General features: G+C 33.6%; 1 protein-coding gene across 1 annotated transcript; it reads right to left on the bottom strand.

The window, feature by feature from the left end:
• Window positions 1–30,897: 30,897 nt before the first annotated feature.
• LOC149543820 (putative polygalacturonase) lies at window positions 30,898–45,046 on the bottom strand. The gene is made up of 6 exons (XM_089798507.1): window positions 45,010–45,046; window positions 44,564–44,887; window positions 42,198–42,318; window positions 41,911–42,085; window positions 41,733–41,803; window positions 30,898–32,034 (listed from the first exon to the last, which is right to left on the bottom strand). The coding sequence occupies exons 1-6, from the start codon at window positions 45,028–45,030 to the stop codon at window positions 31,328–31,330; spliced, it is 1,419 nt and encodes a 472-aa protein (XP_089654633.1). The 5' UTR covers window positions 45,031–45,046; the 3' UTR covers window positions 30,898–31,327.
• Window positions 45,047–72,089: the final 27,043 nt, after the last annotated feature.

Raw genomic sequence — 72,089 nt, 5'->3', positions numbered from 1 at the left:
CAAATGGAAAGTGAAAGTGACAAATATAAAATGTAGTAAGTTGAAAGTGATTATACAATTATATTTCTATACGAACCTTCTTTGTCCATATATACATTATATGATTATATAATATGTCTATTTATAACATACGTGCTCAATGATAAACAAGAAGAATATAAGAAAATTATGTCTACTTATTGACTTATACCTGTTGATCCATGTCATTGTGCACAATCCACGCCAAATGGGTCAAATTTCCTGTAGTCAATTGACTGTTTGCAAAAAGGGTGACAATCAGACACAATATAAACATTGGTAATTATAAATTACATATGTTGTAATCATTAGAAATGAACACAATAAATATGTAATCAAATTTTCTGAATATGTTAATCATTTACTTTAAGTTAGCTAAAAATTACATGATACACGTTTGTTACAAATAACTTAGAAGACAACATGAACAATAGGCAATATCGCAAACATGAACAAATTTCCCTTATAAATGGAATGCAAGATCATCAACAGAAGGGGTGACAATGTACCTGTAGTCAATTGACTGTTTGCAAAAAGGGTCATAATCAGACACAACATAAACATTGGTAACTATAAATAACATATGTTGTAATCATTAGAAATGAACACAATAAATATGTAATCAAATTTCCTGCATATGTTAATCATTTATCTTAAGTTAGCTAAAAATTACATGATACATGTATGCTACAAATAACTTAGAAGACAACATGAACAATATGCAACATCGTAAACATGAAAAAATTTACCTTATATATGGAATGCAAGATCATCAATAGAAGGGGTGATGATTTTTGTAGTCATTGATTATCTTCTTCTTCATCATCATCATCATCATCATCATCATCACCGTCATCATCGCCATCATCATCGCCATCATCATCGCCATCGTCATCATCATCATCATCATCATCGCCATCATCATCGCCATCATCATCACCATCATCACCATCATCATCGCCATCATCATCATCATCATCACCATTATCATCATCATCATCACCATCACCATCATCGTCATCATCATCATCTTGATCTTCATCATCTGCTTCTTCATCATCTTCAATATCTTTTTCTTCCATAACATTATACTTTATTGGCCTTCCTCTTGGATCATGTCTAACAAAAAATGACCAACCCTGTTTATGTGGAACCTCTGAGTAAAACACTTGCCCACATTGGCTTGGAAAAACATAGGGCTCATCTCCAACTGGCTCAAACGACCTTGTATTGATCATTGTAAATCCATTATCATGTTGAATAACCATTCTATCTAGATCATTTTGATTTAATCATAACCTGTACCATTTGATGACAAATAGAACTACTTTGAAGGTGTTAAATTCACACTCAATTATATCATCCAAGATTCCATAGTATTGATTTTGAGATTGTTGAGGATGTATGTCATTTCTAGATGATATATTGGTGACCTCGAAAACTGCAGTTATCCCAGAATCACAGGTTTTCTTTGTGTCATCCAACCTTTTTATGCAAAATTTGTGGCCATGATATTACATAGCTTTGTGGTGCTTGACCTGCAATTTTTGAAGTGTGTGTAAATTATTTGCATCGTGAGTTGATACAAAACATACGTCAAGTTATGATCATTAATAAATTTCTACGTACCTCTCCACCTCTTAAACCCTTTACTAGATCAACTACCATCAGCATAATATCAGAATCTCCATTATGATGAGCTTCCATAACCAATGAAGCAACACCTTCCCATGTTAATGAGCAACCATTTTGTTGACATCGTTCAATCCATTCCGTCATCCAATCAAGATTGTTCGCAATATACAAATGTATTGTATCCCACTCTCGACCACCTGTTTCAAAAAAATATACCAATTAAAAATAACTTATATTGAAGATTTATAAGAATTAATTAACTACAATAACATCTTAAATTTACCTCTCACTTTCCTCGATCTACCTTTTCCCATCAAGTACTCCCCTTCAAATTTGTTAATTGAGTTGGGATTCCAAATACGATCTACATGGATCTTTGTTGCAAACTTAGGAAGATATTCACTAATGTACACCATGGTGTGGTATACCATATATCCCTCCACCATAGAACCCTCGGGATGTTCTCTCTATCAAACCAAGCCTTTCAAAAATTTCAAGAGCCTCTTAACCATCCACATTGACCTAGTTGGTACAAGTCCACACAATTCAATCTCCTCAACTTGATGTATGAGGTAGTGTTCTTGTGCATTGAAAAAACTTGGAGGTAGACACTTTTTCATTTCACACATCAGAAGAGGAATTTTTCTCTTCCAATATTTTATATCTTCTTTATTGATTTCTTTAGATGACAACCACCTCATGTATTTTCCAAGATCATATATAACTTATTTGACATTGTTGGCAAAGTGGCGTGGAAGAGATAGAGGTAGAACATACTGCAATATTTGTAAAATGATCTTGTCAATATTTTGTAAAAGAATGCAATTGAAACTACATGCAATATATAAATATATAGTGAATACAAAATAACATGAATTACCTTAATAAATGTATGCCAATTGTGTGTTTTCAACCTTGGCCCAAATTCACTTTTATTTTATATGACATTGTTTATGTTCGCAACAAATCTTGTGAGAAATCATTTTTTTTTTTACTTCTTTTATAGCATTGCTCTACTGCTCTAACAATAACCAACTAAGGGCACTTGTATCAATTTGGTCTCCATTGTTATTTGATTGAATCCCATTTTTCATTGCATGGTTTGATTCTTCAATGTCACTAAAAGTTTTGACAATTTGATCTTTGTCACGCCTTCCATCCAAGATTTTCCATAATGTCTCTACTACATTCTTTCCAATATGCATAGGATCAAACAAATGCACAACTAGGAGTTGCTCGTAGTATGGCAACCTAGTAAATTGCGTAGGATAAATTTTTAGTCCTTTTGGAATTTGGTCATTGATGTCTTGACGACCTTCACAAGCATCGATCACATCATCAGTAAACAAATTCACAATATTGAAATATAAATTTGAAACAAAAACCATCAAATGGAATGACATTACCTTGATGATTTATTTTATTGTATACCAACTTCCATAAGCGAGGTGTCATTCTCTGTGGCTTTGACATAGTCTCTTCTAGACCATTGAAAAGATGTTTTTTGATAATTCGGTGCTTATGATTTTTGTGCAGAAAGTGTCTATTCTCATCAAACACCTACTTTCTTAAACTTTTTGAATGACGAGATTTTGTCTTTGGACCACAAATTGGACATGCAAATTTACCCTTTGTCTAAAGACCTACAAGATTGTGTATAATTGGATTAAATGTGTTAACTTTGACATACCAAAAAAGAGGTGTCAAGAAGAGAACATACCAAAAAAATGTGTTAGCCCAGGGGCATCAAGTATTGTCCATACAAGCATTGCATGAAACTGAAATTGTCTTTGTCCTATTGGTCTACAAATATCATACATAGTAACCCCATTCCATAACACCACCAACTCGTCGATAAGGGGTTCAATATATACGTTGATATCTTTAACTTGGTACTTACCTAGTTGAATGAGCAAAAATATTACATAATTATTTTGACCATTTGATGGATTAGTAATAATAAATTAATTTAGATGACCACTAAATAAAAAAATACCTAGAACAATCAGTGTCAGCATTATGTGCTCTCTCTTTATGGACAACCAAGGAGGTATGTTATTGTTGATAACAAAAACAGGCCACACCGAGTAAGTAGATCTCATCTCTCCATAAGGATTGACATCGTCTATTGCCAATGAAAGCTTGATATTACGAGGTTCTTCTTTAAAGTGTGGCCATTTTTCCTTTATTTCCTCAAATGCCGAACCATCTACAGGCATTCGTATAATGTCATCTTGACTTCTATTGTGTGCATGGTAATCCATAAATTGTGCCAAGCTATTGCACTTGAATAATCGTTGCAGACGTGGAATAATGGGAATATGCTGAAGAACCTTACAAGGCACCTTTTTTGTTAATCGATCTGATTGATATCTACTGATATGACAAGTAGGGCATTGTGTTGCAAATTCATGTTGTTTATGATATATAATATGATCATTCAAACATGCATGTATTGTTTGATACTCCATTCCAATATCTTTCATAATGGCAGATAATTCTCAGTACGAGCAAGGTAGAATGTTTGATGGTGGTAACAAACACTCACCTATCAACCTACGACCAAAAATATAATTTCTTAATTTAAAGAATATTAATTGCTACACGAACCCAATGTTAATTGTAAGGGAACTACAAGTAAAATAATGAAAGATGATGGCATACCTTAACATACGTATCATTGCTACGTTGGATAAACCATTCATAACCTTCAAGTTCACCAATAGCAATACAGCAGCAAGAAGAGTTGTTTTGGAGCCTTCATATAGGGACTGTTGTGCCTTCTCAAGTAAAGGTACATCAAGCTCTACATCATCATCATCATCTTGATCATCATGATCATTTTTATCATTGTGATCTTCATCATCCTAGTCTTCTTCCATGGTATCATTACCTTCTACTTCAATATTCACACCTCCATGTTCCCTCATTTGGAAATCTGCATTCTCTGAATTGTCATGGTCCATAACATGAAACTCAAGGATGTTGACCTATATGAAAATGATGACCTTATATTAACCATGACCATGATGTCATCATCAAATCATGTCTTATGTAATTTATAAACTATTAAAATACATACCAATGGGTGATACTCGTTTGCCCCTTCAATTTGACCATGTTGCCTACAATGTTGCTCAACTATTGTGATTAGATATCTTCGAGTCTTTAAGGCCTTACACATTTTGCAAGGAAAATAACATTTTCCATTGCCTTTTCTTTTTAAGTTAGACCACAATCTAGCAATTGTCTCCCTATTTCTTTGTGCATTGATATCGTCAAACATGATCTTTCTTGAATGGAATGACTCATTGGTGGAAGAAGGATGATTTGTTTGCAACCTACAGATGGAGTAGTAAGAGGAAGACACATATAAAAAGGAGTTAGGTCTCTGAACCAAGTAGGAGTTAGGACATGCTGGAGTGGGGTCAGCCCAAGATATTTTGGAATCTTGAAGAACCTGGTAAAGGGTATCTGGAAAGGTGAAAATAAACAAGTATTTTTACAACTACAAAGGAGGAATCGAGAGCATTATAAATAATGAAGAAGAAACTTAAATCCATACAACTTCACCTCTATTTACAATTTGACCTTTCTGCAAGTGAAATATGACAACATATAAAATTCCCAATCACATTTTCACTTAAGCAAGAACACCAAATATACCTTTGCTACAATATCTTCTTCAAATTCTTCACTATCAGATTCTTCAGAACTACAAGCTCCTGTGCAGAAAAAAGATGAGATGTACTAAGTAATTTTTGATGGGAAATATTTAAACAAATCAACTATCAAAAAAAAAATTATGAAATTTAGTTGCTTTATTATGTACTGAAGACTTGGCAAGATGTTCCCAAGTCTATCTATAGAATGCCTATCTGCATAGTTGTTTGCAAATAGTCTAGTATGGTGCCATTTTTGAACAACAACAAATGTCACTAGGGTAGGTAATTTGGCTCAAGAGATGCACAAGCCCGTTGACACCATAGAACTTTTAGTTCATATAGCATTTAGCTGTCTTCTTTAACAAAATCCAAAGAGAATACAAACAAACTAATGAGCCGTGTCTATCTCAATTAAATAGCAAGTACTATAGTGAGTATTAGGAAACTGACCTTGCGAATAGCATCCAATTCATAAAGTATTAGGAAAGTGACCTTGCTGATTAGTTTAACATAGATTGGTGAATAAAAAATTAGTAATAAAATCTGATTTTTTTCCACACTTGTTCAAACTATATAATGAAATGACAAAAAATGAATTGTATATGAGTCACTCCAAACCCTTAGCTTTTAATATGCTTCATAGATGAGATTGCATTATATGTTTTGATCAAGATGTGGAAAAAAATCAAATGACATAGATATAAGCATTCTCACACCATGAGTGAAGCAACAATTGCAAAAAAATTGTCAATATTATTTACATTGTACATACTTGTTTATATAATGCTTCAATTCCTAAACTAAGAAACTATAGCTAATGTTCTAACCATGCATAAAAATGTGCAGATGTATGAATTTATATGCATAACTACTCCTATACTAGTTTATAATACTAGATTATAATACAAAAAATCCTCATCTGAGATTTAGAATACTACTTTGATGATAAGCCCGAGGCTTTTGTGACCTAGACCAACACACAAGCTAATGGAATAAGATGGTCACATAATAAGGAGAAGAAAGAGGATCAAAAGTTCAAAGTTACTAACTCAAAAAACTTAAAAATGATCCCCTTGAGTTCTTCTATGAGGGACTCTCATGCACATTAAAAACTACACATGCACCCATATAGGTAAAACTTCAAAAGATGAAAATAAAAAGCCTGCATGCAATTTGGTAGGCACTACTCCATGTGGGAACTGTTAGCTAAATGGCACAATTCCCATCAAAGCATGAAAAATTACATACTAATTATTAAGAAGCAACACTTTGAAAACAAAACTCAAGGGGCATATGGGAAAGTGATGAGAGGATTTCCATTACTAAGGGAAGCTGACTCTTTTTTCTCATCCATATTGGATCTAGTGGATGACATCCAACTTTAGGATATGTCCTAAGGATTTCTACTTCTCATCCACTGAAGAAAAGTATGTCTGATAGTAACAACGTATGTCATTTGGTAAGCCAATAGAATTGCTAGAAGTCTTCACAATCTACTCCTTCCATGCTACAAGGCTTTTGAATGATCTCTTTCAATTCCTTATCAATGGCTTCTCTTGCCTATTTGCCCTTGGATAGTTAAAAGCCTGATGGTGAGTGGAAGATACAAAACTCTACTATTGCTACTCTAATAACAAGGTTAAGAAATGACGTCCACAACCATTTTTTGTCAGTTTCATAATCCTAAATATAATTAAAATTGGTTCATACAAACTTCCATTGTATTTACCTATTTTCAATGGTCCAATTTTGAAAAAGTTGCTCTTGGTTCGATTGAGAAGTTCAAGAGGTCATAAAATGTTTTAAGCACTTTCTAACTCTCCAGCACACATCACAACCTGTCAGGCACTATTTGACACCCTACTATACTGATGCCCACCAAGATCTTGCTTGCAGTACTTTATGTTGCATCATGTCTATATATATTCCATCTACACATATTGAAACATAAAAACAAAAACAATGACAATGAAAATAACTGGATGACGCATAGCAAAAAAAGGCCTGATTTGGAAAAGACTCTCTGACAGTAGACAACTGAATACAGTAGGGCTTTATTAGCTCCTTCCTAGCCAAGGAAGAATGCCTTACAAATAGTCTATACAAAAGAATGAGCAGAGAGTTAAAGAAGATTTTCTAGGCAAACAAAACAACATCCTTTCATTTTAAGATGATATATAAAGGCATTCTTCCAGAGAGGGGCCAACTCAGTTCATTTTGAGTTTGTTGGGTTTAACCCATAGGCATTACTACACCAAACTGGATCTCAAATAACCTTTATATCAGACCCAGATCCAGGGACTATGAGTGCCAAACTGATAACGTAGCTTTTTGTACAATCAAATCAACATATTAAAGACATAAAGCCATTTGTACAAGGGTGATATTTCCTCAAGTTTTCTTTGTTGCCAAATTCGTTTAGATAAAGATAGCTACTGTAAATAAGTGGATAGATTCACCCAAGCATCTCTCCTGTAAATGGAATTCCTTCTCAATTTTGGAAGGATAATTTCACAAATATTGTAATGCAAACTTCTAAAATTAGTTCATCCAGACACAAAACCAACAAATGTCTACCAAATCTTATAAGAGACAAAAAAAAAAATGATCAGAAATTGAAGTGGGTTATAGGATCGAACATTTCACATACATTTCCATGTAATTATTGGTCTAAAAGGTTGAGCCCTATCTTCCTTATGAGAGTAGTTTTGGTTTGGATAATAGCTTATAAAGCAAAAAAGCTATGTTGTGGATTGAATCCTTTGGTAGATACATATCTGAATTAGAGAAGATTATAGTACTAGGTTTTATTATAAATGCTTTTTTTGTGATTTGATTTCCATATCCTTGAATCTTGATCTTAATGTTTTGTTTTAATTTGTATTTTGATTATGTAGGTATAATGGGAGAGAATTGGGGTATGTATAATTTCTTTTCTTCCTCATAAAATTGAGCTTCAAATGAGGTTCAGGGGTGGACCCAATATCCATTTGCATTAGATTTTCTATAAGGTTTACAGTTTTGGCAGGTTCAAATTGCATTTTGAATGGGTTTCATGGGTGGTGGCGACATTGCTCTATTCCAGCATTGCTTCAAAAATCCAAATGTGAGTCATTTTATCCAATTAGATTGGATTTTCTGAAATTTTTTAACATTCTAGTTGATTGGAAAATTATTTTATTCTTTTAGTTATCATCTTTTCTTAGTTTTCAATCTTATCCTTATTAGACATGGTTTGTTACTCTTGTTAATTGAGACTTTCACTCCTTTATTAATATTGAATCTCTAGGTAATCATTTTGTGTGTCATTACATTTTGCAATACCCCTATCCCCGAGATGTTTTGGATATCCAGGCATTATATCAATCCTAGCCATGCATCCACATGGAATTTCATTTTAAGCCACTAAAATCTATATATTCAATGATATACTCCTCTCTAATTAGCTTCTGAGAAAATAGATACTAACAATATAATTACGCCATGGGATTTATCCTTCTATGAAATACATAAATTTTGAAATCTTTGAACTTAGGAAAATTTGACATATCTATCTATGAAGTCTTCAAAGATAACTAAAAATATCATGACTTTATCTTTGATGCCTTCACAGATCACACAAAGTGAATTGTTTTTGGAAGCCCTTGAAGATTACTGAAAATATTGTAAATTAATCTATGAATCCTTCAAAGATTAGTCAAAAATAATTGTAAATTTTGATCTATGAAGCCTCCAAACATGACCAGGATCTCAACACCAAAGAACAATGTGGTTGCATCACAAATCATCTACTGTAAAAAAAAAAAACATGTTAACAAGGTTATAGTAGTATATTAGTTCATGTTAAGGGTTCCAATATCTATCTTCATAAGTCACACAATATGATCATAACCCCCTTATTTCATTAATTTTCTATATCCATTAGGAATGATTTTTGAATTTTTATGTACATTGATGAATTTTTTTGTGCATTGACTCTTTTCTAACAAAATGAATATGTTGAGAAATATTTTCTAACAATGCCTTATCAACCATGAACATGGTTATGAGGTAATATGTTTGGTGTCCAACCTCAACAAAAATTGGTTCCGTAGAATAAGAGCATAGCATAATTTCATAAGCTATGTTAGCTTCTTCCCCTGCATGCTCCAAGAGGCTTGAAAATTATATTTGGAAAATAAATGTTGATGATAGTCCTCGTTAATTATAATCCAACTTTTCCTATTTTATTTAGAGTAATATTTACTCTGTTAGATCTAATCTGTTAGTATATCAAATAAGATTTGGGGACATTACATTGTGATAGAGGAGTGAATCTAAGTAAGCAAAAGACTAAAACTACACTAGCAACCAAAGTAGGTCATTGAGTTACAAGCTCAATCACAATCACAATCACAAGAAATAGCTCATGGATAGATGAATTGAAGGGGGTATATTTTTTGGATGACAATAGCTCAGAGAGACTGCAAATCAAACTTCACAGTCCATCAAGCTTGAGTTCCCTTCTAACATCTCAATGTGTCATACCTTGAATACATAGGATTAGCAGCACATAGATCAGCAAAATGGAGCAATTCCAATTAATAGATGAATATGTTTAAGTTCATTTCCATCATCTTGGTGTATTAGACCCTTGATGTACAACAATATCAACTCATTGATCATGACATATGCTTGCAGTTTTTTGAATTGACTATTTATTATTTATTCAATATTTTTAGGCATCTGTCCCAATTGATTTTGTAGTTCCAATATCTCTATTCTTCTGCATTACTATTTTCTGTCTTATTTTTCATTCTATAATTTGTTTCAATACATACATAGACTATTGTCTTAAGATTTTTCCTTTTGTCTATTTCTTACAGGTAGCCCAAAAGTGGGTATTATAATGGGCTCAGATTCTAATCTGCCAGTCATGATAGCTATTACAAAAATTCTCAAATCATTTAGTGTCTCATATGAGGTTGGTTTGTGAAACCTATTTAAATTGCACACAATTTCCTGAAGAATAATTTTAAGAAATGCTTAAGTGAATGGAATGCAACAATATTTGGTACCACACATTTTGATAAGATATTTGAATTTTGGTTGTGTTGCAGATAACCATTGAATCTGCTCATTGAACACCTGATGGAATGGCAGAATATGCTAAAGAGGCCCATGGAAAAGGAATCAATGTCATAAAAGCAAGTGCAGGTGGAGTAGCACCCCTGCCTAGTTAGTGAACCTCTAATGAATGAAATAATAATCTATAAAGTCATTTGTGGTTCACATCTCTAAAAAGAAACAAAATGTTTGATAGGTTCTTGAATCTTTATTTATGAAACAATTAAGTTATAACACAGGTATGATAGCTTCGATGACTACACTTACTGTTCTTGGTGTCCCAGTTAAAGGTTCATCACTGGATGAAATGGACTCCCTACTATTGATACTTCAGGTGTTTGAAATGCTAATTCATCTTTCATGTTTGAAACGGACCAAAAAAATAGATTTGCATGACAAGAGACAAGATCATGAAAGACCATATCCATCCAAATAAAAGAAGGATAGACTAGAAAAAAAACTAGTCAAGTCCTACCACCAACAAAAAGACACTAAGAGCTACCATTCTTCTTTCCCATATATGAGATTTAATAGTCATATCAAAAGAGAAGACAAATTTAGAGTTTTTTTCCTTTTTACAATAATCCAATCCTCTTTCACCTTTGTAGCCTCAACTTGCTAGAAAATGGAATCTAGTAATGGAGTCCCCACACAAATCAAAGAGCCAACAAAAACTAAGGAAACAAAAGCACCAATAGAAAAGGAACCAACATCCACTAAATAGATAGCACTAGAAACACCTTCAAGAAGCATAGAAGAAGCACTAATTGAGGCCTTATCAAAAATATTAGCAAAACCATAAATTCGAAATGGAACACTATTACTTGTTGAGCCTACAAAAAGAAAAGAACTAGTAGGAAAAACCAAAGAAGCAACAACATAACCAATAGTATAATGTTGAATTCTTCTCAATAGTATAATTTTGGAAAGAGTAATCTTCCAACTAAGAAACAGATTATTTAGACTTAAGGTAGTTAATTGTTGAAGTTCTCGAAGTTTGTTATTCAAATATGGAGATCAGATGTAAATATTGGTCATATGATATCATAAGTACAGGAATACAAAGCAAGGCATTAATGTTTACATAAAAATTTATGGCATCAGATCTTACCTTATGTTATAAAGGTCATCAGGACAAAAGTATCGATAATAGTTTGCAGTGCTAAGCATGGTTTCTAGATTTTGATGGAGAGAAAATATCATTATGAGCAGTGATTACTAGAGACATTATTAAGCAACATAAATATAATAACTTTTGATAACTAGTAATTTGATTCTCCAAGTCATACATGGGGTATATATTATCATAATCAAATATTAAATGTAAATCTTTAACTTCTTGATTTGTCCTTGAAGAAAGGTGAATGCATTCATTTGAACTTTAAATCTTTGAATGTACCTAATGATTTTTGTGAAGCCAATAGTTATTAATGGTAGAGGTAAGGTTAACTGCCATATGGAGAAATGGAAGCCAAGCGTCCATGGCTATGATCTTTGAGTGAGGTGCACCAGTGAGGAAACAAGGAATTTGAGTCATGATAGTATTCAATACTCCATCTACAATCATGGCAATCATCTGGTCCACACGAATAAGGCATGATTCACAATAGAGGTGCTTAGTCACAAGGTCATAATTAGCAACAACATGACATATTTTAAAGAAATTTCTACATATGAAGGGGATCCCTTCATAATTAAAAGGTTGAATCCAACTGCCCAATTCCATAGCTAAGATTGAGCAAAAAATGGTAGAAAAATGTGATAAGCACCTTGATTCCTTGCCTCTTCCTCAATTTTTGCCTCTTCTCCTAAATTGCTTATGCAGCTCCCCCACGCGCACTCTATAGAATCTTTCAAACCAGCGGAGATGAGAAAGATGGTGTTCACATACGTATCCCAAGCGTATTCACATCCAAATCGAGATGCCCTACGAGAAATATACCTCCCACCCTCTATGCTAATCTCCTCTCAATTTAACAAAATGCAATGAAACGGGTGGCCAAACCCTTATTTAACAAAACAATGAAATGGGCGGGTGCAACTCTTTTTCATTTTGACATGTTCAACTAAGTGTTGCTCAAAACTTTGACCAATGCTAAGTGTTGGTCAAAATTTTGACCAACACGGGCATGGATTTTTTTTTAAAAGAGATTTTTCCTTCCATATTGCAACCAATCTAAAACATTTTAATAAATGGTCGCAAAATTACCTCAAATGTACTAGTGTGGGTGTTGACATCATAGACATAGAAGAGGACAAAACAGATATCTTAGCTCCCCAAGAAATTGAACAAGAAAATTATAACACAATTGTTATAGATTGGAACTCTAAAGAAGAGGATAATATTCTTGAAAGAAAAGAAAACGTGATTGAAAAGACAAAGTCTTGGTTGAGAATGAAAAAGGACACACATATTAGTGACCAAATTGACATTGTTTCTGATGTTGGTCTTACAATTATAGGTAGCAAAAGGTTGTCAAGGATTTCTAAGAAGAAGATCCATAATCCCCCTCTTGTGCAAAAAGCCCATTCTAATAAGAAAACCAAAATCCCAGTACCGATAAAATTTCACCAAGCAATCTAGGTAGATGGTGACCTAGATAAAGACCTAGGTGGTGAGCTTATTAATAATAGCCAAAGATTTTAGATGATTGTGGATTCATCTCCTTCGAGGATGAAAGTTGTAAACACTCCTAAAAAAGGTACCAAGTCACAACAAGATGCTACCACTCCTAACTGACTTAAAGCTTTAGTAAATAGGAAGAGGAGTTTAGTTCTTGTTTCTTTCCCTATTGATGACATTGTGAGAAAATACACAAACAAAGCCCCAAACCTATGAGGACTAAGAGCATAGCTAGGTTAGCTTTTGATAGTCCAACGGGGAGGAGTGTAGTTGAAGTAGCCACCTACAATCAAAAAGAGGGAACTGATAAATTGGATTTAAGAAATTTTGAAATCACACGCATAAATTTGGGGGTGATGAACCATGAAACAAAAGAGCACTAGGTGGAGGCATCTACCAAACAAATTGTTCTACAGTTGTAGAAAGACAAGATTGAAAAGAAAAAGTTGAAAGTTGAGAATAACGCAATGATTGAATATATAAATTCATTGAAAGGTCAGGGTTCAATTCTTGGTAACCAATTGTAGCTTACCTTTGACTCCAGTGCTCTTGAAAATCAATAACTGCTAGAGGATTTAAAGAAAGAAAAAATGATGATGTTTATCGTGATTAGTTGGGTTAGCCTAGTGACAAATCAAGCTGCTAAACTCATGTGAAATCTACATTAGATTGTTTCTCTGGTTGGGACAACACTTGATGAATCTCACCTTTAGTCAATAGTTTGGAAAGGTGAAGTCGAGAAATTTTCAGCCATGGTAACCCAATTAATAGAAGTAGAAGATTTTGGGACAAAAAAGTTTCTAAAGGAGAACCCATTGCAGCAGGTGGATGTAGGATTGATTCAAGTTTTAAGAAAGAGCATAGCCTAAAGGGTATCTAATTACACTTTTTCTATTTCTAGGATGCAATCATGTGAAAAGAAATTCAAAACATTGCTTGAACATGTAAGCGGGGATTTTCAATCCATTAACTCAACCTTTTCCAATCCTCTTAAGGAAGGAGGTTTTGATGTGGTGACCATGATCAAACAATATGAAGAATGCATGAAGTTTGTGAAAGATAAAACTGATCTCACATCATTTGACTTCTCCAAGGTGGCCAAAAGTGAGGTAATGTCAAGAATGTGCACTCTATGACTCCCTAGTATCCTAGATACCGTGAATAAGATGAAGCTAGATAAAGACATTTGGAAAAACCAACTATAAAACATCGAGACCCCATGTACAACTGCCATGACCAAATTCATGAACATGTTCAAGATGTGGAAGCTACCACATGGATAGGGTGATGTTGAATATGAGGAGGAAGAAGAACCACTTGACCAATCAGCAAATGATTAGTGTTATCTTTTAAATTCTTTCAAGAAACTTTAGTTTATGTTTTTAAAAGTTAAACTCTAGGTCCATGTACCCTTATTCATAACTACTTTTAACTATCTAAGAATTGATTTTTCAAGGGCATTCTCATATAGCTCTCTATTTAATTTTGAAACTCAGTAGAATTTAGGGTTGGCATTTTTTTATGGTTATCATACTATGACCATTTCTATCTAAGTTTTATAGCTATGCAAATGTCTTAAGTTTCCAACATTGTATCAGAATAGTATTGTTCTTTTGAAAAGGAAAATGTTTGAATGTTCAACGATATTATGCTTTGAATTTGTTCTTTATTGATTTAGTATTGAATCATTAGAATTCCTTTGATGTTGGATATTTCTTTTTATGTTAAATGAGTTCTAGTTCTGAATGTTCTTTAGGAAGTAATTGATAGAGAAATTGTGTGTTCTCTCTGTTGTTTGTGTTCTTGTTTATTTAATTATTTTTTATTAGATTATCTCTATCTAAGAATATATGGGAAGCCTTAATACTTTCTATTTAAAAGTAGCTCTCATTTAGGAGGTAGTTTTGATTAAACATCTAATAAGGAAGTTGAACCTTACCAAAATTCAGAGAGGAATTGAAGAAGTTAAGATTCCTCAACTATTGGAAAATTGCATTTGTCTTGTGAATTTGGGCATAGAATTTTTCTTTCATTTCTTTATATTAAAAGACAAATCTATCCACCAACATATTTTTGGCAACTCTACTGGGGAGTCAATCGAAGAAGATCTAGTATTCCACTATTTAAGAAGTTGATATTATCCTCCAATATGGTACTCCTATATTATCATATCTTTCCTATTCTTCAACCCAATCTTGGCTTTAATGACACCCAAGAAGATATCATACCCGATTTGAATACAGTGGCTTGGAGAGAAAGGACAAACAATCAAAAATACCTTCAAGTATCTAGAACCCTAGAGAGAGAGAGGAGGAAATTGGAGAACAACTAAGAAGAGTTCCTATGATTCAAGAATCCGTAGTACTGGATAGATTGGTTCAAGGGCCAGTGAGAAATTGAATAAGAAAGCCAAGAAAGTTGGCTGAAAAGAAATTTACAAGAGCTGATAAAGAGAGAGGTTTTACTGATGATGACTTCAAATATTTAAACTTGATTGATTTTAAACCTAATCACACTCTCAAAAGAAAAAAGAAAGTACAGTCAGTTAGTAGGCCCACATCTCCACCACCAGCACAATCTTCCCAAGTTCTACAAGCTCTTGATATCCCTAATATTGTTACCTCTTATGTTTTAAATCTCCAACCTCTGAACATCATTCTTCCAGTTATGGCTTTCTGGGGCCAACAGAATGGACCTATCCAACTTGGAGCCATGCCCAAGGGTGTTAAATATTTCTTGCCCAAATATAATGGAGATGATAAAATTTTAGCTGAAGACCATCTAATCTCTTTCAAGGCAGCTTGCGGGACTGTAGATGTCTCTACTGAAGATGTCACTATCTGACTCTTTGTTCAAATGTTTACTAATGTTGTTGCTGATTAGTTTAACCACATACCCTACGCCTCTATAACCAGTTGGGATACCATGACTCATGCTTTTGAGGCATGTTTCAAAACTCCTAGTGATGGAAACTCTCTTCTTATCCAATTGTTTCAGCTTAAGAAAGAAATGCATGAGCCTATGAGAGAATTCATGGCTAAATATAATAAACTTTTAGAAAGGATTCCCATGGCTTCAAGACCCAATGCTAAAAATTGGAAGGGATTCTTTGTAGGAGCAATGCCCCCTAATATCTCTTTTCATATGAGAAAGAATGTACCAGTCAGTTTGGCTACTACCCAAAGATTAGCCATTGAATTAGAGGATGACTTGATAATCGCAAGAAAATGGAGAAGGGATGTTCAAACATCAAATCCTTAGGCCTCCACAAATATAGATCATATAATCCATAGGTTAGTTAATGATGTTATCACCCTGAAAAGGCAACAAGGTAGACCTAGTATTTATTCAAACTAATATCAAAATCAATTTGAACGAAACACTTTCCCTGTGCAGCAAAGAAGAAGTGCTTATTAGCTACCTAGTCCACAAAATAAGTTGTAGATTAAAGCCCCTCCCAGTAAAGAGGTAATGTGTTCTTTTCATCTTAACATGGATCATGATGGTGAAACATGTATAGATTGGTTGAGGCATTTGCAAATAAAAGAGACCAAAGGTCAACATGGAATTGTTGCCAAAGTAGAATTAGATCCACCTGAAATGAGTACTTCACATGCATTCTTTCTAGAATACAATTCTGATTTGGATCAAAATGGAGATGTTTCGTTAGCCACAAACGATCCTTCATGTTCTATTTTAACAAGAGGTCAATGGGCATACAATTTTTCTCCTGGGATGAGCTTGAGTTCACAAGGTACAAAAGTGAAAGATTCATCTCAACCTATCAAAGATTCCCCCAAAGGTATGGAAAATGTTCCCCCTAGAAAAAATTTTGTGAATCCAAGTTTTTCTTCTTCCTTTGATATAGTTCAGTTTTGTAAATCTTCTACTATTACTATATCTACTGTTGATTATTTAAAAACAAATCCTAAGGAATTAGATAGACTAGTGGAATTTAACAAAGGTAAACCATGTAATAATTCACAACTCATTGGAGAAACCTCTAATTATGTTGAGACGCATGTCCCAATCAATGAACATACCCCAAAAAAACTACAGATCTTGAAAATCCGTTGATCCTAGAGACAGACAGTCAAGACAGAAAACTTGATGCATTTTATATTTCTTTGTTGTTAAATGGAAGGAAACTCAGTAATCACATCATAGACTCTTATATGTCTACTAATAGAGTGTCTTCTTCTGTTGCCAAGGCCTTAGGTCTAACTCTTACCAAGAATTATGGGAAATGCTACTCTATGAATAGTAAATAGGTACCTTTGATAGGCCATGTGAGAGAAACACAAGTAGTGTTAGTAGCATACCCATATGAAAGACTGAAATTGACTATCTTGGTAGCTAAGATACTAGTGACTTATGGGATGTTATTCAATCGAACTTTTTATAGAGACATGGGTGGTGAAATAAAGATGAATTGGTCTGGAGCAATTATTCGTATTGGTAGCAAGGAAGTCTGTTTGACTCCTAAAGAGAAGAATAAATACACGATTTTCCCTTCAAATGACTCAAAATCTCACATTTTGTATCAAGAATGTCAATTTGGTAATTACTCCATTCAATCTAAAGAAGAGGTAAATCAATTGAAAGAGGAAGAAATGTGGAATATGGAATTTGATGGGAGTTGCTCTAGTTCTTGATCAGGAGCAAGTGTTGTCCTAATTTCCCCTAAGGAAAATATGTCGACACATTCTTTCAAATTGGATTTCCTAATACTAATAATACTTCGAGTATGAAGCTCTCCTTTTGGGATTGCATGAAGCAAGGATAAAAGGAATAAAATCACTCATGGTGAAGGGAGACGTTGAGCTAATTATAAAACAGGTTAGGGGTCTTTATGCTATGAAAAATGAGCATCTAAAACAATACCATAATCTATTGTGGGATAGGATTGAGTTTTTTTATGCATTTAATATCAAAGCAATCCGTAGAAAGAGAATTCTAAAGTAGACTCCCTCGCAGCATCAGCTTCATTACTTCTTTCGCACCCAGAGTTTGATCAAAAACAATACAAGAATGAGATGGTCTATCATCCTAGTGTGTCAAATAATGTAAATCAGTGGCAAGTCTTTGACAATGATAAATAAATTGAACAATTCATAACTTGTGCCAGATGTTTTGTTGATTCCTATTTTGAAGGTTCTTCAAAAAATTTAGATGAAGTGCAGTTAGATTCTTATAATGAATAGGAGATAGTTCAATTAAAAGGTAATAGAATCCATCGTGGGTTGGTTTCTCTCAAAAATATGTTTTCATGGAAGAGCAAAGGTTTTATACCATAGAAATGGCCAGATCCTGAAGTGAACAAAGAGTATGATAAGATTAACGTCGAGAACAATGATGATCATAAATGGATCTCCATTGGGAAAAATTGTTCCTTGAAAGAAAATGATAAACTGAAGTCATTATTAACTGATTTTAAAGACATTTTTTCTTGGAGTTATGATGATTTAAAAAACTTTAAGAATGGATAGTATAGACATTCTATCTCGTTGAAGCCAGAAGTTGTTCCCATCAGACAAAAGTTGAGAAGTTACGATCCTAAAATTTCAAAAGCTATTTTCAAAGAGGTAGAAAAGATGTTCAAAGCACAAATCATTTACCCTATTCATCATTCTACCTAAGTAGCTAACATTGTTCCAGTGTAGAAGAAAAATGGAGAAATAAGAATCTATATAGACTTTTGTAACTTGAATCAAGCTAGTCTCAAAGATAACTACACACTCCCCATAATGGAACATTTGTTAGAAAAGGTGGCAGGAGGAGAAATGATGTCCATGCTCAATGGTTTTTCAGGTTATAACCAAATTAGTGTATTTGAAGCTGATCAACACAAAACAGCTTTCATAACTCCCTGGGGTACATTTGCTTACAATAGGATGCCTTTTGGTCTCATCAATGTTGGCACCACATTCCAGTAAGCCATGTATAAGATTATTTTAACGATCTAAGGGATAAGATTATTGTGATATATCTTGATGACCTAATAATGTTCTCTAAGAGAAGGAAGGATCATTTAAAGGACCTACTTATGGTACTCCAAAGGTGCAAGGAACATGGGATATCTCTGAATGCCAAAAAGTATATTTTCTTTGTTGAAGAAGCAAAATTGCTAGGACACATTGCGTCAAAGAGAATTTAGATAGATCTTAAAAGGGTGAAAGTTATCCAGCAACTAAGTCTTCTGGTGAATAGGAGTGGAGTCAAATTTCATGCCAAATTTCATTTTTATTATATCTTTGGTGAGTTTTCATGCCAGATTTTGCTGAACTCACCAAAGATATAATAAAAATGATGAGTGATAAAAAAGTTTTCAAGTGGAGTGGAGAAGGTAAGAAAGCATTTGAAGATATTAAGAAGTCCATTGCTCTAGCTCCCACTTTGATCACTTCATATTTTAAAAAAGATTTCATCCTTTATTGTTATGCATTTGAGCATACGTTGTCAGGTATCTTAACACAGAAAGATAGTCAAGGTAACGAATTCCCTATTGCATTCCTGAGTGTGCCTTTGAAAAAGCATGAATTAAAATATCCACTCATTGAGAAACAAGCCTTTGCGGTAGTAAAAGTTGTTAAACAATGTAGGTATTACATTCTTCGTTCTCATTATGTTGTTTATGTTCTTGAAATTGTTGTGAAAAGTATTTTAACTCAACGAGATGTAGAACTGAATAAAAGGGCTACTTGGGTGGTTAAACTACAAGAATATGATATTGATATAAAGCCAACAAACTTGTTAAGAGGGAAAGGCTTATGTAAATTGATTGCTGAAAACATTGTTGTTACAGATGAGAAAGAAGAATCACCTCAAGTTTTGTTGGTAAGTCTCACCAACTCATGATTTTCCAGAGTAGCATATTACCTAACATCTGGAGACAAACCTGAGGGGATGATTCCCAAGAAGACAAGAGATTTGAGATTAAAAGCCACAAAATATGTAATTTTTGAAGGTGTGTTATACAAAAAGGGGATAGATGGAACTTATATGAGATGTGTTGATGAAGTTTAGCAAGAGAAATTACTCCAGATGTTCCATGAAGAAACGTGTGGAGGTCATTTTTCTTCTTCTGTCACAGCCTTTAAAATTTTGAGAAACTATTTCTACTGGCCTAGTATGTTCTGAGATGCTTATTTGTATGTCAAGGATTGTGAAAAATATAAACTATTCATAGGTAAACCTCAGATAGCAACACTACCTCTTAGACCAGTGGTTATTGATGAACCTTTTAAACAATGGGGCATCAATTTCATTGGACCTATAAGTCCAATAGCTAGTGCAAGGCATATGTTTATCCTGACGACAACTGACTATTTCACTAACTAAGTTGAAGTTATTCCGACCAAGAAAGAAATTACTCAAGTGACTTGTGACACTCTTATGAATCATATTCAAGTGAGATTTAGAGTGCCTACCAAGATAGTTGTTGATAATGCATCTTATTTTTCTTCTGAAGACATCACTATGTTATGTAATGAAAATGGAATCACCTTAGCACATGCTTTAGATTATTTCCCACAAGGTAATGGCCAGGTCAAGTCAAGTAATAAGAACTTGGTCTCCATCATGAAGAAATTGGTAAGCAATAATGGTAGAGATTGGCATAAGAAATTATATGAAGCACTTTGGGCAAATAGGACTTCTCTTGAGAGGGTTATAGGTATGTCTCCATTTGAACTAGTGTATGGAATTAATGCACAAGTCTCTTTTTCACTGAAACTTGTTGCTGCAAAATTACAAATAGTCATAGAAGATTCCTATTTTCAGCCATCCCTAGAGAAAAGGACTATGTACCTAACAAGATTGGAGGAAGAAAGGAATAAAATGGTGGATAAAATCATAGAACATCAGATGAAGGTGAAAAAGGATTTTGATCAGAATGCAAGACCAAGGAAGTTTATGCCTAGTGATGAAGTTGTTTTATGGGATAAGCGAAATGAGAAGAAAGCAAGTCATGAAAAATTTGAATCATTATGAAAAGGTCATTTTCAAGGTAATTGAATTGATTGGCCCCAATGTAGTGAAACTATCATATATAAATGGTGAGATCCTACCATATAGCTACAATGGACAAGATTTGAAATTATTCAAGTTTTGAAGGTCCTTTTTGTATATATTTATCCTAGGTTCATGCTTTGTCTTCACTTTTGTTCTTTTGTTCTTTGTTTTTGTTCCTTTCTTTAGGTCTACCAATCAAGTTTCTGAGATCTATTTTTTTCAGGTGAAAACCAGCCCCCAGACAGAGCTGATGTTAGTTCATGATTTTTCAGAGTAACCATTTATATTTTTTTTTTTTGGTTCACTCTTGTTTTTAAGCGTTTTTCATTTGGACCATTGGTTCTGTCAAGAGTCAAATGCAAAATGAGTTATGATAACATTTTCATCATTCTCCAAACTCATTTCTTTGATCCATCCTTCCCTCAAGCTAATTGTTGCCCAAGCCTTTCCCTTAGAAAGCCTTGATTAGGAGTGAGTTCCCCAAAACCATATTTTAAAAAGTTCAAAAGTTTCTTGGTATAAAATGTAAACTTTTTTATACCCCTTGAACCTTTTGTACTACTTGTACCAAGTTCAAAAAGCACAACACCCTCTTGAACTCTTTGTACCAAATGAACTAGTTCACAATGGCAACGCTTCACTTGGTTCTCAAAGACAATGTTTCTTGGTGTGCCCAATCAACATGTCGTGTATACACATGTGGAGGACACACAACTGATAGATGTGTAGTCAAGTATGACACGACCATGGATGATGTCATGTTTTAAGACTAAGTGCAAGTAATTAATGGTTGAAGTAAGGTCATCATAAATGATCACATCAAAACCTTGATTTGGGAGTGCAAAAATAAAGATTAGGCACATATAAAGGGTAGTAATCATTTGAAGTACTTGTTTCTCAATTTAGTGTCAGTCACTAATTTGTCCCATCACCTTAGCTTCGTGGCATGCCAAAATTATTTTTGTCCTCTACATAATTAATGATCATTTCCTATTTTTGAGATGCATATAAAGAAGGCATTAAGTCTCTTTTCTTGTCTGAAATAATTAGTCGCAAGAAAGTTGGAGAGAGAAAGCCTTCTTCCATATCTGTAATGGTCATCACTCTTCAGGTAGCCCTTCTTCTTTTTGGTTATTTTTCTCCCACTTGTTGAGCAAAACATATTTGTGGTTGTTTCTTTGTTTTCAAATATGAGTAAAAATCCTAAATCGTGAAATCTACATTGCATCTATTTGGGAATACTTGTAGTTTACAGTGTATATCAGCTATAGTATCCAACACAGACCTTTTAAGGGTTGATTTGGGAGGTTTTACAAAAAGATTGTGTGAAAGACATGTGAAACCTTTTTCCACTAAAGTGTTGGATAATAACCTCCTCATGGCCTCCACTTTCCCACCAGCTTACCCTTGTCTAGAACTAATTCAAGGGTGCATTCATATGTATAATGTTTCTAAGGGGAATATATTGAAGAAAGATGGAAGCATTTTGCTGAATGTCAATAAGGAAACCATATCCAAATTATTCCACTTGGAAGAGCAACAATTTTCTGACCTGACTCTTGCCTTGTCCTCAACTAGATTGGTAGACTAAGCAAACATTTATAGGAACACTATAGAAAAAAGTTGGACTGAGTTTTTTCTACAAAGGTAGTTCTAGGTTACCCAAAACCTTGAAGAAAAGCCAAATGACCACTCAGGTCCAGGACATAATGGTTCTATTGCATAGAATTTGTGGGTCTTATGATGTCTCTATTTTTGAAGAATGGATGTATTTTTATATTCAAATTGTGTTCAAGGGCTCACAATTTCTAGACTGGGCAGAATTAATAGCTACTCTCTCAAAGATCAGCTGAAAGGTGCTTTAAACTTGAAAAAGAACTTTTTCATGTCATCCTATTTTATGTATATGCTAGCTAGCAATCAAGATTTACAACATTTACCACATGAACCTTGGACTGAGAATATTACCATATATAATTATTGTCCCTTGTTGCACAAAGACAAAATTCTGGAAGATTTTAGAAGGGTCTGTGGTATCTTTTCTGGAAAGTTGTGTTTTGAATTAAAAAGCCCCTTGCACCATAGATTGTCCCTTGAGTCTCAAAAGTTCATTCAATCTTTCGGCAGCTTGTACATCCAATTCCTGATATTTACTTATTTGAGAGTAGGGGGTTTTGATGAAGAACCTATGCGCCTACTCAAGTTTGCTCCTGATTGCTTTGTCCTGGCAGAGGTAGCTCGGAAATTAATTTCTATAATAAACAAATTCTTAGCTGAAGAAGCTTGTGATATTATTTTCCTACTTAAGCTAGGAAAATTGACATGCGAAAGCATGGAAGCTGCAACATGTATAAGCTCTAACTTGGTTAAACTTGGTTTTGGCTTCCATTAGGCTAGACCAGATTTTGACAGCAAGAGAATTATTCATAGCCTATTTGACACTCATGAAAGGATTGTGCATATCCCTAATGTGGAAGATTTTTGGGAGGATTTTACAGATGATTTGGAGGTGAAAAGAAGAGGGTTATCTAAGTTCATTGTTACACAAGTCCATCTTTTTCAATTGAAACTGCGTGTAGATATCACAAACATAGAAGAGGACATAATAGATATCCTAGCTCCCCAAGAAATTGAACCAATAAGTTATAACATAGTTGTTATAGATTGGAACTCTAAAGAAGAGGATAATATTCTTGAAAGAATAGTAAATGTGATTGAAAAGGCAAAGTCTTGGTTGAGAATGAATAAGGACACACGTATTAGTGACCAAATTTTCCCTATTTCTAGTGTTGGCCTTACAATTGTAGGTAGCAAAAGGTTGTTAAAGATTTCTGAGAAGAAGATCCATAATCCCCCTCTTGTGCAAAAAGCTCGTTCTAACAAGAAAACCAAAATGTTAGTACCGGTAAAACTTCACCTGGTAATCCAAGTAGATGGCGAGCCAGAGAAAGACCTGGGTGGTGAGCTTATTGATAACATCTAGAGAGTCCAAATGAGTGTGGGTTCGTCTCCTCCAAGGATGCAAGTCGTAAACACTCATGAAAAAGGTAACAAGTCGCAACAAGATGCTACCACTCCTAACTGGCTTATAGCTTCAATAAATAGGAAGAGGAGTTTGGTTCCTATCTCTTTCCCTATTGATGACGTTGTGAGCAAATACACCAACAAGGCCCCAAAACCTAAGAGGACTAAGAGCATAGCCAGGATAACTTTTGATAGTACAACAAGGAGGAGTGTAGCTGAAGTAGCCACCTACAATCAAAAAGAAGCAACTGATAAATTGGATTTAAGCAATTTTGAAATCACGCACAAAGATTTGGGGGTGATGAATTGTGAAACAAAAGAGCACTAGGTAGGGGCATCTACCAAAAAAATTGTGCTATAGTCGCAAAAAGATAGGATTGAAAAGAAAAATTTGAAAGTTGAGAATAACATAATGGCCGAATATATAAATTCACTAAAAGGTCAGGGTTCGGTTCTTGGTAACCAATCATTGCTTACCTTTGATTCCAATGCTCCTTAAAATCAACAACTGCTAGAGGATTTAAAGAAAGGAAAATTGATGATGTCTGTGGTGATCAATTGGGTTAGCCTAGTGACAAACTAGGTCGCTAAACTCATGCGAAATCTACATGAGATTGTTTCTTTTTCCGAGACCGCACTTGATGAATCTCACATTCAAACAACAATTTGGAAAGGTGAAGTCAAGAAATTTTCAACCATGGTAACCCAATTGGTAGAAGCAGAAGATTTCGAGCCATAAAAGTTTCTAAAGGAGAACCCATTGCAACACGTAGATGCAGGACTGATTTAAGTTTTAAGAAAGAACATAGCCTAGAGGGTATCCAATTACACTTCTGCTATTTCCAGGATGTAATCGTGTGAAAAGAAATTCAAAACATTGCTTGAACATGTAAGCAAGGATTTTCAGTCCATTGACTCAGCCTTTTCCAATCCTTTGAGGAAGGAGGTTTTGATGTGGAGACCATGATCAAACAATATGAAGAACGCATGAAGTTTGTGAAAGATAAATCTGATCTCAAATCATTTGACTTCTCCAAGGTGGACAAAAGTGAGGTAATGTCAGGCATGTGCACTCTACGACTCCCTAGTTACCTGGATACCGTGAATAAGATGAAGTTAGATAAAGAGATATGGTAAAACCAATTGCAGAGCATCAAGAGCCCGAATGCAACTACCATGACCGAATTCATGAACGCGTTCAGGATGTGGAAATTGGCATGTGGAAAGGGTGATGTTGAAGATGAGGAGGAAGAACCACTTGACCAATTGGCAGATGATTAGTGTTATCTTTTAAATGCTTTCAAGACATTTTAGTTTATGTTTTTAAAAGTTAAACTCTGGGTTTGCGTACCCTTATATTGGTTTTCATAACTACTTTTAACTATTCGAGAATCAAGTTTTCATGGAGATTCTCAGATAGCTCTCTATTTAAGTTGAAACTTAGTAGCATTTAGGGTTGGCAGTTTTATCTAAGTTTTATAGCTATGCAAATGTTTTAAGTTTTCAGCATTGTATCTAAACAATATTGTTCTTTTGAAAAGGAAATGTTTAAATGTTTGAAGATATTATGCTTCGAATTTGTTCTTTATTGATTTAGTATTGAATTGATATTGAATCGTTGAAATTCCTTTGATGCTAGATATTTATTTTTATGTTAGATGAGTTCTAGTTTTGAATGTTCTTCATGATGTAATTGATAGAGAAATGGTGTGTTATCTCCGTTGTTTGTGTTCTTGTTTATTTAATTACTATTTGTCAGATTATCTCCATCTAAGAATAGATGGGAAGCCTTAATACTTTATGGTTAAAAGTAGCTCTCATTTAGGAGGTAGTTTTGATTGAACATCTAATAAGGAAGCTAAACCTTACCAAAATTTAGAGAGGAATTGAAGTTGAGATTCCTCAATTGTTGGAAAATTGCATTTGTCTTGTGAATTTGAGCGTAGAAGTTTTCTTTCATTTCTTTTTATTGAAAGACAAATCTGTTCACCAACACTGGTTCACACCTAACAGTGTGTTTTGTAACCTTTAACAGGGTTGGCTCCTAATAGGGCTCACTTCAGAAGAGTGAAAACAGTAACTAGTTGCAATTGGTGGTTTTTCCCAAATTGGGTTTCCACATTAAATCTTGGTATCACTTGTGTTAATGCTATTTCTTTTATGTGCATGCAACTAAGTTAAGTTTAAGGTTAATCACAATTAAGATCAATATATTTAGTTATTGCCAAATTACAGTTGATTCTCAGTGCTTGCCGAGTTGCAATATTTGCTAGTGTTAACCAAGTGCATGTGTGTTTACTAAGTAACAACAATATATAGTTTAATTAGTGTTTATGTTTTAATTTGTATTGACATCTAAGGGATCTGGGATTTATTTTGTGGTAACTAATTCACCCCTCCCCTCTTAGTTACTCCTCTTATATTTCCAACAATATGTTATTGGTTTATCCTCTTGATTGTTAACTCCTATTGTTGTTCCACTCACATCACAATCAACTTGAAATACTTTTTTTAATTCTAGTCATTCCAACACTAACTTCTCTATCACATTCTTCTTCAATGATTGAGAACTATTTTTTGTTGTTGTTGTCTACTTGAATTTGTTTCTTACTCGCTTCATTGTTTTAGTTATGGGACCACATATCCCACTAAGATTTCTTATTAACTTCCTATAAAGTCTCTCCACACCATGAAAGCTCTAAGCTTCAAACATACTCTTTGGAGATGGCCAATCAAACTCGGGCCCATTTTAGCCCTTCTGCTAAAACTACAAATCCCAAGTAAACTAAGTCATCTTTCATGAAAGTATACTTTTTCATATTCACCCTTAGTTTTTCATCTTTTCGTATTTGTAATACCATCCTAATGTGCTCTAAATATTCTTCATTGGTTTTGTTGGGGCTAAAAATAAAAAATAATCAAGATATACAATGACAAACTTACCAAGATAAGACTTCAACCATTGTTCTAACCTCTACCATGTGTATTTCTAACTCTTACTTTAAGGTCCAAGATTACTAAGATGAGGTGGTGGTGAATCAATAATCTATCAAATTCAAAACTTCAACCACTTATCAAATAAACATTAACCAAAATAGATCTTAACTATTTAAGCATTCACCATATGCATGCACTGTAAACTTGTGAAACTTTCAATAAGAAAGCTAATGAAACATTCACACAAGTAACACAAAGATGCCAATATTTCTCCTATGGAAACCCTTGGTCATAAGGAAAACCATGGTGGGAATTAGTACCCATGACTATTTTGTACTCTTCTAAAATATGCTCAATTAAAGGCTTAGCCATGTTAGGAGCTTACAATAACACCCTTTTATAAGAAGACCCTAGTAGAAATCATTTGGTTAAGGGATTTACCCTATTAGGAGTAACATCATTAGAGGATTTTTAACTCAGGATAATTAGTCAACTAATTAAAGGAATTAAACTTCAGACTTATTAGGGTCTTGCTCACCCTGTTAAGGGTGAACCAATTAAGGGATTTAGACTTGAGAACTTGTTAGGATTCAATAAGGTAAGTGATCTTGGAATAGAACTTCTCAATTGTTTGTACAAAACTAATTCAACTCAACTTCTTCTTTTGACTACGAGAATTTTTTTACCAGCTTGATCACGCACACTAATGTCAAGTTTATGGGAGATGAGATTATGACTGTCTTGGATTTGATGCATGACAAATGGGTGCCATCGAGCCAAAACTTTGTATTCATTTTTTTTTTTTTATTACTTGATTTAAATTAATTCCTTGATTCAAATCAATTGCTTGATTCAAATCATTTACTTGATTTAAATCAATTAAATCAATTATTTGATTTAAATTTTTTTTTTTAAACTTTTGATGTACTTTATGATTTTATTACGTTTTGTATTATATCTACTTTTCTATGTGTAATTGAATTGAAGTCTTCAAAATTTTAGTCTTTTGTATGCAAGTGATTTTAGGCCTCTCAATTTTAGTTTTCTATGCAATGGGGAGTGAAAAAATAAATAAATAAAGAGATTGCAAGAAGAAAGGATGGACAAAAATGTAGAAGAGTCACTGATTGAAGAGTCATTGACTAAAGGATCTTGTTCAAGTTCCAGCAGTTGGTAGTTGATCTAGAAATGTTGTTAGCTTGAAATTTTTGATGAAGATAAATGAACAATATATTTTCAATCAAATTTCATCTAAATTAGTTTTTTGATTCAACTTGTTTATTTTTTTACTTGATCTAAATTAATATTTAATTTAAATCAATTACTCGACTCAAATCGATTACTTGATTTAAATCAAAACCTAGTCTTATAATGTACTTTATGATTTTATTAGGTTTTGCATGTAGATGAATTGAAATTTTCAAAATTTTAGTCTCTTGTATGCAAGTAGTTTGAAGCTCTCAATCTTAGTTTTTTGTGCAGTGGAGAGTCAAAGAAAAAGATCAAAACGGTATAATCAGCAAAGAAATGACAAGAAGAAAGGATGGACAAAATGTATGCAAGATATCGTTGTTTGTTAGAAAATTTTGATGGAGATGAATGAAGAATCTTTTTTAGTCAAATTTCATCAATCTAGAAATATTGTTGTTCATTTGAAAAATTTGATGAAGATGAATGAGGAGTCTCATTTCAAACGAATTTCATCTATTTTTTTCATTTAAATTATTTATTTGTTATTTGATTGAAATAAATTACTTGATTTCTTCCCCCGACGCCTGCACTTGAATGGAGTAGCTGTAAATTTCAAAATAATTTTTAATATAATGAAAGGGACAAATGCCTTTTACTTATCAAAAAAAAAATACTTGATTTAAATCTTGATTCAAATCAATTACTTGATTAAACTTTTTTAAAAGAACTTATAATGTACTTTATGATTATTATGTTTTGTATTATATCTATTTTCTACATATAAGTGAATTGAAGTCTTCAAAATTTTAGTCTTTTGTATGCAATTGATTTGAAGCTTCTAATTTTAGTTTTATGTGTTACGAGGAGTTAATGAAAAATATCAGAAGGATATGTTCAAAAAAGATATGACAATTTATTTATTTTTTTCTACATAAAAGATTTTAGGTCCTTTCAAAATTTAGATTTTGCAGTATTAAAAAACTATAATAGTTTTTTTTTTCCCAAAAAGATTAAAACTCAGCACCATCTGTATGAACTTTGCCATTGAACTTTTTCTTTTTTTATAACTAATAGAGATATCAAAAACTCAGCACCATCTGTATGAACTTTGCCATTGAACTTTTTCTTTTTTTATAACTAATAGAGATATCAAATTTTCATTCAATGCTCGTATCTCAAGAACAATTCCACTCTGTTGAATGCGTAAGTCTCACATCTTAATAGCTTTGAAAAGGAGATTTGAGGACTTTCATCAAGTGAAAGGCAATCATATATATTAATAAATATATCACATTGGCCATTGTATTAACTTCCTTTTAAGAGATGGTTGCATACATAATCAACTGGCTATATGGCCAATTTTTTGAGCAGCATGTATATGCCTTCAAATACCCAAGGCCTACATCTGTCCTGGTACAGGGGGATAATTGGGGCACCACAATTTGAACCCCATCTAGGTGCTGACTTGAAAATACCCGTAATGCACATTCTCTGAGGGTTGTTTGCGTGTTTTTAATGATTCTTTGCCAAAAAGAAGAGGATGATCTTCGACGGTCATCGTCATTCAAGAAAATTTTCTTACTCTACCCACACTGGTGAAGCAAACAGAGAACACTGTTGACTAATGAAAGAAAAATGAGATAACAAGGAGATGCTTTCTTTAGTAATCTGAGGAAACAATTATCTGTGAGGTCAATGTTAGGGGCTGTTATAGATTATGTGCTTGCAAAATTCTTAATGAGGAATATGGATATGAAAAGACCTTATTTAATTCAATAAAAATAGCATTACCTTTAATTTGACGATTTCTGTAGAAGAGTAAATTAAGAAAATGTTGGAGGACGAACACCTTTATAGAATTAAGAACATACATGTTGTAGAAAAGCACCAAAACATCGGGAAGCCAGCTTGGGGTTTGACTGAATATTTGTAAAAAACGTGTCAACTCTATAAAAAAAATGTTATGAGATTAAATGTTGTTGGGCATCACTATTTGCATCCTATTTGACATATAATTTCTTTGAAGACGGACGAATCATTCTCGTTGTACTTATTTTAAAAGAACGTCAATTCTCGAATGTACCATCTTAGGAAGTCAGATGACCCTCACTCTCTCAGATGATATGCAAAATTAAGGACTTGTAAGTTAGACATGAAACCTCTTTCCTGTTATTACAATCAGGACTATGCTCATTGATGCCATCAAAAAAATTTATGAGCATAAATAATAAATAAAGATTTCAACAATGTAGTGGAAAGATGATTTTGTGATTGCCCATAAATAAAACAGAACAAATCGAATATGGGAAATCATAATCATTCATCCTTGAAATATTCCATTTCCTGCCACTAAGTGGCAGTCAATTTTCCAGGTGCTGTACTGAAATATTAAATTAAGTACATGCATTTACACGACTAACTTCATATATAGAACAATGTCTTCTAATCGCTTTAATCAAAATCGGTATTAATGCCACAGGTGGAATCATTAAGGCAAAACGGGCCTACGAGACATTTTCAACTTGCCTGTAAAACTATATTTAACAGGAAAGTGATAATGCTCTTTACTATCCTCCCTCTAATTTGGAAGGAATGAGTTGAAACACGAATAATAAATAATACAAACGAAGAAAACCTAGAAGAAAGAAAAATTAATCAAGGAGGTTCACCAACATGACAACATCATTTAGAAATACTCAATAACTTGAATTACTTATTCTATACCTGCTTCAGGTATATATATATGGAAGAGAAAAGCTTTATTACAATATCTCTTAATAGAGCATAAAGAAAGGATCAAAATCTATAAAATCTAGAGGCGGCTACTGCCTACTATTTAAGAGCATTGCGTAAAGTAGGTTTGTTCTGGGATTTCAACACTAAAAGCTTCAGATACCACCTTGCTACAGCATCTCTTAACCGAGCATAGAGCAAGGATAAGAAACCTATTCTATCAAGAGCGGGCTACTGCCTGCTACCACGAGCATTTCCTAAATATGGGATTTCAAACTTACAATAAAAGCTTCAGGTACACACAAGGGAGATATTATCTTGCTACAACATCTCTTAACAGAGCATAGAGCAAGGACAAGGAACCTATTCTATCTAGAGGAGGCTACTGCCAACTACTATAAGAGCATTTCCTTAAGTTAGTTTGTTCTGGCATTTGAATTTCACGAGGTCGAGGACAGTTTGACTCTCCCCCAGATGGTTGTTCCTGAAGTAGGCTACATGGCTCTGGGGTGACCGAACGAGAAACTCCTTGAATATTGGTACAGTTCCATGGAGGATGCTTAGACTTGGGGGCCATGGAAATGGTAACATTGGTGAGACAAATGCCTTTGAATGGAGCTTTTTGAATGCCATCTAATTTTCCTGCAGTACTTACATTTGTTGCTATTACATTGCTGTAGCTTATTCTTTCCACTACTGGAATGGCATTTGGATCATACTTATTGTCAGGGTGGGACCCATAAGAACCTGTCATGGTAAATGCCCACTTCATGTTGACCATGGTCATTCCGTTCACATATATATCTCTGACATAATTACCTCTGCCTGGAGATGTCTTAATTCTTACTCCTGTTTCAGAATTAACAGCATGGATATCCTCTGCTTGAACATCTTGTATTCCACCTGACATTTCACTACCCAGTGCAATTATAGCACTTGTAGGTGATACTCCCACAACACGACGGATTACAATATGTTGACTGGGCATTCCATATGCAATTCCATATTCATCCCAACCACTCTTTATTGCAACTATATCATCACCCGATTCAACATAGCAGTCCTCAATGCGTACATATGAACAGGAATCTGCACAATGAACACAAAAATAATATATCAGCCAAGCAGCATGCATGGCATCTTTCAATGAAGTGGATACTTGAAAAATTGAATGCATCTCTTCCCCAAAATGATGCAAATAATGTTCTCAGAAATTTTGATTAAATATTTATTGGACATTACTTTCATTTTAAGCAGAGGACAGGGCACCTTTAAAAAGCCATTGGACTTGTTCATCCATCATTTATTTTGTCGTGCATGATATATTACCTAAAGGATATAAATTTGTTGGAAGAAATCAATGGCTGTTACAATTTACCCTAAGAAAATATTTATAATGTGTCATTTTTTTAATTCAAATGCAAGTGTCATTGCTTCTTACAATTTCAAAGGAATACCCAGCTTGATTATACACGAAGATTTTTAGTCATGCATGATGATCCACAATCAGATCCGAATATCTTCAGAAAATATAAATGTTAAAACTCAAAACAATTAGCTCAAGACAACACAACAGCCTTGAAAGCTTTATATCTGGTTTCACAGAGCATCAAATGAGAAACAAACTCGTCTGCAGTAAAGATACAAGCAGAGTACATCATCTGACATACATAATTTATTAATTAATAACTAATCAGAAATATGTGAAAAAGGGTCATCGTTTGTTTGGCCATGTCTTCCAATTTCCCATCATAGTCCCCATTGTGTAAAAGAATGCCTACTTTTTTATAATTTTATTCTACATTGCAATTTTGCTAGATAAGAATAAGTTATCAAAATTCAATTTAAAAGTGACACAAGAAAACCCTCATCTGCATGGATTTAATTATAAATAAGATGAATTCATTCTTCAATCTTTCTTTAGATTTTTCAAATGGAATTTACATGCCTATTATAACCAAATTTACCCATCTACATTGTGAATCATCTATCATGTGAAAGAAATTGTGTGATTGTGGAAGGGGAGGTGATTTTCCTCAACTGCCCAAACTGTCTAAAAATGATTTACAGGTTAATCAAATTTTGGCCTTGGGTCTTTTCCTTGTCTAGCAAAGAATTCCTATGGTGGTGGTATCTTACACCATAATCAATGACAAGGCAGATGTAAGGAGGCACATTTGACTGAGTAACGTTGCTGATTGTTTTGTTCCCAAGAGATCATATGATATTTGATAAGCTTCTTGGCACTTCTAATCAGAAGCATTAAATATGACCCCACCCTTCATAATTTCAAGTGCTTTTGCAAAAAATGTTCCATTAGCAAACAGTACATTCTGAAATTTTCATTGTATCCACCTCTGTGAGTTTTAGACACACTCTGATTGATAAAATTCTGCGAAATTTTTCTTGCATTCAAATCTCACAACAAGAGCAGAATGTGGTATATGAAATAGAATAAATGCAGAAACATATACAAGAACAGCCCATATATCACTCAAAGAAAGAGATATCGAGGACATAACTTTTGTTCATAAAGACAAGCAATGTATAAATATTTAATATTCTCTGAACAGCAATATGAATGATACCAGGTAGAGCAACCAGAACAATGAACCCAAACCATAAATATAAAATAAGCGAATCTAAGGGATGTGTCAGTTGGACAACAGTATGACAACCACTTAAAAATATAGACTATGGTTAGCCAAAAATGAATATATGGCCATATCTGATTACCACAGACAATGCAGAGACTTATAATCAACCAACTTATATATTATTGAGCAAAGCAAAACTAAAAAATGGCGAACATCAAACTTGATGTTTACATCTATACCACTCCATATACAAACACATCCAAAACTCTCCAGCTATTTGCACTTCAAACAATCAGGAACTAATTAGAGGACGTGTTAAATCCACAGAGTTTCAAAGACTCTTGCAATTGTAAAATGCAAGGAACTGAGAAGGTTGTGGTGCTGAAGAAACCACCAAACTAGATATGGATCTTCAGCTGCTTGAATTAACCATATGATCTCTTCTTAGAAGAAAAAATATATATAATGTTTTCATGGTTACTGCATTTTTCCCGCAGGTTTAATATGCCTAACCTGCTCACATGATTTCTCCCAGCTTGCCTGTGAGCCACTTGTTCACTTTGCCCTCTCGTTGATCTCCACTCTCGAGGCTCACTGATCCTCTTATTTATATCAGAGCCTTCATTACAAATATCTAACTCCACATACAATTTCCTTATTTCTATTCCTTGTCCTTGCATAAATTCATTGTAACAAGCTCTTGCTTTTGGATACAAATCTCCTAGTCACCATTGACCATGCTTATTTCTCGAAAAAGAATAGGTCTCAATTAGGGTTAAAGCTATGTGTCCAAGAAGCAAAGTTTATCCATAATCAATCAGATGGATGGATGAATATACTTTGCAGAAGGGTACTCGACACCTCCATATTTTGTTTATAATTGTTTCTGGATTAGATTGTGTTGAAATTTTTACCATCAACGTTTCGAATCACACTACGTGATTAATCAGCAGGATAAGAGAGCAAGAGCTGCAAAACTGCTCTCTCACCCTGATGATGAATCACGTAGTGTGATTTGACACATTGATGGTAAAAACTTCAACACAATCTAATCCAGAAGCAATTATGAACAATTTCAATAGATTGTGGAAATCTGATCTCTCTGACCTCCATATTTTAATTGGAGAAAAACCTTCCTTCCCATTTTCTTGGGTCATACAGTTCACAGAAGGGGGTTTCACTCCCATTTTAAGCAAATGCATAAATACAGAGATGGACTTACATCAACAGCATTGCCCAATTCTGCCAGCCCATGCAATCCATTTCAGTGACCCCAAGGTATGACCAATGGACCCAACCTCAAACTTGATAAACTTGTATTGTTAGACAATAGCATCATTATTTGAGTGCTTTTGAATATTGCACACATCACACCTCACACCTCACACCTGCTGATGCCACATTGTTTTGCTTTACCAGACTTCTCCCTCCACGATGAACAAAGAGCTTAATGTCAAGCCATTCAACAAGAATAGGAATCTTGAATCCTTTTACGAATCCAAAAGAAGAGTCTGAAGTCATCCTTGAGTGATTATGATCTCAAAGGACATCCTAAGCCAGTAGGAGAGATGGAAGAAATAGAGGCTGCAACTGTCGAATTATTGTAGAGGAAGTTGGAGTGTGTGAATGAGGTTGCATAGAATTTGTAAACAAACTGGAAAAGGTAATGTAGACAAAACTTAGACTGAAGTTGGAGAAGCCTGACCAAAACGCTTTGGGAGTGACTGAGGCAAGTCAGAGGATGCTCTGAGATCAGTAGTGGGTCAAAATGTTGGAAAACAAAGTTTGTCAAATAGAGTACCCGGGAAGAGAAGAGGGGATAATATTTTGTGTGTTGGCCAAGGAGGAGAAAGCCACGCAAAAACAAACACTGCCAAGTTTTTGCTCAAAATAGAAACAAGTTGGATTGAAGGATGGCAAGAAGATCAAGGACTAATAGGAGCAGTTAACAAAAGGAGAGTGTGCTCATAATGGTTGGTTGGTTAGTTGGGAGAAGTGCAAAATGAACCCTCACAAGCAAGGGTGAATCTACATAGATTCTCGCACAAAGAAGGGAAAGCAAATAGAGAATACACTAACTTAAGATTAGTACAAAGTATTGCAATGAGGAAGCAGTGGCCAAAACTTGTCCAAGAGAAGACCAGAAAAAAGGAAGGAGAGAGATGCCCGAGGCATCATCTGACGATACCCTGAGACAATCACATGTTGTCAAATGCAACTCAAAAAATAGATAGAGGAAGTAGGAATCAGAAGATTCCTCAAAAAGCCAAGGCCACAAGTTAGAGAGTGTGGCACAAGAATACAGTTGTACGACAAAGATGCAATTCTTAGTGAAGTGTTTGGTAGAAGTATGAACTACTAGGATTCATATGCAAAATGAATGGGACTAATCCAATTTTGACAACATAATGAGTGGGGAGCATGATGAAAGTCCAAAGGAAATACAAAGCAATGGACAAAGGATATTACAAAAAGATGCAACTACTGAATTGGAGAACAAAGCCTATGTGAAGAAGACAAACCATAGTAAGTAGGCTTGAAAGTGGCAAGTGTTAGGGGGGAAAAAGAATGCATTTAAACAATCGGTAACTACAGATGTGGTCAGAGTAGTAAATAATATCGGCAAGGAGTCAAAACAGATAACTACGAGGGCGTATGTGGAGAAAGAAGTTGCAATTGGATGGAAATTAATGGGTAAAGATCTATTGGATCCTAGAATAAGTCTCACATTGGCAAAGACCAATAGAAATAAGGGAATAGCGCTGCAAACAAAGGCTGCCTCAATAGAAAAAATTACTTGGAAAAAGTAGAAGAAGAAAAGATTAGTTTCCAAACATGATGGAAAATGTGAGTATGGGAATGCAAGGAAAAGTGCTTGTATAGAACATGGTACCAATAAATAAATGGTAGAAGTGAAAACTAACATTTGCCATATAAAGTCAAGATATTCCCCAGCTCTTAGGCTTCAAGCTAGAAGAATCAAAGGAAGAAGTACAAAATCCTTTCCCAGAACCTTAGAGAGCTACTAAGCTCACAAATTCTCCAAAACAAGGCATCTAAAGTAGGAGCATCACTAACCTAAGAGCAAACCTACATCAACCAAATATATTGTCTAGTTTTCCTCAGTTTTGTAGGTTTATTACAGCAAATATTAAGATACATTTTGCAGTTTAACTTACTCAATCCTAAAGATCCTAGGATGTTTCTATGTTAGCACAAAGAGGTCTTGCGGCTTTCTTGCTACAGTTACCCACAAACATTTCTTTCATATAATCTCAGTAATTTGACATCAAACATCATGCTTCATCCTCATCAACTATTCATGTTTCATCCTCGTCAACTATTAGGGACATCTCTCATCTTTATTATACATTGCCAAATGTAGAATATTTGAGTGCTTTTCCATCAGGCTCATTGTGTAAGCTTCCCTTGGAAAAATAGGTTGCACCCAAATTAGATCTCAAATTCAAAAATCTTCTAAGTTTTTACTTTGTGCCAAAGCATAAGGCCAATTTACATCCTTTCTCTCAAATTGCAATATATTCCACTATAAGAAGTTTGTCCAGTCCCAATGTATGCATCCTTAAATACAGTGTAAATCATCTCTTGCTACTAGATTAGAATAGCTTTCACAAGCTGCAAGATCATTGTGATCTTTGTTATTTTCACCTTCCCACTAAAGTTAGGCAGGTGTACCATGTTGTGAAACTCGCAATTGATAATGAAGAAGATCTATGTTGTTTCATCTTGTATTCATCTCTTTGCATCATGTGTGCATGGGTTTATTGTTGAGCTACTTGGTTTCATAGTCCTTAATTGGTCTCTTGGACCTTGCCCCTCAACAATACCTCATGCCACAATGCAAAATATCCATTAGCCCATGTCCCTTTGTGTTGGTGTAAATTAGTACTTTACTATTTACACTTACTTAAGTTTACTTAGGTTAATGCATTAGTTAATTACTTTGCATTATTTTATTATTTTTATTATGAGACACTTAGGAGTTTGTGCCACCTTGTGATTTGTCATGTTGACAACATAGGAGTCTGCACCTTTATTTGAGCACATGGTGTCTACAACACTGTTTTGCGTGTCCCACTCTTGTAGGCTTATCCTCTCATCATTGCACTCACTTCCGTGCTTAATGGAGGATAATCCATATCTGGTGGACATGTGCTTGGTTGTTTGACACTTCATGGTGCTAACTTCTATGCATTCTAGAAGTTCTCCTATAGCCTTTATAATCAGGCACTCCTAGTGTATTAGCAATGACATTCTGAACAGAGCAATGTATTCGGACATACTCTGATTAATTGATCATATCCTTCTTTGGTCTACTGTGTGCTTGTGTTTGAGTTCTTAGTTCTTGGGTGAATTTTGCCCTTAAGCAAATTCTTACATGGTATCAGAGCTTGGAGTCTTTCTCTTCACAAGTCGTTCGAGACCTCTTGCTTCATCACCTCAGCCTGAATCCGGAGTGCTGCAGAAATTGGGAGCGTCCAGCATCAGATCTGACCTCTCCATTGCGTTCGGAACGCTGAATCGGTGAAAATCGACTATAAGCAAGCCTACTTTGGCCCATAGTCGACCGTGAGGCAAATTTTTTTTAGCAAATCGGACCTCAAAAGCCCCAATTTGCGATATGGGTATGGTCATTTTCAGATTTGTGATTTAATTTATTTTCAGATCTGTTATTTTTCTCTGTATTTTTCGTCAATTTTATTTGCGAAATTTTTGGCCCTTTGGGCACCCGTCAGAGAAAATTTTTTATGCAGTACGAGCTGTCAGATCCCGTACTGCACATTGTGGTGGCATTTAAATTTCGCTAGTTTTTTATTATATTTTTGGCCTGGCCGAAATCCTGCAATTTGCAGCAATCCGCAGACCGTTTGCCCACCCAATGTGGGAATATTGCATGTAAAACAGGCGAACTCCAAGCGCATCCGGCATCCGCTGCTCTAAATCCGGCTACGACAGCACATAACGACCGGCAGTCCGCAGTCTTTTCCGGCTTCAACTGTGGATCCAAGAAGGGTTTCACATTACCCGACGAAGGCAATATATTTCTGGCGCTCGCTGTTTGCATTTTCCGGGATCAGTCTGTGCCTATCCGCCGCTGCTCCTGTTTTTTCCGACTGAGAATACTTCGGCGCGCCCGAAACCCTCCGCCGCTGCTCACGTCCTGCGGATCCCGTGTCCACTATCTTTTTTGGCCCGTAGAGGAGATTCCGAAGAGCGTGTTTGCAATTTTCGGTAGCGAATTTTCTGGCAAGGTTTATTACCATCCGGCGTCGTGGTCAGATCTTCCGGCCACTGTCTTCTTTCTCGCCGCGATTTCTCGGTCCCTATCTCCGTTCCGAGTGAGAAGGTTTCCTTCTCTCGCGTGCATTTCCCGGCAGTTTGGTGTGCTTTCCGCCGGCAACGCTGTTCACAGACTTTGGCAGCGATCTTGGTTATCCTTCCGGCGGCATTGCTTTCCCGGCACGGGCTCAGCGGTTTCAACAGTCAACTGTGACTTCCAGTGGTTTTTCTACGTGCAGTACTCTGCACTCCGAACCACATTTCACATGCCAACAACATTTTTTTAGGGGGGGGTTCTTGTTTTTTTGGAGGTTCTTTTGATTGATCCATCATGGAAGAGGATGATTTGATTCAATTGACCCAACACAACTATCAAGAATGGAGTCAACTTGCTATCAGATATCTTAGTCAGCACAATTTACTACCGTATGCACCCAATCTTGAGTATCATGTTGATACAATTGACATCCTTTTGCGTACTCTCTGGTTACATATGGAATATGACATTATTGACTTTACCACGGATGAAGTTAAGTCCACTGATCCCTATGATGTTTGGATGTTTCTTTGGGAGACATATGGAGATCCAGCTATTCCTCCATTCCCACAAGATCTCCTACCTCCAGTTGCAACTGACACCTCTTCAGATGAGATCACACCTCCAGCTCCTGTTGCTCCTACTGATCCTGTTCTAGCCACAGATGCTTCGGATTTAGTGCAACAGGATACTTTATGTCTTCCTACTCTACCTTCATGCAAAGACTTCCTTTCAAACATTGCACATTTGTTCGTGGAGTCTCACATTGAAGATGTGGGAGACATTCTTGATGACCTCCGTCTCCTTTTTGAGGCGGACACTTCATCTTTTGCCGCAGTGATAGATTCATGCACTTCAGCATTGCAGGGTACACATGGTCCTCCAGGTGCTGATTTCTTGCCAGACATTTCAGCTCTGTTCTTGGAATCACACACAGTTGATATGGGAGATTTTTATGATGATTTCTTGCTTCTCTTTGCTGAGAATGATTCTTCTACAGTTATTGTACATTCTCTACATGATCAATCATTTCAGGTTGGTGTGATTGTGGATACTTATGTCCAACATCTGCAGGTGATCTCTCTCACATTCGAGAAGACTGTTGGTGTTCTGACACAGGTTTCAGAGATACCAGTCATCATCGAGATTCCTTCTCCATCCAGGGGACACTTCTTGCCTGTACCCTTGCTGATGTTTCTTCCAAAGGGGAGGAACATTGTTCAGAGGTCGTGGATCAGCTTCTTCATCGGAGCACTTCTCACTGATTGGCACACTACTTTTAAAGGGAGGGGGGACTACCTCGTCTCCTTCTTCTCTTTTTTGGGGGGGACTTTTTCCTCATAGGATGTTTTGTCCTTCTCCATTCTTTTTTGTATATATTGGATGTATGTCGTAATGGGGGGGTCTTGATTACTCCATCCATCGATGCATCCTCTTCTATCTCTCTTTTTGGGGGAGGGTTTTTCCCATGAGGTTTTCCCTCTTTCTCCGCTTTATGGGAGATTTGCATTTTCATTATGTACATGGGTACCTAACATGGCCTAGTAGCCAGGACCCATTATGCATCTTCATCCTAGCTTGTAAGCTTAAGCGCATTCCCCTAACTTGCACTTAAGGGGGGGTGTTGGTGTAAATTAGTACTTTACTATTTACACTTACTTAAGTTTACTTAGGTTAATGCATTAGTTAATTACTTTGCATTATTTTATTATTTTTATTATGAGACACTTAGGAGTTTGTGCCACCTTGTGATTTGTCATGTTGACAACACAGGAGTCTGCACCTTTATTTGAGCACATGGTGTCTACAACACTATTTTGCGTGTCCCACTCTTGTAGGCTTATCCTCTCATCATTGCACTCACTTCCGTGCTTAATGGAGGATAATCCATATCTGGTGGACATGTGCTTGGTTGTTTGACACTTCATGGTGCTAACTTCTATGCATTCTAGAAGTTCTCCTATAGCCTTTATAATCAGGCACTCCTAGTGTATTAGCAATGACATTCTGAACAGAGCAATGTATTCGGACATACTTTGATTAATTGATCATATCCTTCTTTGGTCTACTGTGTGCTTGTGTTTGAGTTCTTAGTTCTTGGGTGAATTTTGCCCTTAAGCAAATTCTTACACTTTGCAAACCATAATAGCTTTCTAACACAAAAGGTACATTGAAAACCTTCATGCCAAGTCACCAAGAAAACGGAATAGTTGATTACAAGAAACATCAAAATTCCAAGAGCTCCTAGATATAAATGGCATCAAAATATCCATATTATATTAAATAATAATAATTCAAACTCAAGCAAAAATAAAAATAATATATGTTCTTTGGTTCATAGAGAGCTTTTTATGGAATCAGCACAAAAATAGTTTTAAGACTTTTAAACTTTTAAATTATGACATGGTCTGTAAATTGTAATTTATAGCTTGAAGACATAAACCGCAAGGTTCATTATTAGAAAAAAGTCCTAATATGGCATTTCTGTGAGCAGAAAAGGAAATATGCATATTGCTATTTTCTTTGTTTCACTATTAATCTGGGAAAATGCTGTTGATGTTTGTGACATCTTGAGAACACTTCAATCGAGAAACAATGTGATGTAGAGTGACCAGGGGGTGATTTCCTGCAACTTACCCTTCCCATGGTTTAGCATTACAGAATAAGTATGTAATAAACTGATATTAAAATTGGGGCATGTAACCTAAGATCTTGTAACTATAAGTTCTATAGAACATGACAAACAGTAGATATTTCAATTTCAAAAATCAATAACAATTCAAATCTATTCTTACCCCATTCAAGACTATGTATAAGTTACAAGAGATAATCCAGCAGACCTCAACACTAACCTGGATCAATCCCATCCGTATTTGGTGAAGTAAGTGGTGCAAGAATAGTGACATGCTGGATAAGAATGTTGCTGAACATTTTTGCCACCAATAAAAGATGAACTGATCAAATCTTCTGCGTAAATTGGATATCATAAAGAACTTCTGAATTTTTCATTTATATGAATAATTCCCATACCTGCTATAAACTGGGTGTAAGTTCCACGCAGGTGAATTCAGGAAAGTCAGATTGGAAATTACTATATCCTTTGAATGCATCAATTCAACCATATAACCTCGTGTATATTTCAACTTCTTCTTATGAAATTTTTCCCACCAACTTGCACCTTGCCCATCTACAGTGCCATTATCACCTGCAAATCCATGCAATAAAATAAACTGATAAAAGAAACCATATGCTGGAGAAAACAATAACATTTGAGATTATTTTACAACATGAGAATTATTTGCAAGCTAACTTTATACCTGTGATAACAACATCTGTAAGGTTATACCCATTTATCAAGCTGCTATATCTCAGGTTACCTCCATCTCTGCCTATTCCATATGATGGCAATGGTGGGATCAAAGGCCAATCTTCTGGATCCTGTTGAATAAATAACCAAAGTTACCAGCCAGATCACTTCCATTGGATATTATAATTACTAAAATACTGAAAGATAAAACAAATATGCAACTGAAAAGAACCAGACGAAGCATTATTAAATTTGTTAAAACCGGTATTTATTAAGATCTCTGCCAAGAAAAACACATCTTCTGAACCATTTCTTTCTGTTTAGACTCTAGCCAGTAGCCCCAAAAAATTATATACATACGTACATACATATGTGTGTGTGTGTGTGTATGTGTGTTGTTTTATTGACTTTTGGACACACTTTTATAAAGTAGACCTGCAGGTCTGGCTGGGTTCACACTGGATGCGCACCCAGCACTGTGGGTATGCCAGGGTGCACAGGTGGGCACACCCACAGTGCTGGGTGTGCACCCTGTGCACACCAAGCACGTACCCAGAAACACAACCAGATGGGGTGCACACCCACACTGGGTACAGGGCCTGTGGGTACAAACCCTACAACATGGATGAAAACTAATGAATGACTAATCGTATATTATGACACTGTTAAATTTATATTTGAAATGCACAACACCCTAAAAACTTCACAATTTAAATTTTTGCAAGTCTAGTAATTATATAAAATTATCTTTATGGTAGAGCAACAATTCAAATTTTGTAAAAAGAGATCAAGAGAGTGAACACAAGTTTTGGAAGGCATGTCACAAAATTTGGTTACATGTATTAAATCTACATTTTGGCTGCTAAGGCCACCATTAATTTGGCTCCTTATGCTTCACTACCCCACCTGTATAGAAGATTGTTGGCATGGAAATACTTGGAAGAGCCAAACAAGGTGAAACAAACAAGAAGGATCAATTAAGGGAAGGGAAGCTGCTGTAATATAACCAAGCAGGATGAATGACTTTGATGTATTGCAGTTAAACTCAAAGTAGGTGAATGAGGTGATCAGTCAGAATATAGCTTCTAAGGTTGGACTAGAGAAAACACAAGACAGTCGTTCCCAACCAAATATGGAGGCCACGTCAATAACTAAATGGGCTAATGGGCTACATAAAATAACTAAATGGAACTAATGGGCTACATAACCAAGATTGAGATATATTTGGTTTGCAGATGAAAGCAAACAGACAATCAGATTAAACTTCAGTTCAACAATACTTAGCACTTTGCCTTACAGGTAAAAACAAAGGGAAATAATTTAGCAAAACTTCTAATTTTTAAATCAAATTATAATGTTATCCTAGTATTCACTGCAGTCCAACTGTCAAGTATGTCATTGTCTAGTGATATCATAGAGTCACTGCCACGATGGTAACTGGTTTGGAGCCCTCTGTTAAAATGCCCATAACAGTATGGGCAATGAAGCAGGTTGCAATTACCAGGACATTTTTTTTCAAATGATAAAGAATAAAAATATCAATTCAATAAAATTATGCCACAATAACTAAATGATGTTGGAATAGGATACAACTACATAAAAATAATTCACACAAACATTTTTAAGGGATTCAGCCGTATTGATGATAATGGCCGACACTAGAAAGAACATGACCTGGGGCCGAAACCATTTTCCAGCAATAAAACATCCCATTATCTCAATATGCCATTTGGTGAGAACGTTATATAATCAACATGAAGTACACTTCAGTAGTAACTAAATATCAAAATTTTGAGGATGTGCAACTTACGTCACTGTGCACTAAAGAGGCCACTCCATTACCGTATCCAAGATTTATCAAACCAAAGAAAAAAAATCTGTGTAAGCGAGTTTGCAAGCTAAATATACACAAAGAATAAACAGTTACTGTAATTATGATTCATGTTATTATCAGTTGATTTTAATTTTTTTCCTTTCCCAAAACGTGAAGTAGACATTCCACGAATCAAGAACTTTTACCCACTTAAGATTGACACTAAGAGTGCTACAGAATCAAACTGATCATGGGTTGCGACACAAACATCTTTCCCTTGCAACTACAATGGTTTCTGAAGCTTGAATCACGAGTGCACAAAATAATCACGATAAAAATAAGGAAAATCCATCAAACCGTCAAAAAAATGCAAATTTCGAACTAAAATTTTATTTAAACGGGAAAAAAAGTGTTAAAATTGGGTAAAATGCAGCTAATACATCGGTGATTAAAGGGAAAAAATGTTGCACAATTCTAGGAGGAAGCGTAGCTCGAAGCCGATCAGACACGCCAATGTCTGACAGAAGAACAAAAAGAACATAAAAATAAAAAGGACTACTCACCTCAGAACCAAGAATCACAGCATCTTTGTGCAGGTAAAGAGTGAAATGACTCGTGAGGTTAAAGCTCCCAGTTAACCATTTTCCCGGCGGAATGTAAAGCTGACCTCCTCCCTTTTCAGAAAATCCGCTTAGGAAATCAATCGCTTTCTGAAAAGCCTTAGTATTGACAGTGGTGCCGTCTCCTACTCCTCCATACTCGGCAATTGAAACACTCTGCGCCCTGCAAGCAGGCGCATCGTAGCTCCATGACCAGCTCTTCCTACGGGACTCAACTTTTACCCCAAACAAAAGTAAACATCCTATCAAAAGCAGCACTTGAAAACCCTGCAAAACAGAAACAGAACAAAAATCATGAATTCTCTCTCTGAGCACTACTCAGCCCTGCGACCGGCAAAAGAAAAATTGAAAATCAAAGAGAAAACCATTATTTGCTAAAAAAAACTTGCTTGTGTTCTACTGGACTCCATTGTCTCGGCTAGAAATGAATTTGTTATCTTTAGCCAGAAATTTATACTTGCTCTGGGGCTGCCATTCCTGTATGTTTATACGGTCTACCCTGTAATCTACGTCTGTAATGTGGGCAGCATTTGTGCGATACTTAACTCTCGTGACAAGTCAAGAACACTGTTCCAATATTTGAAGGGAGATTTTCCGCCTACAAAATGTCCGCTTAAGCGTAAGGGTCTTTATCAAATTTTTCCAAATTTTCCATGTTCGGTTGGATGTTGGGGCCAAATCTGTTGAAATTTTGTTACTCTAGTCAAGTCTTTTCCTACTCTATATTTTTTAATTTTTTCATATAGTGTTAGGGTATTTTCATATTTTATTAAAATGGACTTAAAATAGAAGAGTTAGTAATTTAATTGGTTGAGTACAATTTTTAACAAATATGATGTGCAATATAGAGACTATCTATTAAGGTTTCAATCAAGAGAGGTAAATTTGGCCATGTCCAATACATAGATAAATTTGACATATTAGATCCTCTACATTGGGTAGTAGGAGACTTGTCGTTTAGATATATGTTTACTCAAGTTCAATTTGAGCAAAACACTATATACAATTGTAGAATTCTAAGGAATAGAAATATAGCCAACATAGACAGAATACATGATATATGGGTATTTCCTATAGGTTGGGTGTTTTCTTTTAGAAATGTGAAAGTGGTTTATTACTAAACTAAAAAACTAACTTTGGAATTAGGGAAATAAATGTTTTTCCCTGATTAACAAGATTCAAGTCATTAATCGAATATTTCTTGCCTCGTATTATTCCTCTTGTCGAATGCCCTCCAAGATGAAATGTGAATAGTTGACTAAAATCACTCATTAATTGTTATCGTCCAAATAGAATAGAAAATGTTATTTTAGATATTGCACTCAACCCAAAAAGATAGTTTAAACATCACATTTAACATAAGACCAAGGTTGTTTTGGATTTCATCTTAGGACACAAGGAATTTATCTTTCTACTAAATGGAAGTCAAGGTTATTGAGGGAGAGGGATCTTGGAAGTGTTTGGTTAGACACAATATCAAGATGATTGTTGTTAAAAAGAAATGGCATGAGGTGAGATAGGGTGACAAACTATTTCTTTCTTTATTTTTCTATATAAATTGCTTCCCTCTATAATCCATCTAGAAGACTTTGCAATCAATTTACAAAATTCTAAATTGCAAAAAAAAGCCTCCTTACAATGGTTTCAACTTTGTTTCCTTGTCTATATAGTGGAATAAGTTGATTTGATACAATCACCCACCAATTTTTGTCATATTTTCCAAGCAAGCATATTTGTGTTTGAAAAAGGAGTGAGAAAGTTTAGTGATATATGTAATTTTGACACTTTAGATTGGGTCTCTTGGAAAAAAAAATCTCTATAAGTATGTTTTAGTTAAACAACAAGCCTATGGGGTTTTTGGTTTTTGTCATATCTTTGGTGTGAGTTGATTATGAAGCTTTGCATGTTGTTACAACTTTTAATTTATGCAAAGATTGTTCATGGCTTTTTAAGTTTCCTTTCTCCTACTTCTCGCTCAAAGAAAAATTATTCAATCCTCCTTCCAAAGATGCATTTAAACCCATGGTTAAACTAGAAATGGAACTACATATTTCATGAAAAGACATGAAGGAAATCGAGTGCTCATATATGGAGGTCTAAAGTTCAAGCCAACACTTAAATGTTGACTTGGAAAATCCTACATTTCAAACTACTTATCAAAGATTAGTTGAAATGTATGATAGTTCAACGAATCAAATGTTCAATTTGTTAGCATCAAGAGATTCTCAAACATATTTTCGAGGAATTATTCCTATGTTCGAAAAAAATGGGTGATTGTTTTCAATCACTTCCTTGTTTTTATATCATGATTCAAGTTGGAAAGATGTAATTTTGGGTTAGTTGCATAGCAATGTAGAGGCAAATTCTTGGAGGCGTATTGTTCTAATTAATATAAGGAAGGTAGATGTTTGACTATATTTTCTTATCATTTAGCTCATTGTGAAGTATAAATTTTAAATTTGTTTTGTGGACATATTATTTTGAATTGTCTTGTCTGCTTTTCAACTACAAGGGGCTACCAAGGGTCAAGATAAGAACAACATTCTTTTGGACAATACCAAACTCCAATTGCTTCAACTACATAATGTTAATGTCATTTGTTTTAGATAGTTGCAAAAAACTTTAAAGTTCTTGTTGTAATGCATTGTGTTATTTGGTTTTGAAATTTTCATTCTTTGGGCCTTTGGTTAGTTTTATCTATTGTTGTAGTTTGTTTGGATAGATTTCAAGTATTTGGTTGTTTCTTCTTCTTTGAATGTTTATTAAGATTCGTCCTTAGTAAAATTCTTCATGCATTATTTTCAACACAAAAATAGAAGAAAATGACTAGTCATCCAATTGGATCAAAATAAAATAACTTTAGTTTATATAGATTTGCTAGCAAATGTAATTCGATAAATTATTATATTATATCGTCGAGTCAAGTTTTCAAACTAGATCACATGGGAAATTCAATCTACTTATTTCAAATTCCAATTTTCTCAATTTTGGGTCAACTTTCTCAAGATTCAGTCATTATCATGTTGACACATGGTGCACTTAGTCTATTTGCTTCAAATTCTAATATCCTCACTCTTCAGCTGACTTTTCTAGAAATTAGTCATTATGGCATTGATGTCACCAAAAGTCTAATTCAATAATTAAATATTTTTTTTATAAAAACATATCTTAGATCACTAAATAAAATAAAAATTAAATGTTCTAACCACATGTTCTAGTGCAACTACTTATACATAATTTTATTCTTAAATTTAAATAATTAGAGCATTCTTATGTAAATTTTCTAGGGAAAAAAATCAATTGGAATCATTTTCTATTTTAGTGGACAGGTCGTTGCTTAAAAGTTGAAAATGACCCCATGTTTCCATGCAACTGCTTGAGTGCAATTTCTCCTTAAATATAAGCAATGAAGTGTCCCTATTAAATTTGTAATTGTATAAAATAAAAAATGGAAATATTTATTTACTCTAGTGGATTAGTCATTGCTTGAAGATCGAAGATAAGCAATAGGTTGGAAATAAGTTTGTATTGAGAAGAATGACACGTGAATCCACAAATTGTTTTCACTTGCCTTCCACAAATTGTTTTCACTTGCCTCTTATTTTCTCCTTGGTAAATAAGTGACAACATTTAATGATATCATAGAAACAAGGAAAGTGTTGTTGGTTCACCATTTTGTTGCCTCTTTTTATTTGTTTACAATTTTAACTTTAGATATTATTTGCAAGAAACATAATTTAAAAATACAATTTAAGAGTACTATATAAAACTATGCAACCAATGTTACCATTCTTGGGTCTTCAACTCTCCAAATTGTTTTTGGCTCTCGCTAGCTAAAATAAGCTAAATGAAGACCCTCTCCTCAATATTATTGAACATTGTCATTATCGTATTGATAAGAATTATTCAAAATGACAATCAATTCATGACATAGATCTCTTAACTACATATGTCTAAACCATTCAAAAATATTTCAGCCTCTTAAATACAACTTACTTATTAAAAGGTATCTACTTTTTCATTGAAAGAATATTAGTTTTAATGTCATTTAATTAAAATTTATTCTATTTGAATAATAATATATTAAATCATTAAAACCATGCATAAACTTCATTAGTTCCAACATGCAAGGTCAATGGTTCACGAGGCCTCCAAGCACGATTGTCCAACAAACATTTCAACCTTGATGGTCACATCACCAATGACATGTTTAAATCACAACACTAGACATCCAAAGACATCTAATATGATCTCATTAAAAGCTAATTGATAATAATTTAATCATGTATAATTAGTGACTCTCAATTACTACCATGGTACGTCATTTATGAAAGTTGGTAGCTACTGACCTTCATTCCAACTATAACTTTATTTTACAACTAGTTTAGAGAGGTGAGGCAACTTACAAGCACACAAGGGATTAGTCTTTACCCTAGCTCATCCAAGTAACCTAGATCACAATAAGACCTCCTAAATAAAAAAGATTTGATTTAAAACAATTTAAATTCACATACATAGTCTGACGACTCTATTTTATAATTAGTGACTATCAATTACTACCATGATACATTATTTATGAAAGTTTATAGCTGCTAACCTTCATTCCAACTATAACTTTACTTTAAAACTAGTTTACAGAGGTGGGACGACATACAAGCACATAAGGGATTAGTCTTTACCCTAACTCATCCAAGTACCCTAGATCACAAAAAAGACCTCCTACATAATAAAATAAAAAACGTTGATTTAAAACCATTTAAATTCACATACATTGTCTGGCAACTCTATTTTATAATTAGTGACTCTCAATTACTACCATGATACATTATTTATGAAAGTTGATAGCTCCTAACCTTCATTCCAACTATAGCTTTACTTTAGAACTAGTGTAAAGAGGTGGGACGACTTACAAGCACATAGGGAGAATAGTCTTTACCCTAGCTCATCCAAATACCCCATATCACAAAAAAAACCACCTACATAATAAAATAAAAACTTTAATTTAAAACCATTTAAATTCACATACATAGTGTGACAACTCTATTATGTAGAGAAAACATTTGTTATTTACAATATTTATCTCCACTAGGTACACAAATTTATAAACCACATACTCACATATTATAAAATCCAAAAAGGTTCAAAACATAGGTAAAATAAATTATTATTTATTCAAAATTAAAGACAAACCATAAACAAAGCCGTTAAGTTAAAAGTTCAAAAAGAGGATCTTGCATTGGTGGGAACTAAAGTCCAATGATAAGACAACATGGGAAAAGACCGGACGTGTGTTCAATATCGAGGGAAGATGAATCCCCCAAGGCAGAGTTTTCTTTGTTTTATTTTAAGTCAAAGCGATGTGTGGGGTCCACCAATAACCAAAATTTTACATTCGTCAAAATTTTTTTTTCCAATAAAGTTATCAATCAATATCCCGGTAATTCGGTCACGGGAAAATGACTTGCGGATCGCTGTCTTGTTTAATTGCGTTATTTAAGGGATTGGAAAAATATTGTAAAAATATGGTTGAGAAAGATAGTGTAACGGATAATGTATATAGTTTTTTTTTTTTTTTTTAAAATTGAATAAAGCGAAAAGAATAATGTATATAGTTGACAAGAACAAGTATATTGGAGATGAAATATAGTTGAGGATAATGGTTTTTTGGGGTGTTGGTCATAGGTATCAAATCTTTGTATTATTATCATGCTTGGGATTTATAGATAATTGATGGTGAAATGCACTATAATATTATTTTTGGATTGATTATAATTAGAAAGCCTATAATCACGGTCCTATAGAATAGTTTTCAATATTTGGATCATGATCATTTGATTCTACCATAAATTTTTTTTTAAAGGATTACTACAAATATATATTTCAAAAATAAAGTTTATCTTAGCAACTATGTCATGGATAGAATTGGATAGGACGACACCCAAGTTTTTTAGGGGTTGAATTAATATTTTTTAAATTGATTTAATTGTTTGTTTATAAAATTAACTCATTTGTTAATTATTTGTCTCTAAGATATTTAAATGGGGTCTTTTTTATAATATATAATTGTTCTATTTTTATTTTTTTAAAGATTGTGATGTCTTAATAATTTATCTAGTTTGTTTTTTAAACAAAAAGAGCATATCATGTCTTATTAGGAGAACTTACATTGGGTTTTTCATATGTCTTACGACACGAAGCAGTTGGGTTGGAAATTCACATGAGAACTTGTGTACTCGGACATAACTGTGACTAACAAGGATAAATCTCCCTTGCACTTGATACTATGATTCCTACTAAGCAGTGCCCAATTACAAATTTTAAAAATTATTTACATGGGCATAATCGTCAAATATTAAAGCATGTGTTAAACAATTCACTAATGATAATATTACTAATGCTAATACCAACACAATGCATACTCTCCTACACATAAAGTGCATATAAAAAGTTGTAGGAGGCAGAGCAAGGGTAGGAGGAGGAGATGGAAAAGCAAATATGTAATTATCTCACCAGATGTTTCCCTAAACAAGAAAATTATTATGATAGTTTTTTTTCATGAAGTGCCAAAATGTCATCACTACATATATATTTTGTTATTGGTGTAACCATTGCACCTTATTGGGGTGCAAGGGTTAGTAATTAAATGTTTTTATGAAGTAATATGTATAATCTAAAGAGATGTTTTTTCACATAAATATCTATCATAAGATTATATGTTTAAAGAGAATTTGGAGGGGGCTTTGAAGGAGAAGGCAAAGAGAAAAGTACAGAAATTTTTTAGTTAAAAAGTAAACAAATATTTTCAATAAATTATCTAAGTCAATTAAATAAGGTAACAAATTTTTAAAAATAGAATTAAATAGAAGATTAAATTAAATAAATGTAACAATTAAATAAGAGGATGAAAGAGTTAAATAGTTCTACAATGTCAATTTGTTTTTGTGAGAAGATTAATTGTCTTCAATTAATGAAAGTCTCAAAATTTCAATCACCACAAAAATAAATAAATCAACCATGAGCCCCTTGAGGTTGATCCTAACTATCAATAACTTGATATATTGTCAAATTTTGATCTAAGTTGTGAAAAGTTGGCATTGCAATGCTTCTCTTTCTTACTATATGCCTTGTGTCCTAGATGTGGACTTTTGGGATGGTTTGATTCATCTTTTAATGTTGTCTCATTGTATTGTGACTATGTGCACTTATTTCACAACGGATTTTTATGACTTGTAAAGATTCTCTTGTGGTCTAGGGATGAAATTCATGATGAATTGTTATAACGTGACTTGATGTAATGTTAAACTATGGATTAGGCATATATAGTAGCCAATTTTGGATGTAGTTGCATCACTAAGGAAATGGTATTAATGTTAGCATATGTTATTACCAAACCTAGTTAATATAAAACTTCAATGGTATATATTAAAAGACATGAACCTATAAAGACCTAATCACATCTACCAACTAAAAGATACTAAAGTGAAGAAAAATATAGAGTTACTAACTAGGAAACATAGGCCCAAAGGAAAGGGAAAGAGAAAGATAACTCACAGAGAGAAAATTAGAAAACTAAACAAAGGGCTAACCTAAAGAGACTAAAGGTAAGGGGAGGCTCAAAGAACATCTAGCCTACAACAAAGGTTATGGGGAACACGTGAGAAAGAATAAGAGGATGGTATAGGTCTTCCAAGCCCTAAAGATGATGGTTGAAATTGAGAGGAAACTATTGAAGGGGGCTAAAGAGATCAAGATACACAAAGAAAAGGAGAGAGAAAAGAAGATAAGACAAAGAAAATTTTAGGATAGATAAGACATATAATAAAAAGAGGTTAATGAGCTAGGTCATGATCAACACAAAAGATTTAAAAAAAAGGAACAAAGAGACCATGGGAGAGGATAATCAACAAATCTATCACGAAAAGAAAAAAGCCAAAAAAATAACTACACAATACATGTAAGCTAAAAATTCTAAATAATAAAACAAAAGTTAAAGGGGGTAGTAATATATATATATATATATATATATATATATATATATATATATATATATATATATATAATGGATATGAATATATAGTGTTGTTTGTAAATGCATCAATGTGTATATAGTGATATTCTAAATAGAAGAGATAACTAACCAAAGATAGAGAGAAAAGGGAGAAGGTTCAACTGAGAGACAAAAGAAGGTCCAAGGATAAAGTCTATTTGGAAAGGATGATTCACTGATTAAACTTGGGTTTACCCAAGAGTTAAATTTATTTCTTTGATTACTTTTCCATCAACCCCTTCATTGGCTAATCCATTTGCCAATCTATTATGTCCTTCTCTAAAAATGTGAAGAAAATTAACACCCTCAAAATGTCTTAAGAGATCGATTGCAATTTCCAGTTGGGCTATATCTTCCAATTTGGTGATCTACTTGTTCTTAGAGTGTTAATAATAATATGATAATCCCCTTCTATGACCAACTTCATAATGCCAATTTTTAGTCCTAGTTTTAGAACCTTCAATGAGGGCACCAATATTTTCCAAGCTATTGTTCATTTTATCCAAGGGTTTAGCAAGTTTTGCAATCAAAGCTCATTCCCATGAATGTATGATACACCCCATGCCCACTTCACCTAGATTACCTCTGGATGCTCCATCAAACTTGATCTTGTACCGGCCTATATAAATGGTTACCATTTACACCTTGCTTTTGTTCCTAATTATGAATCCTCTTTTACCATATTAAGGAGGGATGATAAGATCATATTAGTTTTTTCTTATTTCAGAAATCCATTTAGAGAATATTCCTTCTACATGATTGGCATTTTTGAGTATTTTGTTTAGTATTTCAATTATGCTAACTTTTTTTTTAATAGAGAAACTCTTTCTATCTTTTTACCTTGAAAGATTCTTTTGTTCCTTTCCTTCCATAACTCCCAAACCATTATAGAAGCAACTATATACCAAAAAATGTTATATAGATTCTTCTAATGGGTTGTCCATCACACCTTTAGGTGATCTAGTAGGTTATTAGGAAAAATGATTTTATAATTAAATTTATAGCAAAGACACTACCAAGAGTTATTAGAAAAGGGGCAGATGAAGAGAATATGGTCAACCATTTCTTCCTAAATCCACAAAGTGGGCATCTTGAGGAACCCTCAAAACTAAATTTTTTAAACCATTCCACAATCAATATTCTCTTTTGAAGTGTTTCCAATGGGAACATTCCTTTTTTTCGGAGACAAACTTTATTCCAACATCAGTTAAGAGGGAGATTACCCTTTTTCCACTGTTGTTATTGAAAAAAAAACTCATAGCCTTTTTGACACTATAGTCTCCATAATTGGAACCACCCCAAGTTAGTTTGTTAATTCTTTTATTTATATCAAAGTTTTTTATATTTAAGAGCATCATAAAACTCTATTTTCTTCATTTTTCAGTGATAGGAATGTTTCCTATATCTTTCGAATGTCATCCCATAGAATAATTTCGTGAAGGTACTATGATATAATCTTGTAGATACCTACCCTAGTTTGAGCTTAATATCTATTTGATTCTAGTTGATAGATATAGACTAATCAAGGGTGGGTTCCCTACCATTAATCTTCCTAAAATAGGGTATCATCCTTGTCACTAATGTCCCATGTTATCTTATCAATGAGTTATTTTATGTAGTTCATCGTAGAGTTCCATACCCTCAAACCTTTGGGAGGATTTTTAACTTGAAACAATCTTAACAAATCCACTTCATCTGAATATTTATGGAAGATAATACTAGCCCATTTCATATCTAATTCCTGAAACATTCTCTAAACTAATTTGGCTCCTAAAGCCTTGCTTTTCCAATCTAATGTTTTATACCCAAACCATCCTTTGCATGAGGATTGCATATATTATCCCACTTTGTAAGAGCTAATATCTTGTTTTTAGATACACCTTGCCAAAATAAGTTTTTAAGTTTACTATCCAACTTACTCTTGACTCCTTGAGAGAGGGGTTGGTAGGACATATGGTAAGTGGATATAGTGTTAACCTTAACTGATATTGTAATTAATAGTGGGAGATTGTTAGCTAGTAAGTGCTATGAATGTATGTAAAAGAGTCATATCAAAATCCCCTTTTGGGGACACAAATCCATGATGATGTATCCTTGATAGGTTGATTAGCATGCCAGACAAACTTTCTAGGCTATCAATACAATCTCTTTTTACATACATTTTTGTGCAATTCATAGTAAGATACACAAATATTACTAGGCAAGGTAATCACACACCTTTTTTGTTTTTCCCTTATAATCAGTGATGCCTCTCTTGTTATGATTTTGGATTTGATGAGGACTCAAGTCTATTGTGGGATTGATTCTTTATTTGTCTCCTTATTTGTAATGAGCTTGTCTTATGCATTTGATATACTTTATAGTGAGTTTGATTTTGATTCATATCCTTATTAAAGTAGGAGGCTAAGCTCATTGTCTTAAAAAGTGTCTTTTCTTTGTAAGACCTATTAGCCCTTCACTTTAGTGATCCCTTAGAACATGGATGCCTTTATGCTTGATTCGCTACTTTTTTCTAAGTTTATATTTATTTTTAGCCTTTTTTTTCTCCTTCCCCAAGATTATGGTCAACATCCCAATGCAAATTGTCACCAAATTCGAGGTTGAGGTTGATCAACACACGAGGTTGAGGTTAAACTCAACCTCAACTCAAGCCATTTTGCCTTGGGATCTTGATCCCATTTTGAGGTTTTCAATTTGTTTTCTCACCTAGTGCAATTGAACTTTTTTTTATTTTGATTCTAAAATTTATATAAAAGTAGGCTTACTCACTTCATTTGGGAATCTATTATTACATGCATAAGTTCTACTATGCATATGCATGAATTCAACCCATGCTATCAACTTGAGAACACAATTCATACCTCAATTCAAGTAATCATTTGCAAGCAATCTTTCAAGAAGAATCAACCCTTCAACCCTTCAAAAATTCAAGAGCATAATTACATCCATGGTTATATGATTTGGAACTTGTAGATATATTAAATTTGTGGAGATATCCTACATCTTAATTTCTACATCTAGATAGTGGTTTTGAATACATCCATAGAGATTTGGAGATTTGGCAAGTAACATGAATATTTACATTTATCTTACCTTTACACACTTTTTCCTAAACTAAGGCTTGATTAAGGCAAGCCCCTCCCCCAATAAAAATCCTTTTTTCAAGAGTGTAGGAGTGGATCTATAGGTTTTTGGAGTAGCAGGTTCAATTTCTAGAGCTAGGGTTTCAACATTTTATTGGACACTCAGATTTTAGGTTTTTGAGGAAGAGAAGGTTGAGTTCAACCTTAACCTCAATTTGGGCCCCTTCAGATCAACCTTTACCAGAGGCTCCCAAATTTTCAACATTCATAAATCTTAGTTCTAGGGTTCCTAATTTGGTTTTATTATAAATTTTGACACAAGTTGATAGTCAATCTTCAGATTTGATTTGACCCCTCCTATTGTCCCTCAAGGTGATTTCAACACTTGATTTTTTATTTCATAGCACTTACTTTGATGTTTTAGAAATGATCCTTTCATGTGCTTAGTTATCACATGTGCTTCTACATTTATTTGCAATTTATTTGGTCAATCTACATGCACTAAATAAATACTTAAATAAATCAATTATTCACACAACACTAAAGGGAAAGAACATCATATATAAATATATCCTTCGAGTATACATCTTAAAAAAGGACTTCGTTTCAACATGGGTATCTATTGAATTTTATTTGGGTGTTGCTAATCTAATTTGGGTTTTTGGAAGGTTATTCTTGAAAGTCCTTCTTTCTCTTTCTCTAATGTACATAAAAATTTAAGGTATTTTTCACTCATCCACCCTATCTCTTAATTATAATCAACACCTTCATTACTCAGAGAAGCCTCAATAATCCTAACATGGGGTCCCAACACTGTCGAACCCTCTAAAGAACTAGAAGTTGGCGAATATGAGGGATGGGCCCCTAAGGTCATTATAGAATCCTTGAGGTGAGGATCCTTATGAGGAGGGGTGGGGTCCCCTACAAGACCATCTTCCATGAGACAAAATTTTAAAATTCATGGAGTGGGAAGTTTCATTAAACCCTCTCTTTAATTGATTCACCTTAAAACTTAAGCTAACTTTTTTATTTTATTAGTTTTTATGTATAAATGGGTGTCAAATCTATGTGAAGATATTTATGTTAGCCACTCAATCCATTACAATTCCTACATAAGGATTCTACTTATGCTTCTAAACATTGTCAGAAACTAGGTTATTTGTATCACTAATACTCTTTTTCAAGTCATAATGTCAAAATAATATTATGCATTCATTTCTTGATAAAGATATTGTATACTTTATTTAATTACACTTACATACATATTTTATTTAAAAATATTTTTCATTGTGTTCCTAAACATAACATAGTTTGTTACATAATGTAATGATTTGTTACTTTACAATGTTCTATTTTATCTATGATGTAGAGTACTAATTGTGTGTAGATTATTACTAATGGTAGATGACTTATGGAGAATTTGTTCAAAGATCCACTATACCTAGTCATTATGGTGAAGGAAAATAAACTAACATAAAATATAAAAGTTGTAATGAATTAATATTATTAAAAAATATCTAGATGTATATATAAATCAATTAAGATATATTAATCGATTGAAACAAACAATTTTTTTAATTTTAAAATATAAACAAGATGGATTAGGATTGTGTACTTTAAAGTTAATGAGAGGTGAATTTTGGTTGATGTTACATTGTGACTAAAGATTGATGCCTAAAATCTGATCAAAGCGCCAAGATAACTAAAATATGAGAAACTAGATCTTTATGATGTGATTATAAAAATAATCATACTCAATTATTGTATTTTAAAGTAAAATAAAATTTGTTTATTTCAAGATAACATAGAAAATATATTCATGAAGGTGTAATTATTAGTTAAGAATTAGATTCAACAAACTTTGAAATGGGTAGTTAAATAATATTTGTGAGAGATAAGTATATGTTTAATTTTCATTTAATAAAATTTTTGTTTAAAAATAATGTTTAAGAAAATGAAGTTACTCTCCCACAATTTAATAAAAATTTGAATTATAACAACATTAAATAAAATTGAGAGAATAATTAATAAAGTTACTTTTCATCTAGATCAAACATCAAAATATGAGAAGAAAATAGATGAATGGATAGAAACCCAATGGTAATTATTTTTAATTATATGAAAATACTTTATTTTATTTATAATTTAATGAATCTTCAATGTCTAACAAAGAAAACAATTTCCAAATAATGTCTAACTATTCTCCTTTTATTTCTGATGTGTTCTTAAGAAAGAAATATATTCATTAGTTTATAAAAATGCCTCAATTTGCTTTTGGATTCTTATTTTCTTTACATAATGAATCTTTCAATGAGAGGAATGTATTCGTGAAATGAATTGAGAAATAATTTTATTGAGTTAGCATATAAAACAAGCCATAAGAATGTATTCTCCCTTAAGAGTGTTTAAAGATAACAATTTCTTTATTCATGTATTTTACATAAGCTATTATAGTGCAATATTCCTTCAGTAATTAAATCTCACATTAGACATGCATATGAGTAAAATTATAGGTTGTTTGCATCCATATAAGTGACTTTATTTACAATTCAATTTAAAAATATGCATGACTTTTTTTTATCCCCAATCTTCAAAATAAAGAAAAGGTGTCTTACATTCTTGCATAGAATGTTTTGTTATATACATGAGTTAAATTGCTAAAAAAAAAAATTATATGTGTTAGTTATGTGAGAATTTATTAGAAGGTTCATTTTTTTTAATAATATGTACAAATCAACCATTCTACCACAAATATGGGTTCAATAGTTTTCATTCAACCAAATAAGTAATCATAGTTTCATTACAATATGACTCTTTATTTCTATCGTGCATATTTCATAAATATGTTGCACTTACTGTCATTTTGTACTTTACATTTAGTCGTTTAAGTTGGGTGTGTAAAATGCTTTTATGTTTTGTAGGAATGTAGTTATTTTATATGTCTAAGTGTATCACATTTAATATTTAAGAAAAAATGCATTATGAATTTTTTTTTTTTTTTGGAGGATTAAATAAGTGATAGTATCCTTATAATCCTTACACAAATAAATCTTAAAGTAACTTTTTCAGTAATATCAATAATTTTGATTTTACATATTAAATTATTTATATATATTCAATTTATCCATGTTAATGATGATTGTAACTCGATATATATATGTTAAAGTCAAACATAATAAATACACGATAATGCTTTCATCTTACTCATTTCCTCAAAAGCTTGTACTATATAAGTATTAGTTTTGACAATTCAAAATATATCTATGTTATGATCTTATACAAATTTAAAATATACATTTAATGAGAAATTTTAATTTCTTTTAATTAATGTGCCTATCTATTATTGATTTAAGTGATGCATTAATTAGTTATAGAATTGAATTTTATAATGATATATCCTTCAACAACTAGTCTATATGTTGATTTCTCAAGGCAAGTAGTTGTCTACTACTTTAGGTAGATGCACTCATTTAAAAATTAAATTAAAGAAATGTTATGAGCCTTCAAGTTCTATATGCCAAAGTTTATTCTTGGATTTCTTGGCCTTAGCTTGAAGCAAAATTTAATCTAACCACTTTGACCAAAAAACCTTTCAAGATATTGGTTAATTCGTAGATTTCAAGCACTTGTAAAAGATACATGTGTGTATTTTCTTAGATGTTTGTGGAGGGATTGGGAATGATATGTTAAATACTCCTATTTGTAATTACCCTCTAATGGGAGGATACAAGTAGTATCTCTATGGTACAAATTTTGAATACCAAGTGAGCATCTTAATCATCCTATTTTATCTACACTAAGCATTTAAATGGTTCAAAGGTCATTATGGAGCCCAACTTTGCCTATTTTAACTTTATTTTTCAATACCATGGTCTTCCTACTAGCACTATTTGATTCAACTTAGCCTTTATAATCTAACATATTTGTTTTGTGGGAAATGAGAAACTCTTATCTATCATATTTCAGTTTTTATTTTCTCATGCATAAGATGTATGGTTATATAGATTAAGGCGTATGGTTATAGATTTATGAGTTTCATAGCATCTAAGGCTTAAATTTTTTATTTTCACAATATTAATGATGACGAGACGAAGTTTATAATTAATAAAAAAATTCTAACAATAATATGTTTTTAGATTAGAAATATTTAACAAATAAAAATAATAAGAAAGTATGTCTATCATATTATATTTTGATATGATCTTGTATTAAATGTAAAATTGAAAAGATGTCTCCAATATGAACTTCTCAAATAATCTTGACAATTATCATAACTGATTATATCATTGATCAAATCATTTTTACAATTGAATCAAAGTACTTAAAACCTACGAAATTGAATTCATCTATATTGAATATTTACATGATAACATGTAATTTTGGATAACACCTTTAGAAACTTATCATATGAAAGTTTAAATGTACTTAATATATGACCATCTAAACCATCATTCATATTAATTAATCAAACTTCTATACATAAAAAAATGAACACATATTTACTAGAATTTAAAATACTTTAATTATTTTTTCTTCTTAATTAGATGATGATTAATGAACAATATATTACGTTATCAATGGGCTCTTAGTTTACTGGTGAAGTTGAAAGGCTCATTAGAGATCAAGGCTTGCTGAGTGTAAGGCCCCTGACATCTAAAAGAGATGAGGTCGGGATCATGCCCCACGTGAATTTGATGAAATGGATACCCTTGTTCTTAATCAAAAAGTCTAAGTGAAAAAATATTGAACCTCCATATATATATATATATATATATAAAACTAACCATGAACCTTTTATACATTAAAAATAAATATAAACACATTTCAATCTATATAAACCCTAAAATAATAAGGGGAAAATGCAAGTAGCTCTCCAATAGATAGTAAAGGAGTGTTTAGGGAACTTACTTGTCAAAAGGGCTCTTCATCACTGACAATAATGTCTTCCACTACCTGAGTGCCCTCTATGTCAAAAGCAATGGGACTAGATAAATGCAACTACATTTAGTGTGCACCATTATAGTTTTGGGAAGGTAATGGCCACGCCATACATAGCGTATAATAATGGATTAAATAATTGTACATAGTATAATAATACAAGCATGCAAGCATACATTTGTGTCTTGTGAGTGGAGCATTATAAATTGCACGTGAAGAGATTTTCCCCATTACAAGAAGAGATGAATGATAAGAGGAGGGGGCCCTTCACGTCACGAGGCATAAAGGCCGAGTTATCCCGTGAACTCACGAAAGCCGACGGCTTTACCCTTTGGAATGTCCCCATTCTCTTCTCAACTTGCCCTTCCCGAGCAATGCTTTCTTTCCTTTTCATGAGATTCTATATATGTCGTCTCACAAGAATGGCTACACTTGACAGACTTACTTGTATGTGGGGAGAATCGTCCATATCAATTTCAATAGGAATTACATTTTTTGCTATATAAGATTTGTTTCTTGCTTTAAATTGAATGTGTTAAAGTATTAACATTTCACATAACATTGAATGATGTATTGTCATTTTCTTCTTTATGTTTTTTCAATCATTTTGATAATGGTACTTGAGTGTGATCTAAAATACTGATGTGAAAAATACTAATGAAATCGATTCTATAAGTAAATTACACATCTACTCACTAATTTGGGTATATGCGTTGTTTACATAAGATTCAATCTTATATTGTTTCATGCTTACTTTCAATCTGCAGTGGAAAACATCACACCAAAGAGTAACTTCTAAACCAAAAATGTTAAATAGGTTGAAATACATTTTCCAATCTTAATTTTCTCTGAAAGTGTGTGATGTTAAGGGTGGCCACTTCCAATAGATTTTTCATAGTATTATTATCTTAAATTATATTTGTATTCTTCTCTTTCAAATCGCAAATTGTTTGCATTCTAAGGTTAACAACATTACATGTGATTGTTAATTATGAATGTGTGCTACAAGTTTGAATTGTGTGATTTAAAGTAATTATTTTAAGTCATTTTAGATTGATTGAAAATGAGAGTATTTCTAATTTCATATGTATTGTTAATATTTTGCAAGTTAAATACATTGACTCATCTTCTTGAATTATTTGATTTATGTTGAATTTAAATATTTATTTGTAAACCTATTCTAATTGCATCACTAGTCTAAAGCCTACAAACTAAATTCAATAACATATCAATGGAACTCTTTCACATGAATGAAAACACCTTCAATAAATCAAATACATATCACGTTCATGAGGCACTTAAGTTCACTATGTTGGTCCCAACCAAAGGTCAATATACCAAGGGGTGAATCAGTATACTTACCATTTTTAAGTTACTTCTTTTAGATCACACTTCCTTTTAATCTATTGGTTACCACAAGAAGAAACTCAACCAGTCAGGGCCAAGCAGAAACACATCACATGAAAATACTAACACATAACACAATATTTATCTCATGGAAACTCAATTAGGATAAAAACCACAGGGTGTGAGACGATCCTCACGAATTTGCACTCTTCTAAAGTGTGTCAGTCAAGGGCTTATCCTTGTTAAAAGATTACAACGACACTATGAGGTGCGGTCCTATTAGGGGATTTTGACGAGACCTATTAAGATCTTTCTTTGTTAGGAGTAGCCTGGTTAAAGGACTTTGGAACACAAGTTAATGTGTCACCCTGTTAAGGGATTTGTACAAAGAACTTGTTAGGGTTCACCCTCGATAGGATTTGTTGTTGCAATGGTAAGTAAACAATAGTGAAATGATCTAAGAGTTTAGCTATTGTACTTCGCTTGGTTTAGATCCTCGATTGACTCATTTAATCAATCCATAATTGTGTTATGTATTCTCTAGGCTCTACAAGCATACTCTCTGATCACTTATGCACTCTCTTCACTTTGGGCATATGACACTTTTTGTGTTGTTGAGAGTCACTCTCCTCCTCTAGACACAAAAATCACCTTGAAGGGTTGATCACTCTCATTTTCTTCATGAGATTCCACTTTAGCTTGACATTCAAGCTAATCACTTGGCAATCTAATCTTCTCTCCTTCATCTATGTTTCATTTTGTACTTTTCCTTTTGCTTTTCTTATAAGCTTTCACCTGAGAATTCAAAATTTGAATTCCCTCCCTAACACCAACTCAGTCACCCATTGTAGTGGTGTGTTGCTCTTGTCAAGTTGTAGCACGTTCATACAAAAGTCATAGGTTCCACATGTCTTCGGTGACTTGCATCTGTTGGAAAGAATTCAAATTTGAATTCATTCAATTGTTCCTCGATCCTTTCTCCTATCACCATTAGATGAAACTTTGAGTGCACTCATTTCCCTCTTCATGACTAGGCATTGACGAATATCTTGTTTCATGATCATTTTGTTGAGTCATCTCGTTGATCTTCTTACTATTCCTTGTACATGTGTGGATTTCACTTGGTGTGCGTAGCGTGCCATGTCTAAGAGGATTACCTTCTTTGTTGTTCCCACTCGACATGTCATATTTCTTTCATTTCCTTTGGAGTTAGAGTCACACATTAGTGTGCCTCATTGGTTGTGTCAATCTACTAGTTATATTTATTTTCTTGTGTTGCTAGCATTGACAACACCATTGATGACTAAGTCTATAGGTCTATTCACCAATCAATCTTCAACACTTTAGGCCAACAATCCCCCCCTTTGACATTGCTAGAAACACTTAGCCATTTTAGTACTTCTTCCATTTCCTTCCTTCATTGTCTCCCCTTGAGATAGTGCATTTTCATGCTTGATCTTTTGCAACTCATCTCCATTTTTTATGATTGATCTTCTGCAGCTCATTTCTTTTCACTCAACTTGTCCCCATTTGACATCAATACCAAAGGAGACCATCTTTCCTTTCCTATTGCTTACTTGACTACTCCCCCTATGGAGTGGTCCCCATGTTCTCATTAATCCTTCTTTGAGCTTGTTGCATTTTGTGATTATGGATTGATGTCCATCTAGTTTAGCTTGGTTCAATGTAGATAGGGGTAAGACTCCTAACCTTTCTCACAGATATTCAAGTTTATCTTTCTGAAGTGATTTGGTGAAGATGTCTGCTACTTGTTCCTTGGTTGGTACATATTCCAACCTGGCCTCTTTTGCTAGCACTTGTTCCCTTAGAAAATAGCACTTAATGGATATGTGCTTGGTCTTCAAGTGCATGAATAGATTTATGGATACGTTGATAGCACTTGTGTTATCACAGTTGATAACTATTGGTTCCTCCATTTTCTCTTGAATTCATTCAAGTAGTTATTTGATCCAAACGACTTGAGTGCAATTCATATCTACAACAACACATTATGCTTCTATGATTGATTGTGATATATAGTTCTATTCCTTGCTGGTCTAGGCCACTACTCTTCCTCTAAGGAAGAATGCACCTCCAGTTGTTCTTTTCCTATCATCTATGTTTCCTACCCAATTAGTATATGTAAAAACAATAAGTTCAAAATTACCCTTACGAGGATACCATAGATCATATTCTTCAGTACCCTTTAGATATTTGAAGACTCTCTTCATAACTACCATGTATGATTCCTTTGGGTTTAATGAGAATCTGGCCACTAGGCCTACTACTTGTGCTATGTCTAGTTTGCTATGGACCACATACTACAAATTTCTAATCATTGATCAATAAAGTGTCTCATTTCTTCAAGGCCCTCATCCTCCTTTGATAACTTGCAACCAATTTTCATTGGAGTGCCTACCAGTCTTGCATCTTCCATGCCAAATGTTTTGAGTATTTCTCTAACATATTTCTATGAATATACCTTCTTTTATCTGGGACACTTGAATTCTAATGAATACTTTGACTTCTTCGATCATTGACATTTCAAATTCCTTCATGGCTTCTATAAAATCAACACTTAGTTTATCATCTCCTCCAAAGATGATATCATCCATGAATATCTTTGCAATCAACAAGCTTGTTTATGTCTCTTGCTTCATGTATAGATTGTAATTGCCACTGGTTCTTGTGAACCCAATCTTTATCAAGTACGAGTGCAATCTCTCATACCAAGCTCTCAATGCATGTTTCAATCCATACAGTGTTTTCCTTAATCTACACACCTAATTCTTGCCTTGTTCATTCTCAAATCCCTTAGGTTTCTTGATATAGACTTCTTCCTTGAGAACTCTATTCAAAAATATAGGCTTTATGTCCATCTAATATACTTTGAAGTTCTTGTGTACTGCAAATGCCAGGAGTATCCTAACTCCTTCTAGTCTAGCCATTGGTGCAAAGGTTTCTCCATAATCTATACATTATTTTTGTGTGTATCTCAAAAACAAGTTTGGTCTTGTTTATGATAATTTCTCCATCTTCATTCATCTTATTTCGAAACACCCACTTTGTGTCAATGGCATTCTTGTCATTCGTTTAGGCCACTTAGTTTTATGTGTCATTTTTCACTATCTAATCAATTTCCACTTCCATGGCCTTCCTCCAATCTTCATCCTTTAGTCCTCTTCTGTGGCCCTAGACTCCATATGTGAAAGTCTACATATTGTCTCTCTCAACTTTCTTCTGGTTATTACTCTATCATCCTTATCTCCAATGATCTGATCTATTGAGTGGTGTTTTCTCACATATTTTTCTAGCACTATGTTTCCTTCATGTACCTCAATGCATTGTTCTTCGAGTTTGACTCCTTCTACTTGTATCAACACAACTCCTTGCACAGGTTTTGCTTCAATGGGTACTCTCCACTGTTTCATTTAGTGGATTATACTCAAATTGCTTGTAATCTTCTAGTTCCTTCCTTCTTTCTTCCTTGTTCTTCTTTGAGAATTCATCCAATTCAACATTGGAAGATTTTGCAATCTTGTTTGTATAAAGATTCAAACATCGATAATATCTACTCTTGGGTTCAAACTTCCCTCAGTATATTCATCCCTTTTAATGTAACACTTGCTTTTGAATACCTTGAAGTAACTAAAAGATGGTGTGTGACCAAACCACAGTTCATAGGGAGTCTTCTTTGTCCCTTTCTTTATTTGTACCTGATTTAAGGTGTACATTATTGTACTTACAACCTCTCTCTAGTAGATTTGTGAAACATTGTTTTGATCATTAATGTCCTAGCACAATATATGATTGTGATGTTTCTTCTTTCAGCAACACCTTTATGGTGTGGTGTTCTTGGGGCTGGCATTTACCTTCTGATTCCATGCTCCTCACAATAAATTTCAAATTCTTGCAAGGTGAACTCACCTCCCTGGTCTGATCTCAAGTATTTTAATGCTCTACAATCTCCCTTTCTACCATACACTTTGAACATGTGAAAGGCTTTTGAATTTTCTTTTAGATAGACAGTCCACATCATTCTAGAGAAATCACCAATGAACAACGTAAATTAAATGTCTCCGGACACACTCTTTGTCCTCATAGGACCACATAGGTCAGTATGAGTTAGATACAATACATTTTAAAAGGTGAATAACTTGCTAGAGAAACTTGAGCTTGCCAACTTTCTTAGTTGACAATCCTTACACATCACATTGCTAGGTTTGGTGATCGGGGGTAAACCCATTATACAATTCTTCCTTCCTACTTTTACAATGCTTTCCAAATTAACATGACACAACTTGTTATGCCATAACTAGCTACTATCAATGCTAGGTACCATACATGCATTACTACAAATATTGAGGGAAAAGAGGTTACCTTTTCTTTTCTCCCCTATAACTAGTAGCTTGCATGTCTTGTCAAATATTTTGCAGGACCCTCTGTTGAAATTGAACATGTAACCTTTATTCATCAATTAAGCTACACTCAACAAGTTGTATTTTAATCCTTCTACTAAGTACATGTCTTCATAGGTAGTAGTCGCATCTAGAGGTATAGTGTAATGCCTTCCCCTAGATAACTTTTTTGATTTTATTGCCAAACTCTTTATGCCAACTTTATATTTATGCTTGATGATCAGTGACATTTGTTTTCCAGATTGTTGGATATTACTTCATATTCAGTTGATACACACACACACACACATGTATGTACGTATGTATTTATGTATATATATGTACACACACACACATCTATGTATATACATATATGTATATATTTATATACATATATGTATATATGTATATATATACTTAGTTATTTTAGTTATCTCATGATTGTTCGATGATGATATATATGTTAATGTAGTGACTTTCAGTTATTTAATGATGTTAGTTAGATGAATGATTTTTATGTGGTTTCTATGGATACTTATCCCATACTTGCATGTGTATGGTGTGTGTGTGTGTGTATGTTTTCTTTATGTTTGACATTTCTAATGTGGTTAAGGAAGGGATTCGTAGTCACCTGCTAGTCAGGATCTACATGATGTACCACTTCCTATCATTTTTTGTTTAGTTTATAATACATGTATTTGTACATGCGTGTTTTTTATGTAGATTGTAGGTACCGAGTATCCACTTCTGTGAATTGTCAGGATGAGCGTACCCTATCGCAATATCTCAATAGTAAGAGAGGGGAGATAACTCTTGAGTTTGAATCCTATCCTTAAACCATTTGTCCTAGAAAGTAGGACAAGTATCTGAGATGTTTACCCTTCTGAATTCGTCATATGATGTAAATTTGTGATTATAAACCTTGAGTTTGATTTAGTGTGTTATTCTTTTCAAAGAGTTTTCATAGTTCGTCTTGTGGGTCTATGGTGATTTTTCTATTAGCTAAATCAAATTAAAAGAATATTTAATGATTTAATTTAATGAAAAATTATTAAGATAATTCAATATTTAATTATATTTAATTAATTGAGAAATTAATTAAATTTAAAGATAAAGTTATAGTTCTAATTTTGGAGCGTAATAATATTTATTTAATTTAATAATAACATATTTAGGAGATCATTTTAAAATAAATGTAAAATATTATTATTACTTAAGATAATAAATATTTTATCAAAAATGCTTCAAAAATTAATTTAAGAGAGAAAGAGAAATTAATTTAATAACAATATTTTAAATTGTAAAAAGTATGCATGAATATTTTAAAAGTAATAAAATATTAAAAGATATTGATCACGAGTTCCCTCTCATGATTGCACAATCAGAGCCCTAATTTAGGGGAGAACTCTTTATTAGAGAGGGGGAGTTCATTTTCCAATTACTGAGTTTTGAAAGAGCAATTTTTGGGAAGAAGGGTTTTAGAGAAAAGAGGATTTCTCGTGTGCTTCATGTGTTTGCGTATTAGCATCAAACTTAGGTAGAATCTTGTGGTTTATTGGCACAGTGATTTATGTTCTTCGAATTCCTTTCTTCTTGTCTGATAAATCTATTTTCAGAGATTTATTTAAGATGAATCCTTTGTTGGTATATTTTTATTGATATTCGTATCAAATTTATTTATATTCGAGAAATGGAGTTTTTAAACCCTCATTCTGTGAATTTTAATAGTTGAGTATTTTAACAAGGAAGGGTTTTGAAAAGAAATTGAATTTTTAGAATGCAAAATTGATTGGTTTATTGTGTTTTTCCCTATCAAAGTATTATTCACAATTTTCTTTAAAATATATATATTGGGGGGACTGTTTTGTTTTATTAGATAAAAATAATAATATAAAATTAATTTGGTGGGTGGGGCCACCAACCCCCCACCCACTATCCTCCATGATGTCGATGGCAAACAATCGCTGCTATACGCAACACTGTTACCGCAGTAGCAAAGCTGCTTGTGGCAACCGCCCATAGGGCAGGCCGGCCAGCCTTAAACACATAGGTAAGTTTTAATTTTTTTTAATTTTATAAGATTTAATTATTAATTATTAATTATTAATTATTAATTATTAATTATTAATAGTTTTTATTAATTAATATATATATTTTTATAATTATTAATCAAATAAGTTTAATTAGATTTTAAATAATGATGAATATTATCTAATAAAGTTTAAATTTTTTTTTTAAAAATTATTTAATGATTTTTATTATTAATAAAATTGTAATTATTTTATTAAATAATCAATAACTATTATTTTAATAATTTAATAAATAATTATATTAAAATTATTTTATAATATTTAATTGTGACCTTTGTATGTTCATAAGTTAATGTAATTGTGCAATTTGATTTAAAATGGGAAATGGGTTAAGTCATAAGGGGAAAATTCATAAACTTTAGTAAAGTTGAAAACTTGCATCGAAACAAAAACTTGAACCTTACTATAAACTCAAACTATGTGTTTTCAAAATCAAACAAAACTATGAAACTACATTGTTTGTTGTATGTTTACTTCTATGTTGGGTTTCGGGTTGACTTAGCTTTGACTAAATTAGGATGTTACCAGAGGCTTGGGAGTTTGTTCTGTGATGTCATGATGGTATTTTTGAATTCGATCTTTTATACCCAACCTTGGTAATGTGTCGTGTGTTTCTATGAGGAGTTTGATCTCTTGGTGGTTATTGCTTTCTAGCGTTCTTATGAGAAACTGAGGTGAACAATGTATCTCTTCTGATATAATCTTTGAGTCTTCGATCAGTTATTTTTGGATGCTTTCCAATTGCTTGTAGAGGACTGAGGTGTTATTGTGAATTGTCTTTTGATGCTTTCCAGTCACTTGTATAGGGTTGAGGTGAAAACTGTGATTCTTTGATTTGTACTTTTATGATCCTAGGGTAGGTAATTTGTATGTGATGTTGGGAAGTGGCTTGCAATGGAGGTCGAAGCCCTAAGTGGTTGTGCGAGTAACCCATTGTAAGTTGTTTAATAAGTGAAAACACTACATTAAATGAGAGTAAAATGAATTAGCAAGAGTCATTTTTTTTTCCTCGCCCATGCCTTGAGTGCTAGTACAAGCTAAGATGGGAGTAGAGAGGATGCTTGGTTGCGACCTTGCATCATTAGTATGCCTTATCAATACAAAAGGATACTAGTGCCACATAGAGTCACTAAGGGGTCAAAGGATTAAAAGACTAGCCAGGTAACCTTAGAGTTGGCTCCTGTGATGACACTTGCCCACTTGCATAATAGATTTCCTACATGTCATTGTTGCCTCTAGTTTAGATGTCATTTGTAACTTGGTACCTTTGAGTTAGATTTCTTTTATGTTTTTCTTGACTTAGATATTGGACTATAGATTTGATTTGTTATCCTATTTGGGACTTGAGACTATCTCCTCAATGCGGTGGGAGTGGACCTTTTCGAGTTACCATGAGGTCGAGTGGTAGTGCTATTTACTTTTACCATTGAGATCTGTTTGTTTGATTGTCATGGCTGGAGTTCCCTATTATGCATCTCTTTCATTCTATTCTTGTGTACTATGATGGATGGTTATACCTATTGTATTATATTTTTTTTTGAGAATCTTATGAGATGTTGTGGTAATCTATTTTTATGATGTATATTCTTTCAGCCCTTCATACCCTGTGACTTGTAAAGTGGATGAAGCTGCATAATGAGTATTGCCAAGTGGCATTCAAGATAACTGTATATTATTTAAATGGAATCATACTTGTACATTATTCTTTGATGTGGATTTATTATATATTGGATTTAGCGTTAATTAAAATGAAATGTGATTCATCATCATGGGACCCTAGAGTTGCAACCTGATTAAGTGTTGTTGATATTTGAGTGTTTATTATTGCTTCCGCTATTCTATTATTATGTTATCTTTTTTTAAAAATGTACTTCTTTTGGGTTCCTTGGCGAGGTGTTACATATAGTACCTTTTCATATCATTGTACATGCTCAGTTGTTGTCGAAGTTCACCATTCCTCCATTATATGCTTCTACCTTGTGGAACTTGCTCTTGTTACCTAACATGTAATGTGAGCAGCCATTATCTATTATCTAGTGCTTGTGGACGCTAGTACTTTTTATTAGGGATCTCTCCATCCTTTCTTCTTTGATGACAATAAAAGATACTTCATCCTCATCTTCTTCCTTATCATAGGTTGACTCTACAACAATCACAACTTCTTTAGTGATGTAGCACTGCTTCTTTCCTTTCACCTTGGGTCACTTCTTGTTGGAATCTTTCCACTTTTTATTCTCTCTCTAGATGTTTTATTCCCTTTTTATTGGCTTAGGAAATTTAGTTGCATAGTGTCCTACCTTTTTGTAGTTAAAGTATTTGAAAGGAAGCTTGCCTTTGTACGTCCCTTTTCCTCTAACCATTCTTCTTGCAAACAAGGCCTCCAATATTTCTTGTTCAACCTCTTCCATGTACAGACTCTCCAACTCCTTTATGTGCAGGATGTATTTTAGTGGAAAATTATGGGATTTCCTAGGGTTGAAAATGGTGAATATGAATCTACGCTAATGGAAGCCAAATCACCCATAATTATGTTGATGACTAGGTGTTATGGGTAATGCGTTGCCGATATTTTTTTCCTTACACATTGTTGCTCATTGTATTCACATTGAATTTGGCTGACCTGGATATTGTAACTATCTTTGATTTTGCTAGTTGGTATTACATTGATTCTCCATGACTCCATCCATTTCACCCACTATCATTAAGTTCTGATTGCCTGTGTCCACCCATTCTGCCTACGATTATTGATTCCAAATTGGTGGAGTGGGCACATTTCGCCAAAATTCAAAAAATGTAAATTGATTTAATTATTTCATGAATCAATTTGATATAAATTCCAATTCTAAACATGTCTGCACTTCAAGATTTCTTAGCCTTTTTGTATCCCATCACAAAAAAAATTGGAGTTCTCTAAGTCTGCATTAGCATCTTCATTTGGAATTTTGTAATCCTGCAACACATTACATAATAATTAGAATTCCAAAGAAAGCGTAAAGGACCAAGGTAGGGAATAATTTCTTCACTTCTTAACCACTACTTGAGCCTTGAATATTATCATCATGATTCATGAATTTTTTCTTCACCATTGAATGCAAAGTTGAAAGCTCATTGACATATGAAGTGGTAGGTTGGACCATCATTATTCATTTGCCATTCACAATCTTTCAAAACTGTACAACCCTGTTATGAAGTTCTAATATTTATGTTATGTAAAATAACAAATGTTTATAACCTCATTCTAGAGTGTAAACCATTATATTGTTATTGATTTTAATTCCAAATGAGAGGTTAGAAAAGGGTGAATCTCTTTAGGGTTGTGAAGGGATTGAGATTTCTGAGGATGGTGAGTCTCAAACTAATACTAATCAATCTAAGGGTAGTGAAGGTAATTTTGGTGGAAGGCTACATGTTGACAAGGGTAAGACTCCATAGGGCAGTGAAGGGATTGGGAGGCCATCAAAAGCACCAAAACTTAGAGATGCTACCATTAAAGATTTCTTTGGAATTGGCAATATTTTTGGTCCATCAACATGTGTAACTACAAGTGCAAAAGCCAATCACAATAGC

This window comes from Cupressus sempervirens, chromosome 8, assembly GCF_028749045.1.
Source record: "Cupressus sempervirens isolate cs-2001-9-10 chromosome 8, ASM2874904v1, whole genome shotgun sequence".
In the NCBI taxonomy this organism is placed as follows: domain Eukaryota; kingdom Viridiplantae; phylum Streptophyta; class Pinopsida; order Cupressales; family Cupressaceae; genus Cupressus; species Cupressus sempervirens.
Note: the sequence above shows the minus strand (reverse complement) of the source record. Positions and strands in the feature narration are given on the sequence as shown.

Coding starts and splice junctions, on each gene's coding strand:
- LOC149543820 (XM_089798507.1), bottom strand. CDS start 45,030: ATGGAGTCCAGTAGAACACAA. Junction 44,888..45,009: donor TGGAGTCCAGTAGAACACAA/GCAAGTTTTTTT, acceptor TCTGTTTTGCAG/GGTTTTCAAGTGCTGCTTTT. Junction 42,319..44,563: donor CTGTGATTCTTGGTTCTGAG/GTGAGTAGTCCT, acceptor TTTATTCAACAG/GATCCAGAAGATTGGCCTTT.